This window comes from Cornus florida, unplaced genomic scaffold, assembly GCF_030987335.1.
Source record: "Cornus florida cultivar Cherokee Brave unplaced genomic scaffold, ASM3098733v1 CherokeeBrave_3.0.0_Hap2_Chr08, whole genome shotgun sequence".
Taxonomy (NCBI): Eukaryota; Viridiplantae; Streptophyta; class Magnoliopsida; order Cornales; family Cornaceae; genus Cornus; species Cornus florida.
Window position 1 is genome coordinate 59,976,695 of NW_026775578.1, and position 72,089 is coordinate 60,048,783.

The window sequence follows — 72,089 nt, forward strand, 5'->3', positions numbered from 1 at the left end:
CAGATCTATAGGATTAGCCCTGTGCACGAGACTCCCGCCATTGTGGGATCTGGGGAGGGTTAGATGTATGCAGCCTTACCTCCATTTGCAGAGAGGCTGTTTCCTTGTTTCGAATCCGTGACCTCCAGGTCACAATGGAACAACCTTACCATTGCGCCAAGGCCTGCCCTTATTCTAGAGCTATAGAGGTGTATAATTTAATGAAACAAGAACGAGAACCCCTTCGCCATAAAATTAATATTCATTTTCAAGGTCACCAAAGGATTTCTCCACATGATACAATAAAATAAATCACATTCACAATGGTCTGGTGCCTTTTGATAAATAACCATTAACAAACACTTGTAGTTTATGTACATCTAATACACATCCTACAATAAATTTGATTGATGCAATACAAAATATAAATTTATAGTCACACCTTAGGATTTAAGAAAGGGTGGGCCTTGGCGCAACGGTAAGGTTGTTCCACTATGACCTGGAGGTCACGGATTCAAAAAAGGAAAATAGCCTCTCTGCATGCAGAGGTAAGGCTGCATACATGGACTTGACCCTCCCTAGACCCCGTAATGGTGGGAGCCTCATGCACTAGGCTAACCCTTTTATCTTAGGATTCATGAGAAGCCAAAGGCAACACCAATTAAGTACAAGATAAGGGAAATTAGTGTTACAAGGTGTGGTCCTGAACAAATGAAGACCAATAGATGAACCCCGATAAGTGATTTTGATTGAAGTTGAATTGTTCAAGGAACAAGAGGAATGCCAAAAGCAATATCAGACTAGGCAGGGAATAAAGACATGATGATGGCCTCTGATCTAAAGAAGATATGACTTGAGAGGAAGCTAAATGGTGAAAGAAGGATAGGTGTGACTGCATTCTAATAGATCAGGGTTTGCAGAGTTCAATTGAGCTGATTAAGCCTTAGTAAATCCAACCTAATGGCAGTGTCACTAAATAATGTGTCCTAAATGCATCACCTAACAAAAATGATTAAATTGAGTCATGCAAGAGATGAGGCTTTTTGTTAGAATAATAGAACCCAATCATATTTTAAAGTTATCTTATGGAACAATGGCCAAACTTGTGTTAAGATCGTTGATTATGTTGCCAATTACATTACAGTAATACAGAAATCAATGGGACATTATATCATAGGACTTGTATAACCAAACAGAAAGCCTTCGGATTTCACTCACCCCATCCGCAACCCAACTCCAACTCCCACGTACCTTGCAGGATAGAACTCATATAAAGTTCACCAAAACGGAGGTAAAAAGTGTACAATTATAATGGGATTGAATCATTTCTCCCCATAAACAAATTAATACGTAAACAAAAAGCAAGTTAAAAGCTCAAAATTGAAGGTGGGCCTTAGTTACATTCCCACATAGAACATCAAAACAACAGGAAGGAGACACCTTGACCACTAAAAGCATATCTATACAATTATACAAGCAAAGGCCACTTTATTTTAAACAAGGCTGTACAAACAACTCAACCAACACAAAGGCCTGAAAAAAATAAAAAATTAAAATTAAAATTAACAATACAGTAAGAAGCATTTACAAAGGCTAAAATGGATGACAGCAGCCTCCAACGAAGCTGCATAACTCTATTTTCAGTGCATTCCTTGAGCTTCAAACCTTATTTATCCTTTTATTCATTGCTAGAGAGAGTACTCTCTGCAAGGCAATTCATTTACTCATATGAGCTACAAAAGGCTAAAAACTCAAAGCCCAAATAACCTATCGAAAACTATTAATATTTGAATCCTTTAATATATTCGCAGGCCACTAACACTCTTCAATCCAAACAAATTAGAGAACGATGATTAGCGATATAATTCCATGAACCTAAATGGTGCGACTGATTCGGCATATAGACCTTGATATTAGTCAGTTCATTACCATCAACCAATTTCTATACACCAAAAATACATCGCAGTGAAAAATGTTAACTACAAAATCATCTCTTAACACCTACATTGCAAATCACACATAGTAAGAAATGTACATATATATAAATTAAATTAAATAAAAGATAAAAAAACCTCTTTAATAAAACCTAAAACCCCGATCGTAGTTAAACAATAGATCATCACAATCTCAGAAAACCTATATCAAGAACACCAATTTCATATCTGGAAAATAAGAAAATCGAAGACCGTAAAGATTCAAATAGGACTAAGCTCAGATCTTGTTCTACACACACAAATGCATCTATACAATTATATATATAGAGAGAGAGAAGGGAGTGGGAAGGGTGAGTAACCTCGAGCTCAGCAGATTTTATGGCGATGGGGATGCAGACGAGGAAGATGCCGGCCAGGGCGAAGGCGGTGTTGCGCCTCCAGTGCTTGGGCCTGCAGTTAGGTCCGCCGGTCATGGTCCACACTTTGGTTCTGAAGTCTCCTCCGTGGGCCCCATCCGCGTGGTGTCCATGATCTCCGGCCATCTCTCTATGTTCTCTGTGTTCTTCTTGTTCAATTCGAGTACGAAGCAGAAGAGTACTGAGCTAGATGATGATTATGGATGATCTCGAATGGGGTTTTGTTGAAATGCCCCTGATTTGGCTGCTTCGTGAGTCACCCGGACCGTTGATTTTGGCCTACCACATCTGATTTGGGGCTTGGATAGTTGGATGGCCAAAGAACGACGTCGCTCAAGTGTAAGATTATTATTTTTATTATTTTTATATTTCCGCAAATTAAAACTAAGTTCACACACCCACCAAATAGTTGAGCAGATGACTCGAGCTTGAGCTCGATTTCTAAATTTGTTTATTTAAGAAATTGATTGATGTTTAATATTGATCAACTTCACTTATATATGTTCATAAACATATGCTCTCAGGACTCATACAAGCTTAAAACATAATAAAATATCATGAATATTGGCTTGCATGAACTTAAGTTTAGTAACATAAATTTGTATAAGCTCGTATAGATATGGAAAGAGCCAAAACAATCTTAAAAACTCAAATTAAATCCAAATAACTTTTTATTATTAATTGAGTCAAATTTGAGTCGAGCTCAATTTTCTCAATCACTAGTTGAGCTCGAACTCTTCTATCTTTTCAAGCTCATTATGAGTTCAAGCCAAGTCCGAATTGATTCCACAAATAAGTTGAGACGTCATGTCATGCAAACTAGTGGCTCACTCGTGCTGAATTAGCAAGATTCTATCCTTCTAAAATGGCAAATATCATTTTGATTTACTAATAGTATATATGGGATATGATTTTGGCAATTCAACTAAGTTGGTTTTTTTAATTAATGAAATAACAAAATTGCCCTTTTATAATTAGAGTGTATGAGTAGATACTTTTTCAACTAACAGTGGAGGGTAAGAGTGATTTTATAGTTCAGATTTAGTGAAGAAAGATTGAAGGGTGTGTGGGTGGGTGTGGGGTTGCGATCGAGTTCATTTAGATTAATAATTGCCCGTTTGGTGTTGTTGTGGTAATGAAAAGAAAAAATACTTCCATTGTTAAAGCAGTTATAAAAAGTACAGTATATGAAGTACATTTCAAAAGTAAAGTACTTGTTAATTTATTAATAACAATATTCTTTAAAGTATTTTTATTGTCAAAATTTATAATAATTTTATTTTGATAGATGGTTACTATATTTGATAGTAGCGTGACTCTATCAAAAAAAAAAAAAAAAAAAATACAAAACATTTATTTGCCATCCAACATCTTTCTTCTATCTATGGACTAATTAATTACTGTGAAATTTTCAAGCTTGTGTTCTTTGAACACATTATCTTCCTACCTACTACAATTTTTTCCACTTTTATTAATAAAAAAGAAAGCTTAGAATAAGACATACCATCTTCCTCTCTCAATCAAGAAGAAAACTCTGTTTTAAGAACAATATTTTTTCACAATTAATAAAGTTTATGTATAAGTCATAACATGCATGTTGGATTCATTTGCAATCCTAATAACAACGTGTGTGACTGCGCAAGTAGAATTTAGATTCAATTTTTTTTTTTATTTTATTTTAGTTATTATTATTATTATTATTATTGTGTTAATGACAGTCACAACGAGACACAAACATCATTTAATTGCGATTATTTTGTTCTTAATTTTGCATCACAATATTTTAGTAGTACTGAATCGAATTGAGGAGGGTTTTTTTATAACTCTTCAAGCTGAAAGGATTTTCCTTAAGAAATAAAAATAAAATATAAATTTGTAAAATATTTTATTTTCTTTATATTATAAATACACAAACACACTCCGTAAGAAAACAAATTAAATAAATATATAATCTCATGGTCTAATCATAAATTAGAGAAATTGTACCCGTCATCCTACGAAGCATAAATTTGGGAGAAGTCATACATGTCATATTTGAATATAGAAACTTTGTCTAAAATAACACTTCCTACCTTATTTGAAAAACTGGATTGTGGACTTTATATATATATATATATATTTTTAAATAAATAGTGAGGACCAGAAATATTTTCAATTTTAATGTTGGTAGATGTGTATATGTGGACTATTTATACCAATTTCAAACTTTTCACAATTAAAAATTTTAAAGTTAATATGGTATTATTATACAGGTTTTTCAAATAAATTATTTAGAGCATCTCTAGTCTGTTAAAATATCTTTTATATAAATATTTTAATCTCCACCAATCTCTTAACATATACTGACACATCACAAATGTGTAAAATTGTTGTGTATTTTACACAATATTTTTACATAGTTATATCAATATATTTCATTTCATTTTTTTTTTTCTGATTTTATTAAAAAATAAATTATATATTAAGTTAGTTTGTAAAAATTATGTACGTCTATACATCACACTGGTTAAATATTATTATTGGGTGATATTTTATACATAGGTGATGTGGAAGAAAATTTGTGTAATGAATTGGGCGTTTGTCCATCCTGACTCAATTTTTTTATGTGAGACAAAATCCACGACATTTTAGAACACAATTTAGTGGTGCTTAAGATTCCTTGGTGTGTTCCAGTACAATTTGTAATGAATAAGACGTTTGCTCAAAAGTTCAAAAGATTATGTTGTACGTCATACTCGGTCTCATGAGCCCAAGACTCTCCTCAATCCGCCAACCTGATCCTAGTAGAATAAGACCACAACAATAATTCACATGGTGCAGAGTTGTTACGGGTCAGGTACTTTGCAGTCTGATTTAAACACTTAAGTTTTTGCAGTCTGATTTAAACACTTAAGTTATTAAGTAGTGTTAATATCTAAGTCTCTATTTTGAATCTGATGTGGGATAAGACTCTTCTCTAATATTCTCCTCTACTTGAACTGGCAACACCCTCATTGCAGATGGGTCATCTAGTATATCCGAGCACCTCTTTGGCTCTTTGGTGGGGTGTATTGTATCCTGATGGGCGCTTGGCGTAACATCAAATTAAGGATTGTGTCTGATATTAATATGCATAAAGTACATATTACACCCCTCCCGTGCAAAAAACACCCCTAAACTATGACATTTGTGCAAATAAGTCCTATTTATAAAAATTGGACTAAGATACCCTTAGCAACACATTTTATAATGTATATAAAAATATATATTTTGTGAAATGACTAAAAAGGACTTGGCCCTTCTTCTTCTTCATCTTGGTGGTTGCCAGGGAAGCTAAAACTGGAGAAGATACATATATACACAGACATATATATACACATATACATAGGCATATATATATATATATATATATATATATATATTTGTTGTAAATTTACATATTACACATATATACACAGACATATATATGCATATACGAGTCGCCGGGGAGGGAGTGAGAGGTTGATGTCGACGTCGCCGGGAGGGGATAAAGACGGAGGCGTCTCCGGGGAGGGAGATAAAGACGGAGGCGTCACATGCTCACGGCCGAACTCAGTTGTCACCGGCGGCGAAGGATAAACCAGATTGTGACTGCGAGGGGGTCCGAGGAGTCCTCTGCTTCTGGGTTCATCGCCGGTGATCTTCAACCTAGCCACCTGTCCAGCCGCTGCGTTAATTAGACTCCAAGCGTCGTCGGCGGCGACGAGACCTGAGAAGGACCGTTTGGGCTTCCATTGCTAGACCAGCTTCCGATTCCACTGAGAGTCGATTGAGGTGATCCGGACAAGACCCATGTCTTCTGAGTTAACACAAACACCGAATCTGAACACATTCTCATGAAATTCATGACAAAAACAAGCAAAATCAAAGATTATAGCATCATACCTCGATATTTTGGGGACGAGGAGTGTATTTCTGAATTTCTTGTAGAGTGGCCCGGGTCAACTGGTGAGTCAGCGCGCGCGAGGAAGTCCTCGTTACTCTCAATCTCCGTCGAGCTAACCATAGACTAACCGACGGACAGCGACGACGAGTCAAGATTCCTGTATGGCGAACGGCGGCGGTAGACTATGGTGATATGGGGTTTACGAATGGGTCTTGCAGCTTTTGGTGGTTGGCTTTGTAGGCTAGATTTTGGTGTTTGAGGAATTTGGTTTGGTTGGCAATGGCTATGGTTGGCAGTGGCTATGTGTATATATATAATTTGTAAATTTATAATAGATACATATATCTATCTGTATATTTATGTCTATGTATATGTGTATATACTAAGGTGAAGAAGAAGAAGGGCAGAGCCCTTTTTAGTCATTTCACAATATATATATATATATATATTATAAAATGTGTTGCTAAGGTCATTTTAGTCCAATTTTTATAAATATGACCTATTTGCACAAATGTCATAGTTTAGGGGTGTTTTTTACACATATTTTTAAATAAAGGGTAAAAGTGCTATAAAAAGTATACTTTGGGATGTTTCTTGCACTTTCCCCGATATTAATATCAATTGTAACGAGTTTGATGCTTCGTAATCTGGTCCAAAAAATTAAGCTCACATCAACACCCAACTTATATATATCTAATCACTTTTTTTTTCCCATCCGTAAATTTTTTTAATTTTGGTATTATATACTACCATTTTTTCTTCAATATTTTGAGTAGAGAAATGCTCTAAGAGGTCCATCCCATCATAAGAGTTAGGAGATCTTCTACTTTAACCATTTAATACCGGGGGGAAATCTAAAAGAAAATTCCACCTTTACCCCCACTCAATGATTTGGATTTTTTTTTTTAAATGGCGCCCTCACATAATTTTCTTCTGAGTAAAAAGAATAATATATATATATATATATATATATATATATATATATGAAAAAATTGGTTAATTAAATAAATTGGTCAATTATTAGTACGAAGCAGGACCAACCCACTACTTGCCAAATACCTAATACACTGACCAAATTTATGCTCGCCCTTCTTTTTCTCAACTCTGCCCTTTGGCATACTCTCTCCCTCTCTCCTCTCTCTCACAAAAATCTTCTCTCCCCTCTCTCTCTCACAAAAATCAGTCATGGCCCTGCAACTTTGGGAGACCCTGAAGGAAGCAATCACAGTATATACCGGACTCTCTCCGTCGACTTTCTTTACTGTCGTCGCTTTGGGGCTTGCCATCTACTATGTCATCTCAGGGCTGTTTGGGTCGTCTGATCAGCACCATCAGAGACCTAGGGCTGTCGAAGAAGAGATGGAGCCTCTTCCTCCTCCAGTTCAGCTTGGAGAGATCACTGAAGAGGAGTTGAAAGCCTATGACGGCAAAGATCCCAAGAAGCCTCTGCTCATGGCAATCAAGAGTCAGATCTATGATGTATCACAGAGCAGGTATATACTGCATCTATCCATCCATCCATCTATCTATCTATATATCTTATTTTCTGGGTATGTGGATTTTTGGGTACTCTCTTGTTATTTAGCTCATGGTTTGAGAATTATATGTACTTTTAGCTTCTGGATTTTTTTTTATTTTTTATTTTTTATTTTTATTGGATTGATAGTATTCTCGCTATATCTAATTTTGGTGAACCTTCAAAGTCGGGCGTGTGAGGAGTACACTTGTGGGGTTCAGATTGTCTAATTTTTTGTACATTGATTTTTCCTTTTGTTTACTTTCCAGTTGACTCTTTTGAGATTGATTCGATACTTGTTGCTTTTCTTCTCCAGAAACATTGGCTTTTCTTGATTTCTAAGGATTCAGGCATGTTTTAATCATGCAATATTTGGGTAACTTCGATATTTTTTTTTTAGATTTGATGAATTTTGGCTCAACTTTCTGGGGGATTTTTTTTTTTTTTTTGACCTAACTTTCTGGGGCTTTTGATGGGGTTCTAATTGAGTATCTAGTTAATGCTTCTGCAGAATTGGACAGTTGGACTTTCTTATGGTGCTACCAAGACTGCATTCACTTATCAATATTACACGTATTCAGTTTGATGATCTTGGATTTTCTATTATTTCAATTATGGAACATGGCTCTCAAAACCTTTGAGTTCAGCTGTTTTTTATTCATACTCTGCAAATAAGATCATAAATCACCTGTAACATAGTGTTATAGTAATCTATATAGAAATGTCACCCCACTAATACCGGGTTGCACTTTGCTGACTATGGTACTTTTTTTTTTTTTTTTTTTTCCTTCATACAAAACGTTTGCTGTCTATTTTGTCTCACCTGTTATCTTGGAATCTGGTTAGTTTTGGTGGTGGCTATAGTAAATCTTCATTGTAGTGTCTTCCTTTCTTCCCTATAATAGGCTTTTGCTAGACTTGTGCTAATTTCAGTTGAGTTCAGTTTTCACAATAGCCTAGAATTTTATAAGCATGTTTCATTTGGTAGTTCAATCTTTTTTATTTATTTTTGAATTTTTATTTTTTTAAGGTGAACTTTCAAACTCTCTTTTTGTGCATGTGAGAAGTAATCCTTTGTGGGATTCATACGATTCTAAGTTTGACTTCTATTTTTTGCATACTGATTTTCCCTGTTGTCTACTTTCCAGTTGACTCTTTTGTGGTTGATTCGATACTTGCTGTTCTTTTTCTCCAGAAAAAGATGTGTTGTTCTTGAATTCTAGGGATTTAAGGATGTTTTGATTAAGCAATATTTGGGTAAATTTGATGGGTTTTTGGCTCAACTTTCTGGGAATTTTGATGGGGTTCGTAGTGAGTATCTAGTTGATGCTTCTGCAGAACTGGACTGCAGGCTTTCTTCTGAAACTTTCTGCTGTTTGCCGACCAATTGAATGGGGTGTAATATTGATAAGCGTATGGCTTAACTTTCTGGGGAATTTTGATGGGGTCCTTACTCCTTAGTGAGTATCTAGTTGATGCTTCTGCAGAATTGGACTGCAAGCTTTCTTCTGAAACTTTCTGCTGTTTGCTGACTAACTGAATGGGGTGTAATATTGATAAGTCTATGCAGTCTTGGTACACAAATTAGTTTGTCTCTCTTCTTAGACTAACTGTTTCAATGTATGGCTGTGGTTGTGATTTGAATGTGGTCTTGTTGTTGGGCTATTTAACCCACAGTGAAAAAAGATAAATAAATAATAATAAAAAGTCAATTGCTGGTGTGAGTAGTGGTATTAACCACTAGCGTAAACCTGGGATTGGTTTGGACGTGGCTTGCAAGTTGGTGTTTCTTTTGGTGATGTAATTTGGGTGAAGTTGATTGGTGTATTGTGTGGCAATGTGTACTGAGTGAGGAAGAAAACATGTGTTAGAAGTCTTGGGTGATTTAGAACTCTTGGTGAATCATATTTACTGGCTAAGGCGGTATTAGATTGACTATAAATATGGGTGTATTTTAGAAGATGGTGTGTGCTGTTGGCGTATCAAAGTGTTGGTTGAGCAGACTGTGTTTTGTTGGCGTATCAAAGTGTTGGTTGGGCAGAGTATCTGTGTGAGTGTTGTTTGGGTATCAAGAAGTGTGTTTCGAGTGACAAACAATGTGTACTTGAATTGGAATAGGGGAAGTGTCTATTGTGCAGCGACGCAAGAATAACTGTGTGTTTGTGTGTGGCACAAGGGAAAAGGAAGATACTTGCTGCGGTGAACAGTGCAACGGAGGAGAAGGATCAATTTCGTAGGTTTGATTCTCAGGTAGGATCAGGGTTTTTCAATGGGTGTTTGGAAGGGTTTATTTGTAGTAAAAGTTAATACTATTATTGTGTTGGGTTCTCTCCTGTTAATATAATTTCTCAAGTTTGGGATAGAAACTTGAGAGGAAGGTAGTACTGGTTGATTTCATTAGTGGAATTATTGTTGGTTTGTGCTGTAGTTTTTTCCCTCTACATTGGAGGGTTTTTCCACGGAAATTTTTGGTGACTTGTGTTTTTGTTGCATCGTGTATTTTATACTTTGGAGATTATTTTTCTCACCAAAAAAATTTGGAACGAACACCTGTATGGTTAAACAATTAGAGTTTCATGATTTTGGATTTGCTATTACTTCAAGTATTGAACTTGGCTATCACAGACAACCCTTTGAGTTCAACTGTTGTCATTCATAATCTGCAAATAAAATCATAAATCATCTGTAACATAGTAATGCATTTAGAAAATGCATTCACCAAGGGCTGCAGTCTAGTGGAATTTCCTCACTTTTCGAAGTAAAAGTTGAATAGGGGAAGAAAAAATTTGCATTCCACCCACACAGGGTTGCAATTTGTTGTCAATAGTTTTTAATTCAATCTCTCTTCTTTTAGTTTTTATGTAGATGGTGTGACAAAATGGAGACCTCATATAATATGCATATCATGTAAGATTATGAACAAGTGACTCCTTATTGGATCTAAGAGAGTATTCGTGAACCAGTAACATGCGGGTTGACTGAGGCTTTGGTCATAGATGGAGCAAAATCCAAAGAAAGAAAAAGGTTCATGTAACTGAACTCAAGTAGTTGGGAAAAGGCTTTCTTGAGTTGAGCTGATAATTCGAATAAACCATATTTCCATTCATGGTACTTGAAGCAAGCAATTTGCTAGTCGTCCTACTTATTTAAATGGGTCATCTCATGATTTTAATTTTGTATTTTTCATTTTCCCCTCAAAATATAATATTTGTGAGTACTGCATCATAAATGAAACTGTGCAATCAATACTGTAACTCTGAACTTAAATTATTTAATTTCTTTACGTTTTTGAGAACATCCATAAAGCATCTTTTATATTATATTGTATGCTTCTACCTTGTCAGCGTGAGTGTTCTAAAACAAATAATATATGGATAAGTGATTTTTTTTTCTTTGTCTTTTGGTTATATGGACAAGTGAATATATATATATATATATATATATATATATATATATATATATTCACTTGTCCATATAACCAAAAGACAAAGAAAAAAAAATCACTTATCCATATATTATTTGTTTTAGAGTGAATATATATATATATATATATATATATATATATATATATATATATATTGGGTATATGGATAAGTGAATCAAGTAAAATTTTCAATTTATATTGATATTCACTTGTCCATATAACCAAAAGACAAAGAAAAAAAAATCACTTATCCATATATTATTTGTTTTAGAGTGAATATATATATATATATATATATATATATATATATATATATATATTGGGTATATGGATAAGTGAATCAAGTAAAATTTTCAATTTATATTGATATGTGCTGCAACTTTTAATTGTAGTTATTGGAAACGGTCCTTTCTTGTTGGATGTTTGATCTAATTCATACTAAAGCTGTCTACTTATTGAAAATAAACGCATCTTTTTGCCAGGATGTTTTATGGACCCGGAGGGCCTTATGCTTTGTTTGCTGGGAAGGATGCTAGCAGAGCTCTTGCAAAGATGTCCTTTGAAGATAAAGATCTTACAGGGGATATCTCTGGTCTTGGTCCATTCGAATTGGATGCTTTGCAAGACTGGGAATACAAATTTATGAGCAAGTATGTCAAGGTTGGAACTATTAAAAAGACAGTAACAGTAGCCGATGGGTCATCCACCGACAAACCTGCTGAAGCTACTGACAGCGATGTTGCCAAGCCTGAAGAAGGTGGTCCGTCAGAGAATGCAGCAGCTGGAACTGCAGAAACTACATCTGATGGTGATGCCAACAAAGAGTATATTGGTAGCTAGTTTCCGACCAATGAGGCAGTTTGGAACTGTGGAATCATTTGTGATGGAGACGCTGAGGAAGAGTAATGTTGAATGCCTGCATTGTCTACTCTAGGATACTTAAGCCGTAAACGAACTCGCTTGGATGTTTTAGTTTGTTACATTAATAAATTAGTCGGGCTGTTAAACTTTTCGTCTTGATACCAAAGTTCCACTATATTTCTCTATATATTGTCAGTTTCGAAGCTAGCTGCTTCCTTTCATGTTGGGTTAAGGCCTTCATTTCATGGTAAAGGTACAAATCAGCTCCACCTAGGTTATATTTCTGAAGCTTTTGTGGTAAGACAGCCCCAATGCTAGTCATAGCCTAGATGTTATGCAATTTGTATATTGACTTAACTTTCACAAAAAATATTCCAGGGCTGGACCTTGATGATCTATAGACCCTTTCTTGTTTTTGTCCATTTTGTGATATGGATCAAATTTACATACATGTGAATATCATCTTACATGAAACAGACTGGGTTTGGCTTCCAAGTTTCAAGCAAATTAGTACTCCTATGATAGGCCTGTCTGGAAGGGGCCTGGTCTCTGCTAGGTTGGCAAGGGGGCCTAACTGCGTTGCGAGTTTGGACGAGTGTACTAAATTTTACGAGTAGGCAGGGTGATCCAATCACACCGAGGGTGAGTTCGGATGAAGGTGCTCTAAATTTTATTGTTTGATCCAAATGTGTGGTCGTTGCGAGTTTGGACGAGAGTGTACTAAATTTTACGAGTAGGCAAGGGTGGTCTGATCACACCGAGGGTGAGTTAGGAAGAAGATGTTCTAAATTTTATTATTTGATCCAAATGTGTGGTGGTTACCAACAGGCCTGTGGCCAAGCGGTACAAGGCTCCTACTTTCCAAAGGGAGGTCAGGAGTTCGAATATCAGTGGAGGCCTTTTTGCACAAAAGAGATTAGTAGCCCTCTTTGAAGTACATGTATGGTTGTGAATTAATTTCCAACTTTGGTGTTTCTAGAATCAATTTTAGGTCCAGTCACAGATCTCCGGAAGTAGACCTTGCCCGCAGGGCATCGTGGTTGACATTGTGCCACAAACCCAGTGGTAGGTTGTTGAGGATAAGCTGTGCATTAAGGCGTTTTCAGCTGGCACTTGGAAAGTTACACATTGAAACATCTAATCAATGGAGTATTCAGGCACTATTTCATGCTTAATTGCATTTCCAACTACACCCTCACAAATTTATAATCTTTTATGCTATGTTACTTAAATAATATCATACTGTTTTGTACCTGCCTCCTTTACTTGGAGACTAGGTTGACGGAATCCATTGATTTGTGTATTGATAAACGGAAAGGAATCACGGATATAATATATAACATCGCCAAATAACTTTGAGATTATCTTATAGATACTTCTCGTAAGACTAATATGGTGGTATTTGACATGTTGATACAATTATTTAGACACATGTCAAACACAAGTAAGGATTTGTTTGAATAAATATGAAAGAAAAGAAAAGAAAAGAAATGATTGTAATAATCTCTATTTATGTTAGATAAATTATAAAAGAAAATTAAAAATGATAGTATGCTTGTTATAGTATTTCTTGTTCCAATAACGTAAAGAAAAAAAAAAAATAAGAACAATTAAATTATTATCATACCCTTTTATATTTACTCCAAATAACTATTACATCTGTTCTTCATTTGTTCCCAACTTTTCATCACACGGAATATATGGAGATAGAATCAAAGTCGTTTACTTCTTTTACTTAATTTACATCCCATAATATTTGAACTTTTTTTCTCTGCTTACGATATATTGATACAATGGTCCACATAACATATTATAATTAATTTCTCCTTCCTAGCCAAGTAAAAACATATTATAATGAAGTCATATTATAACGAGTATTATAACATGAGTGGTATAATAATTTTATTGTTTTAATCATTAAGAGTGATTTTGGAATTATAAAAATATTACTTAGCACAGTATCATTTCTCTTCAAATCTTTTCATTCTTGAAAATAAACAAAACGTTCTAGAGATTTGAAGGGATAGCTATTTCTCCAAATCTTTTTTTTTTTTTCCACTAAAAGTTATCCAAACACATTTTTCACTATTTTTTTTTTTTTTTGTCTTTCCAAATCATTCAACCCAAACGGACCCTAAAGTAACCAAGAATTTGAATATTTTGCTTTCTAATTGGATACACACATTAACACATTTGGAACACTTTCGTGATATAATGAGTGATTTTGTAATTATTTTTCCTAAAAGAAAGGAAGTCCATGCAATATAAAATATGTCACGAGTTAATTAAAAAATAATATAAAAATTTTAAAAACAAAGACAATAAACATCTGATTTGATATATGATTATTTGAATAAAATAAAAAAAATAAATTATATTGTTATTTTTTGAATACCCATGTTTGGATTAGTTACTAGTTCAAATTTGATCTCTGTCCATTTTATTTATGTATGGAGATTTACATATTGCCATATATGGTGTCTTATCATTAGCCATACACGTGCTTCCTGGTCAATTACAAACGATTTTTGTTAATTGACATTTAACATGTGCCAGGGTCATTTCAGTAATCTGCAAATCTATGGATAGACAAACGTGTGTTACTTGTCAACACATATGGCCGATTCTCAAATTTGGCTCCATCTCACTCACAAAGGTTGTTTGGTCCCTATAAATAGCATAACAAGTTCCAACCACCCTACACAAACATACAAACAACCCAAACAAACCTCATTTCCTCCGCTCCAAAACTCCTCCTCCCAACTTCTTTCCCTCCCATTCAGATCATGAGAATTCATTTCCCTCCACAATCAATTCTCATCTTCATCATCATCCTATCAACATTTCATCTTGCCAACTGCAGGCACATCAACAGAGTTGCCACCGAAGAAACAACATACACCATAGCAGCCGGATTCCCTTCTCCATTTTCGCGCCACCACTCAAGAGCTGCAACTGCTCGGTTTGTGGCGTTGAGCAACTACAAGGCCGGTCCGATACGCAGTTTTTCGCATCAAGTTGTCCCGGGAGGTCCAAACCCCCTTCACAACTGATTGGATTTGTTGAATCTATTCTGTTTCCAGTACAATTTTTCGGGTTTTTTTTTGCTCGACATGTATACTACTATGTTCACAAGTTGTATATAAGATATGTTGTGCAATTCAAATGTTTTTTTTTTTTGGTGGTGTTTCATATGAGAAGAATGTAAGTATCAAAGCACTGCAATGGAACCAAAGAATGGTGTGTTTATGCCTAAAAAGTCCAACATACTTTAGACAAACCAAGATGGGCTTACTCAATATTGAAGATTAAAAATGATCATTAAAATAGTGAAGTAAATAGGGATTAGGGAATAAGTCAAAGGCTTAAGCACAAAACAAATTAAAAATTTAATTTGTTCTTATATTCATCTCTGCATCATTATCAAGTTTATATAATGAGCAGCCTGCAAGATGACATCAGAATTATTAAATAAACTCCTGAACTGGGGTGATGTATCTTAGACCCCTACCTGTATTATTCTCTAGCAGTTGTCACAATAATTTGGAACCATTGCACATTGCCATTTCAAAAGAAAACAATAGGATTGCTACTAGTAAATTTTACTTTGAAACAGGATTCTAGCAATTCTTTTATATTTTATTGTCTCGCTGACTCACGCCGTGTATATATTGTTCGCTTTGCATATTATTCTTTTCAGTGTTGACGATTTTGTTCAAAACACGTTTACACAATTGGGAGGCGTTCACAAATATAAGTCTTAACAACTTTTCCGACGATGCGGGATGTCACATTTATATTTGCTTAGGACCTATTTGGTAACGCGTTTTGTTTTTCGTGTTTTTGTTTTTGTCCGGTATTGTAGCAGTGAACAGTAGAAACTGTTTTGTTTTTCACAATACTAAAATGTTTGGTAAAGAGTGCCCAAAAATCGAAACATCAATTTGGCCTTTTTGTATGTTTCTGCATTGTAGCGTTTGGTACTATTGAGATGAATAGTTTTGTTTTTTTTTTTTTTTGAAAAACTTTTAAATAACATTTTTAAACTAACCATTATATTTTTCAAACTTGCAACACTTATACCAAATATGTTTTTATATTTTTGCTTCCAAAAATCTTGCAACAAATAGACGTTATGAAACATGCTTCCGATTATTATTCAAAATACTTATTTGGTTTTGATTTAAAACAAAACGTCAAAAACAAAAAGCGTACCAAATAGATCCTTAATATATGCATTTTTAAAGGTCTAGGTCGAGTCCATTGAGTGATGCGTGTAAAATAGTGGCAAATATTTTACGACAACCAAATACCATAAAACACATAAAAATATTTTTCAGAAAATATTTTACACTCAAACAAACGGAGCCTAGTGTTCACAATTTTACTCAAAATGCGTCTACACAGTTAAAAAGCGTCTACCTATATAAGTCTCAACAACTTCTCCGGTAACGATGTGGAATGTCACATTTAAATTGGCTTAATATATGTATTTCAAGAGAAGGATGAACATTGAACTCACTTATAAACAGATGGAACTAGTAAGGCAACTTAGAGAAGACTGTCTAGTATTGGAGATCAAAATAACATCACAGATGGGCTTCAAGTTTTTTGCTTTTCTTTCTTCATTTCCTGAGCAACCAAATAGGGTGATACCAAATTTCTTTGATATAGGTCAAACACAAACTATTTATGATAATTGCAAATGATGATTCCTGAGTCTTGGATGCTGATTCTTGAAATTATTGTTTGTATTATTTTGCCAAGTTTTTCTTACATCTAGTCATCATGGTTGACTAATTGCCAAATCTCTATTTCTTTGTTGACTTGGAGAAGAGTTTCTACTAAAGCCATTTGGTTGATGTGGAACATATGACCGTTAGTGTTTAGACCGTGAGTTGGAATTCAATTAAAATAATAAATATTATCAAATTAATGGGTACAAAATATGTACTCCTATCTGACATGATTGAAAAAAAAGAAAAACTCAAACTTAATAATAGAAATAAGTTTTCTATCCATAAATATAATTTTTTTTTTATTTTACTATATCCCATTTAATTTAAATAATAATTGAGTATATTCTTATAAAAAATATTATTAAACATCATATTATAATAAAATTATACTGTATTTACATTCGTAGTACATGTTAATGTTCAATTTTTTGACATGTATTCTCTTATCTTAAGACTAAGGCTTCCGAAGTGCAGGATTCAATAGTGAATATATATGAATTTTTTATTTTTATTTTTATTTTTATTTAGAAGCAACCATACAAACAAAACTACAAAACAAAAAAGGCATCTGCAAACAGAGCCTTTGAGACAGAAATGGGGATTGAATCCCAACACACCAACTTATCCCATGAGAATAGGGCCATTTTGCACGCTGCATGTGTTGACCCATTACTCGACCTTGGGGTCCATTTTAGAGAAATGTTGTTGCCTCTATCGAGCAAAAACTTACAATCGTCAAGAATCACATTTATAGCTTCCTCCGTCGGATTGAGCTCCATAATTGATTTACAGTCACCTTCCACAACTGTGTTTGACAAATTCCAATCCAAGCACGCTTGAAGGGCAACACGCAACACCAAACCTTCTGCAACTGTGGCTAATGGTGTATGGGAGAAAGAAATAGAGGCAATTCTCAACAAAATACCTTCATGATTACGGAGAACAAACGCCCCCTACATTCGAGTGATCTCCCATTAAAAGAAGCATCGACATTCAGCTTGCGAAACCCAATTGGAGGAGGGGACCATAAAGACGTATGGTTGAGATTGGGAGAAGGTTGTGATCGCATTAACTGATGTTGACGACGAATCTCTTGGCAGTTAAAAAAATCCCGAATCACACTGTGCGCTACAGCTTTAGGTTCCATCTTTTTCGGATTAAACTCCCTATTGTTTCGATTCTTCCATATATGCCAACAAATACAGAAAGCCAAACCCGCACAATAGGGAAAACAATTCATCTCCTTTTAATCATCAACGAGAGAAGCCCAACGTCTAGGCCAAAGCATTGGGAGTGAAACAACAAAATCTAGCCTTAAAGGGACACATCTTCCACACTGCTTGGGATTCAGGACACATACATAACATGTGGTCAACTGTCTTTTCGGCTAGACCACATCTTTTGCACACAGAGTGATCAATGATACGCTTCAACTTCAAATTAACATTAACAGGGATCTTTCATGCAAACTTTGCCACAAGAAGAACTGTACCTTTCTAAAAGAATGGACCATCCAAACATCTTTCCATCCATTTCTAAGTTGTTGAAGGTAACTGCATTGTGAGTCTTGTGGAGGGCTAAATGACTGGGAGTGAAAAAAACCTTTAAGATAAGAGAAGACTAAGAAGTAGGCACTCTTTACTGAGAACTTTCCATTCTTTGACCAACTCCAGACCTCCATGTCTTTCTCCTTCGTAATACTCACTGGTAGTTGCAAAATCTTCCATCTGTCTTTACTGTTAAAATTTGCATTAATAATATCCACCTTCCAACAATGATTATAGTCGTCAATAATCATTGATGAGACCCTGCAATTTGATTTTCCTAGAAGCCACGGGTCAGTCCAAATATATATGAATGTAAAAAGAAGAAAAAAGCAATTGGTTTGCATATGGAGTGGAGTGCCATGTTAGCGGACCCGAAATGTCATTCTTTAGCGTAATCTCTACCTAGTGGATAATGCTAAAAGTTGTTTTTTTATTTTAGTGAGTCCCTCAACCTTTTTCTCTTTCTTTCTTAAATAAATTAAAAATAATAATAAAATGGATAGCCAAATAGTAGGTTGCACGACACGGAAAATATTTGGTATAGGGTAAAGTACAACCACACCCCCTGAGGTTTGGTAAAAGGACACATAGATGAAACTTGTTTGTTTTTTGGACAAAGACAACCCTTCGACGAAACTCCAACCAAACAAGGCCTTAAATCCACTGAAAAGACGAAATTACCCCTCAATATTAAAATCAGATTTATTATAAAATATCAAATATAGTAAAAAAGATACAATTACCCTCCACTTATTTCAGCCACAATTTGGCCAGATTAGACCAAACCACCTTCTTCCCCCTTCTCTCGGCGTTCACTGCCCATCGCCGCTACCACCAACACCCTCTTCCCCTCTCTCTCTACACACACACACACACACACATCACTTCCTTATCTGCGCACGTCACCATCCGACACACACACACACACACACACATATCACTTCCTCACACACACACACACACACACACACACACATCACTTCTTTATCTGCGCACATCACCATCCGACACACACACACACATATCACTTCCTCATCTGCGCACATCACCATCCCGAGTTCTCATCTATCCACAGAAAGGGCTTTAATCGGACGGTAGAGGCGATGGCCACTTCAGCCTCCTCGGCCTTGCAGGTGACGTTTCTGCTTGTAGGTCTCTTGTTGCTCGGTTTCTAAACCTCGCCTCACTGTTCAGTCTGTGGCTGCATCCTCATCAGAGCTTGGTCCTCGCTGGCAATTTCAGTCTCATAGTCCGTGTTTACCATTCTATTTTGAGTACCCAATCAAAAGACTCAATTTCATATTGTTTGGATTTTAAGTTGTTGGGTTTTGCTACACAAAAAATTGCGGGTATATGTGTGTAATTTGAACCCTTTTGTGTTTGTATGTGTGTGTGTGTGTGTGTATATATATATATAAGTGTGGCTTTGTGTGTTGGCGGTGGAACGGTGGAGGGGAAGATAGGTGGTGGTGGTGGCGGTGGTAGAGGGCTTTGGTCTACCTACCCGGGGTGTTGCCGCATATATATATATATATATATATATAGAGAGAGAGATACAGGAAGAGGGCGATGGCGGTGGCTGTTAATGTATGTCCAGACCATCGTTGCCGCCATCTGGTCCATTGAGAGAGAAATAAGGTATTAGGTATTACCGCATTAGGTATTGTGATAGAAAAGAGATATATATATATATATATATATATATATATATATATTACTTTTTTTTTTTTTTTTTTTTTTGCATAAATTGTTCATGAGGGTAGATTGGTCCAATTTATTAAATTGTAGAGTTAAAAAGTCTCATAAACGGTCGAAGGGTAATTTGGTCAATTTCTCTCGTCAGGGGGCGTCTTTGTTCATTTTTGAACCTTCAAGGGGTATCTTTGTCCAAAAAATAGGTAAGTTTCACCTGTGTGTCCTTTTGGCAAACCTCAGGGGGTGTTATTGTACTTTATTCTTTGGTATAATTAAAAAGTGAATAGTTACGTTAGCACACAACTATCCACTTTTAGATAATATTATAAAGGGTTAAATGCAAAAAACCCCTTGAACTATTGGGGCTTTGTAAGAAACCCACTGAATTACAAAAAAACCCCATAAACTATTATTTTGTTGCAATTAGCCCCATTAGATCACCGAAAAAGGAAAAAGACAATTTCGCCTTTACTATTATACAACGCAGTTTCAAACTTAGGCCTTGATATATACTCCCTCCGTCCTATATTAGTAGTCCATTTTTCTCTTTTTACATATCCCAAATTAGTTGTCTTCTTTGAAAAGTCAAAGTAAATAAGTTATATATTTCCATCATTATCCTTTATCTTTTTAAAAAATTTTAAACTTTGTAACTATATATATTTAAATTAAAAGGGACAAGTTCGTAATTTTAAAAGGAGACAATGCATTAAATGCATGTCCCCTTAAAAACTCTAATTTCCATATATGGATCTCTAATGTGGGACGAAGGGAGTAATATATATATATATATAGCATATGTCTATGCAAACCCAAAAGGGGAAAGTACTGTAGCTACGGGGATGGCGATGAGGATCAACCGGCAACGGAGGAACGGCGGTGAGCTCGGCTAGTTCGGATAATGGTGGCCGTTATGGAGTGACGGCAGAGAAAAGAGTCCGGTGAGGAACGGTGGCTACGGTGGTGGAGAGATGGGCTGACTTGCGGCGGCTCAGACATACATATATATATATATATATATATGTTTGAAATCTATTGGGGGAAATTCGTGTATGAAGGTGATGGTGCTGTTGTGGCGGTGGCGACGGGGGTTGAAGTCGGAGGAGGAGATGGATCTAGTGGTGGTGGTATTGTGGCGGTAACAGCCGGATGGGGTCATGTGACCATGCTGTCGATTTGGGTTCACTAAAACAAGCAATTGGGTCTCAATTTGAACCATCAAGAGACAGGTGTAGTTTTTTGGGTTCAAAAAAGTTCCTCCTTATAAGAACTCAAATTCATCAGCCCTCTCTCTTCTCTCTCTCTATATCTCTATATATATAAATATGTATATCCAGATTTCTCCTTCTTTTAACTTTTTGTACATTGAATTTTGTCTTTAGATTGTTTGACATTAATCCAACAACAGAACCAGTTATATTGGAAGATAACATGTCTAATTTAACTTCTGCATCTGGTACTTAACCTTAATCAAATCAAACTCAACCAGTACTCAAAAAGAAGAGAAACCTTTCTGGCACTCTCAAATCCTTATCTAAATTCCAAATTTTAATTTAATTTGATGGTTTTCTTAATTATTTATCAAATTTCTGATTTGGGTTTTAGTTTTTTCTTGGTGAAGAAGAGAAACTTTCCTGGCACTCTCAAATCCTTATCTAAATTCCAATTTTTAATTTAGTTTGATGGGTTTCTTAATTATTATCAAATTTCTGATTTGGGTTTTAATTTTTTTCTAGGTTTTGACTTTGGAGTCAAATCTAGAGGCAAAAATGATAGCTTTATCACACAAGACTCTGATGGCAACCAACAGATTCATATGTGAGATCTGTAATAAAGGGTTTCAGAGAGATCAGAATTTACAGCTACACCGAAGAGGCCATACACACAAATAGAGGGAGGGGAGAGAGAATGGTTTAGGTTGCCAATTTTGTGTCTGTATACAAAGGGATAAGGGCGTGTTTGGGTGTAGCTGGAAGAAGAGGGTGTATTTGTGTTTAGGTGTCAAAATAAGGGCAATATAGTATTTTCATGTTTAAAGTGTATTATGGTCTTTAAATTAAATATTATGGGTAAACCGGCGAGTTTCAACAGGTGCCCTCGCCAGATGGGTCATTTGCAACAAAAATTATAATTCAAGGTTTTTTTTTTGTAATTTTTGTAGTTCAGGAAATTTGTTGCTAATTAGTTAATAGTTTAGAATTTTTTTTTGCATTTAACCTTATTATAAATGCGCAATGGATGTCCTTAGGGATTCAATACCTTTCAAAAACAACAAAAAAGAGTAGGGATTCGAGAACACCGACCCTTGACACATACCCGAATCCAACGCACCTACTTGAATCCGGGTAACAAAGATGTATACACATTGAGATGCAATCTTCGACTGTTAGGGTTGGTAACAATCAGATTGCATACAATGAAATGATAAAAAGTAGCCTACTCAAGTGAACAAGGAGAGAAGGTCATTTTCAATGTTGATGGTTCCTAGATCAATTTGAAGAAGAAGTAAACCTTCATTATTAATCACATATCTTAAGGCACTACTCCATTTGAATTTGTTTCAAGAACACAGAAGACACCCTATCTGATGACTTTTTCTCTTAAACATGGTAAAACACCTACTAAAAAAAAAATCAATTCAGCAAAACAAAACAACCCTATAAAAATGAGCCTTGCTTTTGTAAGATGCTCTTGACTGATTTCTGATGCTTTTCAATCAAAAGAGAACTGCAATACTCAAATACTGCTCCTTAGATCATTTTTTTCACATGCACATGTAGTGTCATTCAAGTAATGCTCTTTGACCATGTACATGCAGTATCATTTTGTCACATGTACATAGTGACAGACCCATAAAATTTTGTGAGGGAGGAGATTTTTAATTTGTGGGGATAAATTTATACAGTGGGTCATCTTCATAAATTCTTAATAAATTGAAGTATAAAATCCAAAAATAAAAAAAATAAAAATAAAAATAAAAAAATTCAATGGGGTGAATTGTAATTTTAGTAGGGACATTTTCATAAATTCTCACAAAATTTGAGGATAAAATGCAAAAAAAGAATTCTAGTGGGGCGAATTGTAATTTTAATAGGGGGCATATTCATAAATTCTAAAAACTTTCAAATATAATATGTAAAAATAAAAAATCCAGTGCGCCCCACTGGTCCTATTGTAGGTCTGTGCCTGCATGTACATGCAGTGTCATTTTTTTCACAGATACCACTTTTTTATGATGGTTTTTAGTTAATAAACAAAGCCGACAACAACAACAACAACAACTATTATCCTTCCATAAGCATACATGAAATAATTTGAATCATATATTAAACATGTTGGAAAAGAAAGATAATCAAATAAACACTATCGATCCATTTTGTTCTACGCGTATGGCTTCTTAGTTCTTACTATCTGCACCAAAGAGTTGCTGTGTAAGAAAAGCACATTACACGAGTCTTTAAGATCATTCCTCAAGCTATCAAAGACTTAAAACAGTTTTGGTGGTATTGGCATCCACATTACCTGTTTTATAAATATGGTACATTGTAAGAGTTTACCTACTTTGTTAGAAAGATAGTAGGAGATCAGATCCTTGGAGATCAATCAATCTTAGAAATGGTCTTGGATCCAAAACAATATATGCAAGCAATGATAACCACTAGCAATCAGTTAATATTTAGTCCATGAATTCTCTTTACTTTTTCATATAAGATATGTTACGAACTGATGCACTAATTTAGAAATTTTTAGAAGAGGGAAAACTTGTTTAGTAAAATTTAAATTGATTTTTTTTAAAAAATAACAAGTAGAGAATGTATATTTTAGAAGGAAGAAATTCTTAGATAAGTGTAACTCTATGAATATTTTAGAGAAAATGAGGCGGTGGAAGTGAGCTATTGGTCGCCCATTGAAGCCAAGCTAGCAAGTTAAGCCTATTAATATCCAAAAACCTTCTATTAGGAGAGGGAGTGACCATAATAATAAAAGAAATTTTCTTCCTTCTACACCTTGAAAATCTTTAGAAAGTGCTTTAGGTATAATAAAAAGAAGTACGAGAAGCTTTGTTAAGCGTGTAAATGAGACTTTTGTACGAGATTATGGATATAAAATGGGATTATGCTAGTGTCTTGAAGAATTTGGCGTGAGCGAGGTCGATGGAGTTTCAAAGACATAGATAGGTTAATAATATATCATTGTCAATTACCTTTATGATGAAAATACTGGGGATTTTTTAGCTAGATATAAAAGTAATGGAATCTTTTGCCCAGTGAAAAAATAAAAATAAAAACTTTATTTTCATTTAACTGGATAGTAAAAAAAGAATGAAATTTAAATTCTGCGAGTGTAATGTAGGCTATAAATGAAATCGTTTAAGAACGTGCAAACAAACTTTCTAAAGGAAGGAGTGATTCAAAAATAAAAACTTTTAAAGAAAAAAAAAAATACAGTGATAAAAGATAATAATAATAATAAATAGGGTAAAATACAGCAACACTTGATATTTGCTAAAAGAACACCCAGATAAAACTTAGCTTATTTTGGGACAAAGACACCCCTCAAGTTTGATATAGTTACCAAATGACAATGAATTGATATTTTTGCCCTTTAACTTTTATATTGACCCATGTGAATATTGAAATTGCCTTTCTAACCTCTCTCTCTATATATATTTATTTATCTCTCAATAATCTGTATATACACATATATAATCAACGGAGAAGACGGCGCGTCCTTTACCTCGGTGTCTTCTTGACCTCACAACGGAGGAGGAGGGCGGTTGTAATACACACGCCAAAGCTGCACGTCGATAAGAACTTGTCGACGGTTGTGGCCTGCTCCTCATCGGCTCATGATTCTTGTACAAAGTTTCGACGAGTCCATGGCAGAGAGCTCCGCCGACGGCCGCGGCCCACTCCTCGCTGACGCATGATCTTTTACAGAGCTTTAGCTATTCCATTGCAGAGAGCTCTGCAGACTCTAGATCCTTCGAATCCGACAAGGCCGACTTTAGATCCACGGCTCGTCTTCGATTCCATCGACCCATAGAGCCCTATTGTCGTCGATAAGATAAGTGCGGCGATGGAGAATGGATATTGTCACTGTCGTCGCTGCATATTGCCGGCCACAATAATGTCGCTGGTGCAAATCGCCGCCAAGTGGTGCTCTCTCTCTCTCTCTCTCTCGCGAAGGTGACTGCAATAGCTAACTGGCGATTTCAAACTCTGGCAAGTCACAACAGAATCCGGATCTCTGTCCCAAAATCGAAGCTCTTATCTTCAACAGTGTGCCCTCTGTTTTATTTATTATTTATTATTAATTAATTAATTAATTATTTTTATTTTTTATTTTTGTAATTTGTGTGGTGATCTTAGACTATTCTTAATTTGTATTTTGTTCAATTATTTATTTTGTTACGTATTAATTTTCAATGATATTGAACTGTGCGGATCGATTCACCGGTGAGGATAATCTGTAGATCGCTGCCGGAATCGATGGGGTCGACGAAATCCATGGAGCCCATAGTTGCCGACGAGGTGAGTGCGACGATTGTTGATTTTATTGTGGGTAATGAGTTAATGGTGGTGGTTGTGAGGGTGGAGATGGGATGGTGGTGGTTTCGGTGCTATATTATACCGAAATACACAGGGGTGGTTGTTGGGGTAGAGATGGTGGTGGTGGTTTGGGGGTGGGGCTAGTGGTGGTTGTGGGGGCTAGTAGGTGGTTGTGGATTTTGGGGTGGTGGCAGCACGGTGCAAGGTTGTAGGATTGATTGGGTGCTGAGGGTAATTTGGTTATTTAAGTATTTTGATATTTTATAATTAAAATTAATAAAATAGTAAAGGGTAAAATTGACTTTTCACATATTTTAAGGCTTTGTTTGGATGACAAATTTTACAAGCGGGTGTGATTGTCCAAAAATAGTCAAATTTTCTTGCCCCAAATCTCAGGAGTGTCTCTTTAAGCTATCCTAATAAATAAGAGAAGTGATAAGTCTTCCGACCTCATTTGCCGACTCATTTTCCGAATGAGATATTTACAGGATTTTATTTTAAGAATTTCAATGTGAGCCAACCACGTTATATTCGGAGGATGAATTAGTAATTGAAGTCGAAATATCTATTATTTCTTAATAAATAAATAATACATGAGTGGATTGAAGGATAACAAGATTAAAGCCCGTCACATAGGCATAGGAAGGCATAGGTGAGCCCCATTTATTTTAGTATTCTCTTTGCTCTTTATTCTGTGTTATCGTTTGGTGAATTACAATCCAATGGTGCGAAATATATATATTGGAATTACATACATACATATATATATATATATATATATATATATCATATATCCACTAACTTTAATTACTTAGTCCTTACCTAACATATTACTCTCTTATCCATTTGATGGAATTATAAGGACTTTGATCAAAATAAAAGGACCAAAACATAATGGAAAAGGAAAAAGAAAGGAATTATAAGAATACCAAAACATTCCTAAAATCTGTATCAAAATTTAGCTAGACTTTGTAGATACTCTCCTGTGCATCAGACCATCCGTGCACAACAGAGGAAAAGAAAGAGAAGCATCTTTCCAAAAGAGAAAAAGGCTCGCGACACAATTTTGTTCTTGCCAAATTGAGGATCCAATAAATGATCTAGGTAGTGAAAGTAGTAACATTATGAAAAAGCATTGCCATTTTCATAGCCAAAATCAACATATAAATAAGCGTCCAAACCACAATTTACTCTACGTCGACAACGATTTTATTGTGTCTGTTGTAAGGTGCAACAGGCGCATTCAATTATTCATTATCAACGTGTGTAAAACATACGTGAACATGTATATTACATGAACTGTCAGGATGCGCGGTGCAACTGGCACAAATTTTTTTTTTTTCTCCTCTATGTCTTTATATATTTGCTCCACTTGCAAGCTTGGTGATACCAAAATGTTCCGTTGAGAACTTTTGTCAAACTTAAAAATAAAAATAAATAAATTAAATATTTTTACGACCGTCTTCAATAAAAAAATAAATAAATGAAAAGGGAAACGATCATTTAATAAATTAATACCCCTGTAGAATGCATACAAGCTATACAACTCATATAATCCCTATAGATTCTGAAAACTTTATTTTAAAGGCGAACAATAAACTCACCTCATTCGGCCATTAATGGAGTGATAAAAATACTAAAATACCCTTCCTACAGTTAAAATAAAAAATAGTAAATTTTTTTAGTTAATGTAAAATTTTTACATTAAATTCAGTTAAAGAAGGATATTTTTGGTATTTAAATAGTAAAAAATAGTAAACAAAATTCCATTTAATGTAAAAAATCAGTTAAAAAATAGTAAAAAAAATAAGTCAAAAAGGGCATTTTCAGTATTTAATATAATTAATTAGTCATGTGTGAGACACATGATTTGTTAATGGTACTTTTCTAACAGTTGACTGTTGAAAAAGTCCTCATACGTAACATTTTTAAAATTTTAAAGAAATTTCATACCCAAAGTAAAAGAAAAATTTTATACCTAAAGTAAAAGAAAAGGGTATTATTTGCTCATAAAGAAACTTAAAATTGTTTTATATATATACTTAACCCTAAATGTAGATGCCTCGATAATCCAATAAGTTAGTGTCTTCAGTGAATTTTAGAGTGTCAGACTTCGACTCTTTGCAACTACTGATTCAGGGGTGGAGCCTTTTGTAGGCTAACATGGGCAGTAGCCCAGGTAAAAAAAAAAAAAAAAAAAAAAAAAAAAAAAAAATTACTACTATTATGTCCTATTAGCTATAGTTCAGCCCAAGTTCTCAATTCATGATAAATGGCCTAGCCCACTAGCCCAGCAAACCAAAGCTGATCCATGAAGAAGACCATACTATTCAACGTAATTTCAAGCATATTTACCAAAAAAAAAAAAAAAAAAAATTCATTTTCAGTTTTTAATCATTTTCTTTTTTCTTCAACAATGTTTTTTTTCACTTTTTTAATCTTAGTGGAGATTTAAAAAAAAAATTAAAATAAAAATAATTTCAGCATTCTGTTTATAATGATATTTGGTAATTGGGTTTTTTTTTTTTTTTTGGGTTATTGTCTAAAAATTTTGGATATCATTTTCTTTACTTTAGGTTAAATTTTAATTATTTTGTGTTGAATCATGTTGTTGGATCTGTGTTTCTTCATATTTGGATTTCTTAAAAGAATTAATAAATTTTTTCCCCAGTAAATCCTCTGCTTGAATTTTTTCTTTAACCCTCTCTATTTTCAAATCCTGGCTCCGCTAATTTAACTTTTAACTCTTCTTGTCTTGTTTTATATATATATATATATATATATATATATTTATTTAGATAGTATATACTTAACCCTAAATAAAATACTTGAAACAGCCATTAAGTAAAAAAGTCATATGAAGTGACTAAAAGTTGACTTAGACTGGTGGAGTGTGATTACAAAGTACAGTAATTTTTTATTCTTTTTGTTCTTAATTCCGACCGTAAAACTCACCTGGTTTGACAAGTAAATTAAGATAATTTATACAAAATGCTCTACCAACCTATCAAAATTTGGTAACATGTACCTAATTGTTTGCAATTTCACCTTTTATTTAGGTTGGTCACTAATTTTTATTTGGTCAAGAGACATACAGCATGAAATTCAACAAAAGGTCAATTCAGGAACTTAGGATAAGGAAATTCATCATGTACTCATTTCGGTTTTTCTCGAAATTGCAATAGGGAAAGTTTCGAAACACGTGGTTTGAGAATCAAGCGTATAAGTATAATATAATATATATAAAGACTATATATGTAGAGAGAGAGAGAGAATGCTCCGATTTAGGGATTTCAGAGAGAGAGAGGGGGGGAGGGGGGGAGCAGTAATAGATGTCTCGAGTTAGGGATTAGAAAGTAATAAGAGAGAGGAGAGAGAAGCAATTTGGAGGCCGATCCACGGAGAAATTGCTAATTTTTCCGGTGAAGGTAACCAATAAGACCTCAGATTCCGGCGAAATGACGGACGAGGAGTTGTCGGCGGACTGGCTTCCGGCGGGTTGGACCGTGGAGCTCAAAGTTCGCAAGTACGGAAGAAAAGACAAGGTAAATTAGTTGGACCTGTTAAAAATACTCATATTTCTTGCTCTTTAACTTCATTTATTCAGGCTTCGTAAAATTTTGGATCTTTGCCATAATAACCCTACTGTTCTTGTTTCTTACAGCTAGAATTAATGCTTTAGCTTCAACATTTTGGTCCATACTCGTACCATAGTCTTAACTGAACTCCATGATCGAATATTTCAATAGTTTTAGAATTTTTTTTTTTTTGTCTTCTTTTTTTAAATATTATCTTGTCTCATGGTGTTCTACAAGTGAAGCAGAGATCTGAAATTAATTGTTACAGTTTACAATAACTCTGTTGAGATTGAGAATGAGAATTATAGCACAGTAATCTTACTCAGAAATATGTGTTAGTGGCGCCTTTTTTATGAATTAAAATTAAAATGCACATCAATAGGCATTTAGCTGAAACAGCAGTAACCAGTTGAACCACATCATTTAAGTATAATGGGTTCTGTAAAATTTTCTTGTATGGCATTTCTCTCCTGAAATCTGCGAGCTACCAAAATTTGAGATTTTATATTGTCGCAGACTTCGAGAAAATGTCTGTTATTTTTCCTTCAAAACAAATATATATTGGGGAATGAAAATGTGCTCGTATTCAATGTCTATCTCAGCCTCTCCTCTCCTATGAAAAAATATCTTTAGGATTCATCTAAACTCGATTCAACAATCTCTATATCCATAGAGTAACAGCCTCTCTTAACCTTTGTATTCGTCTTTGTTCAATTTTTGTCCATAACACAATTTAATTTTGAGAAATTAAATTTTAGATTTCAAAGATACTTCCCAGCTTTTAAATTTTCAAAGAAAACCTTCTCTGTTTGGAATATCACTGCACTTGGTCAACTCACTATATTTGATCTACTTTTACTGTCTGAATGGAGTGCGACAGAACTGTTACATACTCCCTCCGTTCCACAAAAAATGTCCACCTTTCCATTTTTAGCTGTCCCAAAATAAATGTCCTAATTGAAAAATCAATGCATTTTTTTTTTTCTAACATTACCAATTTAACCTTCTTGCATTGAATTTATAAAAAGTAAAACTCACATCATTGTGGATCCACTATGGTTAAATTGGTAATTCATTCACTACCAATACAATAAAAAAGGTCTAAAAGTTAGATTCCCAAAATGGGACATTTTTTGTGGGACGGTGGGAGAGAGTCAACGGATCACCATGTTTGTTACATGTCAATTTAGATGGCTATCAGACACATTAAATGCAACAGTTAAGATCACTGCATTGTGTAAATCATCAAGGGAGACGATCGATGAGTCATGATCTGAAGTGAAAATATCAGCTTCCCATACGCGTGACTTGAACTTGTGTCCTTTGAGAATGCAACACCAAGTTTCCTTCAATGAATTAGTCAACTTGTTATTTGTGTTATAAAATAGGGAAGTAATAAATTTAAAGACATGTTATGAGATTTATAAAAGGAAACACAATTTTATTTTGAAACACGTTCTAACAGTTTGACTGCATGAATAGAGCTGAATTTGGTTCTTATCTTAAATTTTATTGTGTTCAAGAAGGTGAGTACCCTAATTGCTCCTGATAATATGTGAATAAAGAAAGTGCTTTTCTCATGGCATAATACCACGGCTTGTCTCATAAACTTATTTAATTGGCATCACCAAATGCCACTTTTTCATTCATGAGAATATGATTCAAATTGGAAAAGATAATGTGTGTTTTAAATACCTAACTGCAGCTGAGGAGCTTATTCTCAAAGTCTATTTCAAGTTCTAAAATAAAAAAGTTGTTGATATTGTAAAAAAAAAAAAAAAAAATTAAAAAAAAATGGAGTATGTGACATATGTCAACCAACAGCTGCATAAAAATTTCACGTGTATATAAAATTATGATATATATCTCACCAAATTGATAATTCTGATATTTAATAGATTTTGATTTTGATTATGACTATTTAGAGGATCATTGAGGTTGGCTTGCATTAAGGCTTGTGAGTTTTATGCGTGTGTGCCAACATACTTTCATATGTAGAGCATAGAAAGTCATGAGGTCATGAATCATGATCATATAACCAATCAAGGGAGATGATCAATCATTATCTAAAGTGAAGAAATCAGCTTCTCAGTACGCGTGTGTAACTTGAACTCGTGACCTTTGAGACAAAATGAAACACCGAGTTTCCTTCAACCAACTAGTCAACCGTTATTTGTGTTATAAAATAGGGGAGTAATAAATTTAAAGAGTTTTATGAGATTTATAAACGGAAACAATTTTTCTTTTGAAACACATACCAACAGTTTGATTTGATCACAATGAATAGAGCTGAATTGGTTCTTATCTTAAATTTTATTGTGTTCTAGAAGAAGGCGAGTTCCCGACCTGCTCCTGATAATATGTGAACGCATTGTCTGAAAATTTGAGTTCTTAAGAAAGCATCATTAGTATCGATGGGTTACACTGATATGAGTGTTGTTATGGGGTCTCCAGATGCATGTTTCAAGTGTTTTTTGTTGGATATGGGACCTTTCTAAAGGTTCTGGGACATAAAGAGGATGCTTATGGTAGCATTTCTTTATCTAGTATCAGATGACCTTGCAAAATCAACTTTCCACTATTGGGAAATTTTCCCTTGTTAATTATATTGTGTTTGTTTAAAAATATTGGTCAGATTTGGAAGTGTTTTGGTCCTTTGGGAAATCTCTATAAGATGAAAATAATTTTACATTCTTCTGTTCTCTTAGCAATCAAGTGGAATGTTAGCATTGCTATGTATAACCAGTTTTGTTTATTGTAGTGCTATGTTGATCCCTCAAAAGGACTTAAATTCTATTCCAAGCCAGAGGTGTTCCGCTATCTCAACAAAATAGAGATCAACCCTTCTAAATCCAAAGAGAAGAAAAAGAGCATCAGCAAGCGCTCTGCAGAAAAAGTTTGTTACCATGATCACTCTTTAATTTTTTAATTGTTTAAGAATTTTATTAGTATTCGATTATGTTGAGATGAAATGTTAATTATTTAACCAATCTAGTTTGTAGTTGAAAAGGTTGCAGCAGAAGGTTTACCTCCAGGATGGATCAAGGAAATGAAAATAAGAAAACACGGTCGTAAGATCAGAAGAGACCTGGTATTGAATCTCTAATTTTTTATATAGTCTTTTTTTTTTTTTTTTTTTTTTTTTTTTTTTCCTGTTTTATCTTGACAAGGAGTTCAAATTTCTCTTGCTGTCATGAACCACACAGGTCATCTAAAATTTTTCTTGTTTCATGTCCTGTTATTTTTTTTTAAATTTTTTATTTTTTTAGGTCTTCCTTTGATCAGCATTATCTTCTATTTCCAAATTGGTACTCTAAATTTTTATAATTGTGCTACCATAGAGAATCAACAGAGAAATTTAATTAATATATAATTTTGCAGCACTATATTGATCCTGTTAGTGGATATGTATTCAACTCGATGAAGGACGTTCTTCGCTATCTTAAAACTGGAGAACTGGGAAGGCTTGCATTCAAGCCAAAGGACAAAGGCGGCAGTAGTATGGAGTTAGAAGATGATAAAGGATCTGTTAGTTTGCTCATCATTGAACTCTCAATATTATTCTTTTTTACTTGTTAAGTTTTTCTTATTTGTTGCAATTATTTCCTTTGGTCGGTTTCCTTATAAACCCCATATTATAATATGATTGGTCAGTCTGCCTTAAAGAGGCTAGAAATTGAGATTAGTATTCATTCTTGTGGTGAAATAGCTTATTAATTCAATAGTTTTTCCAAAGGCCTGTGTAAAAATAAAAAAGGAACCTTGTTTCCAAACTTTTAATGGTACTTAATCAATGTATATAGATTATTCTTGCTGCATTGCACCAATTTCATACAAGTAATAAAATCCTACCTCCTTTGTATTGGTTTGTGATGGCCTTCGCCATCAGGGGTGCATCACTTATTTGTAGTGTTTGATATCATTTTTTGTGAACAAAATTGGTCAGAAATTTGGAGGACTATGTTAGCGTGTCTGGTGAAATTACTTGGCTCAACTTAAAAAAAATAAAAGTATTTACGTATTTACAATGCGCATGAGCTCAGACACTTGAGACACTGTATTTATTTTGAAATCACCCAAGATGACAACCTTGATTTCCTTTCATGTATTTTCCCCTCGTAAAAGTTTTGTTTTGTTTTTTTTATTTATTTATTATTTTTATTGCATTTGCTTTCATATTAATTTGGTGTTCTGTGATGACACTAGTAGTTGATTTTCCTTGCCTGATAGCATTTGCCATTGTTCTGTGCACTGCTTGTTGAAACCTACATTAAGGTCAAACCATTAAACATACTGATTCATGAGGAGTCTTTTTTCTGTTTTTTTTTTTTGCCCCCTTAGTTGCCATCTGTAGCTGGAGGACAGAAATTAGCAGAAAGCGGAATAAATGGGCAAGTTCTCAGGAATCAAAGCTTTGATGGAGTAGTAAAAGAAGAACAGAATCTTGAATCAACCTCGACTGGAGATTGCATACCCCAGTCGGAACATACTTCTGATCAGGGTAAAGTTCAATACTTGAGCTTGACGCGAAACTTTAGCTAAATACTATTAATGGTTTTGAAATTCATTTTGTTGTCATTTTCTTTCTGTTTTTCTTCTGAGGTTCTACTTGTATTTTGAAATTGAGAGATGTGAGAACTCCACATGTTTCTATGGAAGAAAACTTGGTTACATTAAAATGATCTTTCTCCAGTGATAAACAAACCATTCCTATTGGTCAAAAAAAAAAAAGCACAGAGGTACTTTCTTTGCAGTCATTTTTCATGTTATGAACTAGTAAAAAAAATGTCTTTTTATCCTTGACTGTGTGTTTCTTTTTTTTAAAAAAACTGAATATCAATTAATTCCTTATATGTTAAGGCACATCTGATATGTATTACTGCATGCTGCAGGCAGGGAAGGGGCTGCAGGGAGTAGTGTTAATCTGCCAAAAACCAACGATTTGGAGCAGAGAGGAGGAAAGAATGATTTTACTATTGGAATGCCTGATTCAGCCCATGTAGTTGGGCCCCTTCAAGAAAAGCTACCAAATGGAAATGAGGTGGGAAGACAGAGAAATGGAAACATCCAACATGGTTCAAACAAAAGGAAAAACAAGAGAGAGCCTAACTTGCCTCGTCGGGCTTCGAAACGAATTGCTGGAGTTGAACTCGATCCAACACCAGAACTAAAAACTAATAATCGAGCTCGTCGAATTGCAACTAAAGAGTCAGGTGAGGCAGAAGCAAAAACTGATGAGAACTTGGGGAACATGACTACTCCAGAAGAGCATTCTGGAAAGGTAGAAGCAGAGAACAAGGCTGATGTGAAGCAAGAATGCCCCCTTGTTTTGCCTCCCAGTAACCTAGATATTCAAGAAGAGAATGTTGGACGGGTTGAAACTGTTTGCAAGGCTGAGGAGAAACCAGAATTGCCTCCTAGGAACCTAGATATTCAAGAAGAGAATGTTGGACAGGTTGAAACTGGTTGCAAGGCTGATGAGAAGCCAGAATTGCCTCCTAGGAACCTAGATATTCAAGAAGAGAATGTTGGACAGGTTGAAACTGTTTGCAAGGCTGAGGAGAAGCCAGAATTGCCTCTCGGCTCATCTACGAAGGATTCATGGAGATGCATTGACTTTGCAATCAAAACTCTAACAGGCGCCATTCCAATAGAGGGTGAGAATACAGCTGATAAGAATCTTGGGTCCATGGAGGATCTATGGTCGGACCCATGCATTGAATTTGCTATAAAAACTCTCACGGGTACAATTCCAATGGAGGACATGAATAAGGCTCAAGAGAATCCAGGGTCCTCGTTTGACTTGCCCATAGGAGGAGAACTCTGGACGGACCCATGCATTGAATTTGCTATAAAAACTCTCATGGGTACGAAACCAATGGAGGACGAGAATAAGGTTCAAGAGAATCCGGGGTACTCGTTCGGCTTGCCCATAGGAGGAAAACTCTGGACAGACCCATGCATCGAATTTGCGGTGAAAACTCTAACAGGTGCAATTCCAGTAGGAAACGACGATCTCTGCGTTCGGGATTACATGCAGCAGCGACCCTGCTCATCAGAAACCCGAAGGAGCCAGAATGGTAATTTAGATTTCAGCAACACTGATCTTTGGTGCCAACAATCTACCACGGAGGAGAAACCTCTACTTAAGCAACAGGAACAGGTAAAGCATCCGTTCCCTCACACAGGAAATATTAGCTTACAGAATTCAGATAATGATGCTCGTCGCCATGTTGAAGTGAAAAGTGAGAAATGCCCAAGACAGACAATGCTCTAATGGAATTCGTGTCCTGCACAGTTAAAAAGGTAAAAACTATGTCTGAAGCTAGACAATGCTCTAATGGAATTCGTGTCCTGTACAATTAAAAAGGTAAAAACTATGTCTGAAGCTAGGTGCCATCAGTTATTTTGACCTTACAATTAAAAGGGTAAAAACTATGTATGAAGGTATCATTAGTCCTTGTGACCTTTGTCATGGTCTCAAATTTGGATGTAACTAGCGCGCGCGCGCACACACACTATCTCATATCTACTTTGGGAGGTAGATGAAATACCACAGTGCCTCCGTGTGTTTGGGAGTATTATTATTATTTTTTTTGGTCATTGACAAGAAAACTCACACATACCACACTCACACACTCACTTTTGTTTCTTTGGAGATTTGAACTTTCACCATTCACTTCGGGAGGTAGAGGAGGTATTATTGGGGCCACAAGGCCCTTGATGTGTTTAGGAGTATTAAATCGACCTTAAACTAAGTTTTCTTTTGCGTTTGGTGTGCAGGAATTGAATAGAATGCAAGTGAGATTGGAATGGGAATGGAATAGTATGACCATACTCATTCTATTGTTTGGTTGTAAATATGAAATATGTAGGAATAGAATGATAATAGTCATTTCAGTGTTTGGTTAGACTAATTTTAAATTTAGAATAGAATAAATTTTAAATTGAGTTCTCCAAAGTATCCTGTTAGTAAAAATTAAATTAAATTAACAAAATGACATTCCTCTATATTTTTTAAAAAATAAATAAATGGTGGTAGTGGCGGTGGTGGATAGTGGTGGAGATGGAAAGCGGTAGTGGAATAGGTGGTGGTGTTGGAAGGCGGCGGTGGTGATACTGGTAGAAGGCGGTGGTGTTAGTGAAAGGCAGCAGTGGTGGAAGGCGGTGGCAAGAGTGTTGGTGGTGGTGAAATGAGATAGTGGTGTAGGTGACTGGTGGAAGCCAATTGAGGTGATCGTGGTGGTGGTGGAAGGCAGTGGAGGTGATTGTGGTGGTGGTGGAAGGCGGTAGCGGTGGTGGTGATGGAAGGTGGTGGAAGGCGGTGGCAGTGGTGGTGTTGGAAGGCGGTGGCGGTAAAAGGCGGTAAAAGGCGGTGGCGGTGATGGTGACAGTGGCGGTGATGGTGGTGTTGGTGAAAGGTGGTGGCAGAAGGTGGTGGTGGTGGTGGTGGAATGCGGCAGCGGTGGTGGTGGTGGTGGTCGCGGTGGTGAAAGGCGATGATGGCGGTGATGGTTGGGGCAAAGGAAGACGGTGTCGGTGGTGAAAGGCGGTGGCAGTAATGGAAAGCGGTGGGTGGTGATAAAAGTCGGTGGCAATGGTGGTGAAAGGTGGAGGTGGTTGCGGTGAAAAATGGTAGTGATTTTTGAACTTGGAACACGAGAGTTTTTTGGAAAGTTGATTTTAAAAAAAAAAAATTACTTGGGAATGGAATGGCTATTCTATAACTTTAGTTGTGGAATGGATTTTCATTCAAATAGAATGGTTTAAATTACATGCCAAACAAAGAAATAGTTGGAATGATGTTTCATTTCATTTTAGCGCACTAAATGCTGCATAATTTTAACTCTTCAATAATTTCTTTAGTTTTGGAATTTAATTATTTTCAGAAGTGAAATTAAAATATGATCACTCGGTCACAATGACATTGTAGCTTTAAAAAATAAACCTCCTCTATCCATTAACATTTAAAAGAATACTTTTTTTATTTTTTATTATTATTAATTTTCGGAAGTTCATTTAAAATAATATTTGTTTAGCAAAGAGATGTTACCCATACGAGCTTCTTTGAATTTCCGAAATGCAGTCATTTTGTATGGACTCAATTTCATTTTAAAGAACAACCCAAAAAATAATAAATTGATTACTTTTTAGAAAGAAAAAAAATATACTGTAGTTTTTTTTTTTTTGTTAATCTGTTGTGTGTGAATTCAGGGAAAAAATAATATGTTGTGTGAGTATTTACTTAATTGAATAATTAAAAAATAAATAAAAAAGAAAAAAGAAAACAAATGGCATGTTTTATTTTGAAACACAGTAAGAATTGATTAAGGGTTCATTATCAATATGATTTATCTCAGATTAAATGGTCTAAATTAATACAGCAGAAATGGTGAAAAAGAGTCAATCAGCCTGGTATGGCTCAGACTTAGGATTTAAACATGGCATTCATATGAAAAAGGCCAATTAATTCATTACAAAAAAACAAAAAATTATGAAGTATATTCATTGTCGAATCAAATACTTCCTTTGATTAGAGGGATGAAAAGTTGGACGTAAAGGAGAGGAGGAGATGAATGAGAACATTTCTTCCTCACTTTTTGTTTGATAGGATGTAATGGATAGTAAAAAAAGAAAAAAAAAAAAAAGAAAAAGAAAAAGAAAAAGATTTTATATTGTTTTTATCAATATAATTGTGATGTTTTCAATTTTCGCTATTTTTTTATTTTTTTCGAAATTTTTGTTGTTGTAAGGGCATTTTCGTCTTTTGCCGTTTTATGTGCCGGACACTGTGGAGTGTGCCGGTTGTGTTTGTGAGCTGGGACATTTCATTGAGTCCAGGACTCTTTGAAATGTAAGAGTGATCATTCTTGCATTTTTTTGTTTTTCGGGCCGGACGGTCCCGTGTGGGACCCACTACAAGAATTGTTGCACATGGGTATTTTAGTTGGGTTCATTTACATCATATTTATTTTATTAGTTCTGTTTTAAGTGATTGTAAATTAATATATGTAATTATGGTGTGTATATATTTGTGCGTGTGGTGAGAATTAAAAACAAAAGAAAAAGAGAAAAGAAATTCAAAAATAGTGGGACCCACATGTTATTACAAAACTTATAACGGCATAAAGCCATTATCTCTCACAGCTGCTCTCTCTCGCACGCTATGCTTTCTCTCCCTCGTTGATATATATATATTTTTCTTTTTCTTTTGCAATTTTAAATCTTGATTCCTCCTTCGTTACTTAGTAATTTTAAGAGTCGTTTGTGGCTATTCGAAGCCCACGACGAGACCTACAAGTTGATAGGACCAATTCCTTGGTTGGTGCACTATAGGAAATTCGAAAATCTTAGGATTTGAGGTGAAAATTAGGAGTTTTGCATAAAATTGGGGTAGGAGTGTCTAATTCCCATTTTCTCGCACTTTTGTGAATTTTCTACTATAAATTCATGTCAAGCATGTTTAAATTGAGTTAATTGTTTTTAAATTGATTTACTTGGGTATGTAAATCATGTTATTAGGTGTATTATTTAGTTTGTATAGAATGCAAGCCTAAGTGTAAATTTGACATGTTAATTATGTTGTTGAATTGGCTAGAAATGATATATGATAGCATGTGGAATTCTCTTGAAAACTCTTGTAAAGCTTATTTGAAAAATAATGAAAAAGGGATTTTGGGAAAAAGTTTTGAATAATGTGATTTTATGAAATAAAAATAATTGGCATGATTAATTTAAATTGATTTTTTTTTTTTTAAATGCCTTAATTGTGTTTATGAAGCATGCAATTATGTGTATTTGTTGAATTGCATGGCAAGCATGCCCAATTGTTGATTTTCCGTGCCTATTGTGTTATTAATTGCTAGAAATGATGTGTGTATGCATGTACAATTTTCTTGGAATTTATTATAAAGCATGCTTATTTGTACTAGATGAAAATCCCTTATTGTCATAATATTAAAAGTATGAGACACACATGCATGTCATTGGGCATGAATGAAAGAAAATGATTTGAATTAAAAGAAAAGGGGATTTTCGGGAAGAATTTTGGTAAAATGAGTTTTGAGAAAACCCGGTCGCCGCGGAGTCACCAAAGGGTTGGTGTGTTAATATAGCCTAGAGGGAATTAGGGAGATTGCCCTAGCGTGGTTGAGCTATCTGGGCCCCAAATGACGCTGCGGGGGTACCAAGGGTCAGGGACAGAAGCTAACCCTTCTCTCGTATCGCTGCAGAGTCACCAAATGATGGGTTATATTAATAGTTTGGAAAGTGATGAATGTTTTATGAAAATGGGGAGTAACATACATAACATTACATATCATGGCACGGCATTGTTTATGTTGAATTTGAAATTGATGTTGTATTTTTCCTCGGCTTAACATGATTCCGTTTCCTATTGTCCTATTCATTATTTGGATTCACAGGTCACAAGAGGTGTGTCTTAGGCACCACCTATTGAGCAATTTGCTTTCCCCATTACATTTAATATTTTTTTCAGGACTAGGGAAGGAAATAGGGGACGCCGACCTTCGCTAGCATGAGGAAGATTAACAGTTTATTTTTTGCCGCCTTTTGTATATTTATCACACTTTTGTAAATGTCCCCAAATCATAATGAAGTGTATTCATTTTGCAAGCCATGGCCATATATTGTGAACTATTACTCTTGTTGGTACTTTGAAGGGAAGCGAGACTATGTAAATATTTTGTACTGAATTTGATGATGATGATGGGTCATCTTGAGGAGGTTGTTGATGTCGTTGTTTTGAGAATGTATTATATCTTTTTTTGTATTGTGTGTTCGGACAGGTGGGATAAGTCTTTAAGGGCCAAGAAAGACCATAGCATATTATTATTATTATTATTTGAGCAGGTTGTTGTATGCCCCTTTTTAGCAGAGGTCATGCCAAAATTTATTTTTATTTTTTTATTTTTTATAATTGGTATCAGTTCAGGGTCGTTACAAACTTGGTATTAGAGCAATGGTTCAAATACCATTAGGACGACGAGTAGAGGCCTACCTAGGATTGCATGAGAAGTTGAATTGCATGTTTATATGCTTATGTGCTAAGTGTTTAATTTTTTTTGAAAAGCATGCCTAATTGCTTACTTGCTTACCTGCTTAGGTGTTAATTACTTGTTGAGTTAAAGCATGCTTAAGTATTTAATGATAAGTGACAATATTTATGAGATTAATTCCATGGTTAAATTTTTAAAGCATACTAAAATGATAAGGTTCCATTAGGAGTCATTTCCCTAGAGACTGGTAACGGTGATAGGGTTTGATCTTAGGTGTCTTTTGGGACGGAAGTTCTCATTTTCTTGCGTGGGCGAAAGTTTGTCTCTTAGATTGCTGTTTTGGGAGTAAGAGTTGAGGTTGACTTTGAGTTGGTGACGAGATAAGTAGGTTGCACCTTTTGTTTTGATTTCCAGTGAGGAAGGCAGAAGCTTAATATGATGTTATTTGGTGACTATAGAGTGTTGGTTACAGATTGTGTTGAGCCAGGATGAGGAGTGACCTCTTGGGCTTGGTGGCCTATTCTATTTGATTTCTTTGTTTTGTGGCCCTGTAGGCTGGTATACGTGAGCGTGTGCAGGTGGAACAGAAGGCTACCACACTGGGTTAGCTACGGGCACACAACTCAGATGAAATCGATGTGGACATTCCTTTGAGTTGTATGGTAGTCGTAGCGATTGGTTGGAAAATGATAGTGTTAGGGGCGTAGGAGTTGTATACCTTTTGTTTGGTCGGATAGGTCAGTTGTTGGTATGACTTAAGTGTCCAGTTAGATACCAATGAGAGACCACTATTTTGTAGTTGTCATAGAATGTAGTTTGTGTGGTTGACCATTTGGCGTGGTGTCTGTTATCCCTCTTAGGGATTGTTCCTGTAGCGTTGCTGCGTAGGACTCTTATTTTCTTGTAACGGGTTGTTGACTATGGTGTCGGGTATCATGAGTAATGTGTGTGTTTCGTGTCGGGTTGGTGTCACTTTTGAATGAGTAGTTGATTAATGGAGGCTCGTTGTTTCCAGGGGATTGGAGTTGTGTAGTTGTTTTGGGAAGGATGATTATGGGGTATTAGTACTTGAGGTTCCTGTATTGGAGTGTAAATTAATTTTGGGGGTGACCTCAGTATTCGGGAAGAAAGTAGTGATTGATTGCATCGTTCATGGTTTTAAGGAGACAGTTGGGTGTGGATCATTCTGGATTTTTATGCTCATTTTGTTTGAGGATTTCTTGGGATGACATTGCCATATAGATGTTCTTTTCTGGTGGTAAATAGTGGTTGTTATGGGGAGTGGCGAGAGTTATGCTTGTTCTTTTGTTAGGATGGTAATGTCTCAAGGATGTTTGAGGAAGAATCGCTTAGCAATGGCTTGATAGTCCGGTGGGACGATAGGTTTGAATTGTTGTTTGGAAAGAATGGTGGTTAAGGTGTTATGACGTGATGTTTGGCATCGATGAACATAATGGTTTGATGTATGATCCGAATATGGTTTAGGAATTATGAGTGTTGTTGTGTGCTGACAGGTATGTGATGAGATTGTGCTCCAGTTGAGGTTATTGCGAACAGTTTAGTCCTTAGAGCCAGTGAGAGCGGTGTTGCCACATAGGCATCTTTTTCTTTTAATGAGTCAGTGGGTTGTTGTGACTGAGGTCACGGGTCTTGTGCGCACGGGGATCGAGGCAGTGTCGCTTGGGTAGGTAGAGGTGAAGTGGATGGTAAAGAGTTGTTTTATGATGTAGAGGTGGTTGGTTGGGAGTGACTGATTCTAGGTAGGATGGGACGCTGCGTCCAAAGGGCTGTGATTGTTTATAGTGTTGTATCTTAGTACTCGACGAATGGGTGGTGTGGATCTAATTGGTTTGGGTTCACATAGGTGTTACAGAGGATTGTATGCGAAGTTTTTGTGTCGATAGGGTTAGACGGTTCATTAGTGGCGAGGTCGCCTAGAATTGAGGCCGTAGTTCCGTATGTGTTTCCAGTTGGTTCTCCTTTTTGTGTGTAAGGAGTTCAATTTTTCTTAAGTGAAATCAAGTGTCCATGGCTGGACAATTGGTGAGTAGTGTGTGACAGGGTGTCGGTGCACTCGGGTGCAAGTTGTCAGTCTCTTGTGAGTGTGGGGTTTGTTACCCTTTCTGTTTGTTCTAGTCCTGGCAAGGACGTCATTTGTCGTATGTCTTGTCCTCTATCTAGGTGTTGTGTGCGTCCGCGGATGGACGAACCTAGGTGTGGTTTGTTGCGCTGTTAGAGTTCACCGGTAAGGTTTGGCTGAATAGGTCGACTCACCTCTACGGAGGGAGGTGGAGTCTTTGGTTTTGGTGGTGCTTATTCTGAGAGTGTTTTTGACAGATGGTGCATGAGACGTGGGTTGCCGAATAGGGATTGTATGTTTTCGGTGTCTGGTACTAGCGGTGATGGCTAGGGAATGTGTCGTGAATCGCAGTTTAAGGATGATTAAGTGATAGGATGTGAGTCATATACTCGGATGTTTTTATAGGCGTTTAATTCGAGCAGTATCTTGAGAATAAGTGTCGATGTTGCTTTAGAATTTTGTGATTAGAGAAAGTGAATGTGATTCTATTGAGGAATAATAAGAATGATGGACTTGGTTTTGAGGTTCTAGGCATGAGATGGTTGTAGTGTGTGTTTTGATGAGGTAAGACCTGGATTAAGTAATATTATGAGTTGTTTACCTGATATGGGTGTTATGAGGAAATTAGAGATCTCTCGTGCTGGTTGAGGATTGTGACGTTTGGTTCTTAGTTTGTTATGGGTTGTGTGATTGAGGAATGATTGAGATTCCTAGTGCTGGTATGTGATTGTATAGTCGTTAAGGTTATGTATAGCGATGGATGGATAGTGAGCGGATTTCATGATTATTTTATGCATTCTGTGAGACTGTGTTTGAGGTTTGGATCTGAAGATAGGAACGACGTCTGTGCTGAGATCGGATCGAAGATGAGAATGGCCTGGCCAACCATTCTCCTGAATCAGTCCCTCTTTAGCACGATGTTGGGTCGAAGGTAAATGATTGTCTCGAGTTGTCATAAATAGTGAGAGTATGGTATTATGTGTTGTGTCAGTGTGATGGTGTGGATTTTGGAGGTTGTCTCGGGTGACGGGGTGTGTTAGGTGGGACCAAATGTCAAATCCGCTTGATGTTTAAAGATCTTATTTTGAGGATTTGAGTCCTGGGTACAGGATAGTACGCTTTAGTGGTTTGGTGACTCATGATTGTATAATTGTTGGGAGATTCATTATTTAGTTATCTTGAGGTTGATAAGTGTAATAATTGCTTGTTGGTGCGATCGGTGGTCCTTGTATGATTGTGTGATGGTGTAACTGTGAGTTAGATGATGAGTATTGGTTGGACAGAGATGTGTAGATCTGAGTTTGAGCTCGATTGTGTGATGGCCAAGGTTCTTTGTTTGGGTCAGTGTGTCTTTTGAAGGATGAGTTGTGATAGCATGTTGTCATGTTCAGGGGTCTTGTGACCATTCTTCTTTCGAGCCTTGTGTAGCGGTGTAGAGGGGACCAGTGTTAGTTTTAAGTCAAGTGTAGAATTCAGTGGGTTTGTGTATGAGGTTATGAGTAATGAGTACCCTTATAGGGTGGTGATAATTGGGTTTTTTGGCGGCAGAGTGTGATTGCCTGTTGGCGCCGGTGTCAAAGGCAACATGGTTGTTGAGTTCTTCTCTCAGGGTTTTGTGAGGTGTTCTCGGAAAGTGTGTGGCTGTGGGTCTCCTTCTTCTAAGGAGGGTGGATTTCGAGGACGGAATCTCTTTAAGGAGGGTAGATTGTGATGTTTTCAATTTTCGCTATTTTTTCATTTTTTCGGAATTTTTGTCATTGCAAGGGCATTTTTGTCTTTTGCCGTTTTATGTGCCGGACACTGTGGAGTGTGTCGGTTGTGTTCGTGAGCAGGGACATTTCATTGAGTCCAGGACTCTTTGAAATGTAAGAGTGATCATTTTTGTATTTTTTCATTTTTCGGGCCGGATGGTCCCGTGTGGGACCCGCTACAGGAATTGTTGCACACGGGTATTTTAGTTGGGTTCATTTGCACCATATTTATTTTATTAGTTCTGTTTTAAGTGATTGTAAATTAATATATGTAATTATGGTGTGTATATATTTGTGTGTGTGGTGAGAATTAAAAACAAAAGAAAAAGAGAAAAGAAATTCAAAAATGGTGGGATCCACATGTTATTACAAAACTTATAATGGCATAAAGCCATTGTCTCTCATGGCTGCTCTCTCTCTCACGATCTGCTTTCTCTCCCTCGCTGATATATATATTTTTTTCTTTTTCTTTTGCAACTTTAAATTTTGATTCCTCCTTCATTACTTAGTAATTTTAAGAGCCGTTTGTGGCTATTCGAAGCTCACGACGAGACCTACAAGTTGATAGGACCAATTCCTTGGTTGGTGCACTATAGGAAATTCAAAAATCCTAGGGTTTGAGGTGAAAATTAGGGGTTTTGCATAAAATTGAGGTAGGGGTATCTAATTCCCATTTTCTTGCACTTTTGTGAATTTTCTACTATAAATTCATGTCAAGCATGTTTAAATTGAGTTAATTGTTTCTAAATTGATTTACTTGGGTATGTGAACCATGTTATTAGGTGTATTATTTAGTTTGTATAGAATGCATGCCTAAGTGTAAATTTTACATGTTAATTATGTTGTTGAATTGGCTAGAAATGATATATGATAGCATGTGGAATTCTTTTGAAAACTCTTGTAAAGCTTACTTGAAAAATAATGAAAAAGGGATTTTGGGAAAAAGTTTTGAATAATGTGATTTTATGAAATAAAAATAATTGGCATGATTAATTTAAATTGATATATATATATATTTTAAATGCCTTAATTGTGTTTATGATGCATGTAATTATGTGTATTTGTTGAATTGCATGGAAAGCATGCCCAATTGTTGATTTTCTATGCATATCGTGTTATTAATTGCTAGAAATGATGTGTGTAATCATGTACAATTTTCTTGGAATTTATTGTAAAGCATGCTTATTTGTACTAGATGAAAATCCCTTATTGTAATAATATTAAAAGTATAAGACACACATGCATGTCATTGGGCATGAATGAAAGGGAATGATTTGAAATAAAAGAAAAGGGGATTTTTGGGAAGAATTTTGGTAAAAGGAGTTTTGAGAAAACCCAGTTATCGTGGAGTCACCAAAGGGCCGGTGTGTTAATATAGCCTAGAGGGAACTAGGGAGATTGCCCTAGCGTGGTTAAGCTATCTGGGCCCAAATGACGCCGCGGAGGTACTAAGGGTCAGGGACAGAAGCCAACCCTTCTCTCGTGTCGTTGCGGAGTCACGAAAGGACGGGTTATATTAACAGTTTGGAAAGTGATGGATGTTTTCTGAAAATTGGGAGTGATATACATGGCATTGTATATCATGGCATGACATTGTTTATTTTGAATTTGAAATTGATGTTATATTTTCCCCCGGCTTAATATGATCCCGTTTCCTATTGTCCTATTCATTGTTTGGATTTATGGGGTCATAAGATGTGTGTTTTAGGCACAACCTATTGAGCAATTTGCTCATTCCATTACATTTAACATTTTTTTCAGGACTCGGGAAGGAAATAGGGGACGTCGACCCTTCACTAGCATAAGGAAAACTAAGAGTTTATTTTTTGCCGCCTTTTGTATATTTATCACACTTTTGTAAAGGTCCCAAAACCATAATGAAGTGTATTCATTTTGCAAGCCATGACCATATATTGTGAACTATTACTCTTGTTGGTACTTTGAAGGGAAGCGAGACTATGTAAATATTTTATCTTTTTTTGTATTGTGTGTTGTGACAGATGGGATAAGTTTTGAAGGCCAAGAAAGGTCATAACATTTATTATTATTATTATTATTTGAGCAGGTTGTTGTAGGCCCCTTTTTAGCAAAGATCATGCCAAAATGTTTTGTTTTTATAATTGGTATCAGTTCAGGGTCGTTACAATAATCTCATTTTATAAAATTAAAAATGTTAGATAGTTATTTCAAATTTTTGAGAAGGTTAAAAATAAAATTTCATATTTGTGTAATTATCATTTCTCTCTCTCTCTCTCCTTTTCGTCCATCTTTTCCCTTCCCTTCCCTTCCCTCTTATCCATCCGTGGCAATGCTTCCTCCAAGCAAACATAAACATAGTGTAAACTACAAAGTTTACCACGTGTCAAGGAGCTCAAGTGAATCTAGTATTGGAAATTTGGAATGTCTTGCAGAGGCGGAAGCATCATCTGCTTTCCCCCCAAAATTCAATACCCAAATTGGTTTTTCTGGTTGAGGTTTGTATATCTCTCGAATTTCTTCCGCCCAATTTATCTTGCTCACTTCAATTAGATAATGCCCTAATTTTATAAAAACCCTCATCGACGGGCCTTGAATCTCGATCGACGGGCCTTGAACCTCGATCCGACCCCATCACAATTGGTCGATCGATGGGCCTTGAATCTCGATCCGACCCCATCACAATTTGTCAATCGACAGGCCTTGAACCTCAATCCGGCTACATTACAATTTGTTAATCGACGGGTTTTGAACCTCGATCTAACCCCATCACAATTAGTCGATCATCGGGCCTTAAACCTCGATCCGACACCATCACAATTTGTCAATCGACGGGCCTTGAACCTTGATCTGACCCCATCACAATTGGTTGATCGACGAGCCTCAAACCTCGATCCGACCCTATCACAATTTGTCGATCGATGGGCCTTAAACCTCGATCCGACCTCGTCACAGTTCGTTGAGCGACGGGCCTTGGGCTTCTGATTTTATCACAGTTTGACGACCGATATATCCTGAACCTCGAATTAATGTAGCCAAAAACCATCAATTGATGGGCTTTGAGCCTTTATTCAAGCAACGAAGAGCTATGGTAGGGCTCTTCGAGTAACACTGGGATGTAGAAGGGATTTTGGAATGGAGGATGGAAAATTAGTAATGTTTTGCCCACTGAGGCAAGACCCAGTTTGAGGATAAGAGTAAAGGACAGCTCGAATAGTACAATCACCTTTACAGCCTGCCATTCTTGGATTATTCAACAGAAAAGGTACACTTGGCAGTTGATCCAAAAATATAGGGATTAGGGCAACATGACCCAAAGAGGCATGATTCTGACCCGCTCTAGAGATGGAGGCCCAACAATGTACCACCTGGATGACCTAGGGCTATAAAAAGGAGGCAGTGACAAAAAGAAACGGGTAAAAACTGACGGCAGCTCCTTCTCTACCATTGCTCAAGATTATCTTTTTGGACTGGCTTTCTCTCCCTTCTTCCTACCCTTCTGCATTCTTCATATTGCTGAGTGGTATATTCCCAGACCTTCTTGACTCTTCCGGGACCTACGCAGAAACAAGTATCTACATTTGGCGACTTCACTGGGGATTATTCTAGCAAGACGATGAATCCAGATGAGGTTCCTCCTCCGGCACCGACAGAGGTGTTTGCTGGTGGAGCCACCAGCATTAAGGCCGTCAGTGCCAAAGCCACCAGCGCGAGAGACACTAGCACTAGAGCCACCAACACCAGGTCTCATTCCTTAAGATCCAGACACAGGTCGAGTACTGATACTGTTTTGGAGGCTATGCAGGCAATGAACCACCAGCTGATGACCCGGATGGAATAGTTTGAAGAGGCCCTTCACGTTCTTGATAGGAGGGTTTCGATGACACTAAGCACGGTTCAAACGGAGGTCCCTTCAGCGACTTAGGTAGCATTCACTACTACCGTTCCAGCTAACATGACTTTACCTCCACAGAGTGAGCAAGATTATGAGGACACCAAGGGGCCAAGATCGTAGTGCTGACCTACTATCACAGCCCACTCTAGAGTCCTACAACCCTACATTATAGGTAACCCCTGAGGCCCTTCGTGCTTTCCTATCTCGAGGAAAAGAACCCATGTTTTGTTCCCCGCCTACCTATGCTTAGGCAAACCCTAAAGCACATCGTCCTCTGCCCTCCTACTCCTACTCTGCCCCAAAAGAAATGTTCACGCGCTCTGAAGTACGTGACCTCTTCAAGAAGGGCACACCAACCTCTCGCACCTTGGACTTTGGTAGCGAGCCTCCTTACCCTTTTACTATTGCACAGACCCCATACTCGCAAGGATATTTGGTCCCCAAATTCCCATAATTCAATGGCAAAACTGGCGATCCCAGAGAGCATGTTATGCGCTTTGTTGAGGCTTTGGGTCATTTTGGTGATAATCATGTGGTTCGTCTATACGAATTCTCCAAGTCCCTAACTGATCGGGCATACCGTTGGTATTTCAACCTCGAGCCAGACTCCATCAGTACCTAGGAGCAGCTTAAAAATTGTTTCCTTACCAAGTTTTTCTAGGCTAAAGAGCGTGTCACCACCTTGTCTCTCACAAAAGAGGCCCAAGAAGACAATGAGGATGTCCTTGCCTTTATCAACTGATTCAGTGATTGTGCAGGCGAGTGCTTCGAAAGTAGCAATGAAATGGACTTAGTTGATATTTGTATCCAGGGCATGCTGCAGATTTATAAGCTCCATCTTGTTAACCTAAGAATTGCTAGCTTTGGCGAGCTCAAGATCGCTGCCCAGAATCTCAAAGATCTCAAGCCAGTTGCTGCTAAGTATGAGCCTCCGAAGTATGATGCTCCCAAGTTTGAAGTTCCAAAGCCTTCCAATCGCAGACCTACACCTGTAGCAACTGTCGAAGAGTGCCCACGGAAACGGTTTGATAAGTTCCAATCTAAGCCACAAGGCGATGAGCCACCACCTTTCCCCATTCGTATTGAGGAAGTCAAGAATACACTCGCCCAATGGGTCAAGGATGACGTCGTTGTTTTACCCACTCTGCGTCATGAGCCCACCCTAGTAGATAGAGCTAATACTGATTTTTGTGTTTTGCCCAACGTTCATTGGTCTCCCACTATCTCAATGTTTTGCCCAACGTTCGCCCTGTTAAGCAAGGCTTGCGAACTTTCCGGCCAGAGCTTGAGTTGAAAATAAAAAATTAGGTCCAAAAGTTATTAGCAGCCGGTTTCATCAAGCTTATCATTCACCCCACGTGGTTGGCCAACATTGTTCCTGTGCAGAAAAAGAATGGCCAAATCAGGGTGTGTGTCGATTTCAGGGACCTTAACAAGGCCTGCCCAAAGGATGACTTCCCCTTGTCCATTATTGATACTCAGGTCGATGGCACTGTAGGCTATGAAATGTTCTCTTTCATGGATGGCTTTAGTGGTTATAATCAGATCCGGATGGCTGAGGGTGATACAGAAAAGATAGCCTTTCGAACTCCTCTTGGTAATTTCCACTATACTGTCATGCCTTTCGGTTTGAAAAATGCAGGTGCCACATACCAACGAGCCATGATTGCTATCTTCTATGATTTACTTCATCACAATCTTGAAGATTATATGGAAGATTTGGTCGTTAAGTCCAAACAAAGAGCCAATCATCTCCATGACTTACGCCAAGTGTTTAAGCGTTGCCGCCAGTATAATCTCAAAATGAATCCCCTCAAATGTGCTTTCGGTGTTAACCATGGCAAATTCTTGGGTTTTATGGTCACTCGCCAGGGTATTGAAGTTGATCCAGCTAAGTCCAAAGCGATTCTTGACATGCCATCTCCAACAACTTCCAAGCAGCTGAAAAGCTTCTTAGGCAAAGTTTCTTATCTTCGTCGATTCCTGCCAGCCCTCATTGAGGCAACACATGCCTTTAGTACCCTTGTTAAAGGGAAAACGAAGTTCTCTTGGACAGACATTCATCAGGTGGCCTTCGAGCGGATCAAGCACGTGTTATTGTCCCCACAGATCATGCATGCTTCGCAAAAAGACTAGCCCCTCTTCCTATATGTTACTTCCACACCTCGATCCATTGGGGCACTGCTTGCACAAGAGGTCAATAATCAAAAATGCCCGGTCTATTACATTAGTCGCCTGATCCGTGATGCTAAAGAACGGTATTCCCTTATTGAAAAGCATTGTCTCGCCTTGGTCTTTGCCGAGCATCAGTTCCGGCAATACTTCCTCGTCCATCGCATCATTCTCCTCACTAAATGCGATCCCTACAGGCACCTCCTCTCCAAACCTATGCTTATAGGTAAGGCCACACGATGGCTCCTCTCCCTAGCAAAATTTGATATTACCTGCCAGCAGCCTAAGGCCATCAAAAGTCAAGCCCTCGCAGATTTGCTCGCTCAATTCCCCAATGAAACTCACGAGCCGGTGGATGAACAGCTACCCCTCAACGACCTATAGGTCGCCTCCCTTGAGCAAGCTCAGGAATGACACTTGTCTTTCGATGGTTCTTCCACAGCGAGGGGCGGAGGCGCGGGCATCGTGTTCTCCTGCCCGACCCTCACCTCCACCGCTGCTGTCAAACTTGACTTCAAATGCACCAACAGCGAAGCTGAATATAAAGCACTCATCTTGGGGCTATTAACAGCACTCGACAAGCAAATCTCCCGGTTATGCATAGATGGCGATTCAAAGTTGACTGTCAAACAGACTTTAGGTGAGTTCGCAATTCGCGAGCCCTCTTTAGCCTCGTATCGTACAATCATTCAAAAGCTTCTCTTTCGGTTCACCACCGTTCGCTTGACTCATATCTTTCGATCTTTCAATCGATACCCCGATGCTCTTGCCACGCTCGTATCTAAACTTGACATCTCTGGCCCTGCCCAACAGATCATTGTTCATAAACAAACGTAGCCTGCCATCGCTAGCTTGCTCCCTCCTGAAGAGTTTACCGATTGGCGCCGTCCAATTATTGATCAAATGCAAACCTTAACAGGTTCCTTACCTCTTGCTCAGCTCAAACGCTTTCATCTGATCCAGGGAGTCCTTTATCATCGATCCCCCTCTGGCATCCTCAGTCGCTGTCTAGGGGATGCAGAGGCCAGTGAAGTTCTTCACCGTGTTCACCAGCAGCACTATGCCACTATTAATATCGCTCTTTATCGACGGCTCCAGCGCCAAGGCTATTACTGGCCTCAAATGTCCAGTCAGGCCGCTGCGTTGCAGCGCGCATGTGTCGCTTGCTAGAAATGCCCTGATAAAGCTGAAGTCCTCTAGCTCGAGCTGGCTGATTGGCAAACCTCATTTATTCGATACCTTCAACATGGTCAGCGCCCGGATGACCCAACCTTGGCCGCCAAGCTCAAGCACCAAGCACCACGCTTCCAAGTTTGCGATGGTCGGTTCTTCCGCCTCTCTCGCGAAGGGAACCTCTTGCGATGCCTTGCTGGTGCTGAGATCCGCGAAGCACTTCATCAAGCCCACTCCCCCGAGCATCAGGGTGCATATAAATTGTTTCAACACTTGATCCACAAAGGGCTCTATTGGCCAACTATGGAGCGCGATGCTAAGGTGCTCGTTCAACAGTGCCAACCATGTCAATACCATCACCATCGGATCCATACCCCCCCAACAGTACTTCATCCACTTGCTGCCCCTTGGCCCTTCCACACTTGGGGCCTGGATCTCATTGGCCCAATCAACGCTACAGTTCGTCAAATACATTGGATCCTCATGGCTACAGATTTCTTTTCCAAATGGGTTGAAGCTATCCCTTTGCGCTATGCCACAGGTATCACTGTTACAGCCTTTATTCGTGAACACATCATTTGCCGGTTCAGCATCTTAGCGATCATTCTGTCAGACAATGACACCTCTTTTGTCAATTATCTGGTTGCTCAGCTTCTTCAGCAATATAATATCACACAGCGCCGATCTTCTACTTACTATCCCAAAGGCAACGGCCAAACCGAAGCAACCAACAAATCTCTCCTTAAAATCTTCAATCGCACGGTCGCCGAGCACAATCTAATTGGGTCGATCAGCTGCCGTTAGCTCTTTGGGTCCATCGCACCTCCAAGAAACGCGCCACAGGCCAAACTCCTTTTTCTCTCTTATATGGCACAAAAGCTATTCTCCCAGTCGAGATTGCCATTCCTGCCGCTACTTTGGCCACTCGAAGCGAGGTTGAACACTTCACTCATCTCGAGGCCTTAGATGAACGACGGGAGTTGGCACGACAACATCTGAAGGTTTATCAACACACCCTAGCTAAGGCTTATAACAAGCATGTACGACCTCGTACCTTCCAGGTAGGCGACCTTGTTCTCAAAGCTGCTAGACACATTATGCACAACACCTCTGCCCCAAAGTTCACCCCCAAATGGGAAGGGCCCTATGTTGTCATCGAGGTCCAACCTAGTGGCTACTGCAGACTGCAAGGCGATGGGCGCAAGGCCAAACCTATCAATTCTAGTTGGTTAAAGCTTTACCATAGTTAGTTTTTTCTATTGTATTTGGCATTAGTTCCATATCACAAGTAATATATGCATGTTCGCTATCTCACTTGTTATTTCTATTACCATAACTGCTCGACTTTTATTCATTTTATGACAAAAAATAATACATTATGGACCTGATGGCCATTCATTTACAATCATTTGCCTACTCATAAGATAGCAGAATCGTTACATCACCACCAAGTTCGTTGTATGTCTCTTCGACTAGGGCCCACTGTTGCTCTGCCATCGCTAGGCGAGCCTGGATCTCCTTAATCATCCGCCTATCTCTCGCAATTCGAGCATCTAACTCCGTTATCTCTTTGGCTAAGAAAGCTTGCCCCACAACTCGCTCGCAGGCGTCCAGTCTTCTGTCTAGCCATTCTATCTCCACTCGGTCCTTGAGCAGCCCAATTAGCTCGCGGGCCTCCTGTACTAGCTCTTCCGACCCATCTTCTCGTGCCACCATCGTGAATATCTTGAGTACTTGCCCTAAGGCTTCGTACCCAAAGCGATGGAACATTGGATGTCTCCTTTCGATCGCCTCTACCGTCATCGGCTACGCTCGGTTTGCTGCTTCCAACAATAGGATAAAGTGTGCCCCAATCATCACTTCTCACCAGGAAGCCTCTGTCTTCTCTGTCGCCACCACTGCTTGAGCCGTTTATACCATTTGCTGCCTCCTCTCGACTGGAAACACCTCACATATCGCACTATTCTTTCCACTTTCGGCTTCCTCGTCTGATAATCACCTGTTTAATGTACTGTTAGAACCTTCCAAGGAAAATTGTGCTTGCAGCACTTCTACCCTATGCTGGCCAGCCTGTGCCTTGGCCTCCATGTCTTCTAGCCTCACGGTGTCTTCAGAGGCCTGCTCTTCCACAACCTCCTCCTCATTCGCAATGGACGCCTCGTCCGTCGGGTACTCTAATAGCAGCATTGGCATCAACGATCTTGGCACTGAGGGTTCTTCCACTCGCGGCATACGCAAAACTGTTATTGGTACTTTCCTTACAATCCCTGGCCGATGTCCTGTAACCAACACACCCAAGGCATAAATTTTAATTCAATACATAGAAAATCGAACCATCATTATTCTACTACTTACCTATTGCCATTCAAATGGGAGGCAGAGGGCTCTCGGCTGTCATTAGCCTTCTCACGATATCTCTCTTCGAGCCACAGGCAGCTAACGCCGCCTCAACGTCCCCGGTAAACTTCTCACTAGTGTTCGATACCTCCGCCGTTTCCACCACATTTTCTACACTCGGCGAGACATCATCACTCAGCTCCACCACATCCTCCGTCTCTCTCGTCAACTCATCCTCCGATAGGTTGATTACCGAGGCTTTCCATTTTTGTCGCCTCAAATTAGCAATTGGCTCATCCTCATCATTGCCTGACACTTCAGCTTTCTCCTTGGGCTTGGGCGGAGCCACCCTTGCAGCCCTCCTGCCACTCCTTGGCTCGACTGATGTGCTAGGTATAATAGCCTCTAGTACAACGTCATATGCCACCTCACCTATCTCCGAGGCTAACGGAGCCATTATCGACTTGTGTCCTAGTACTCCTGGTCGAGGCATGCGCAGAGAGACATCATCTTTGTATACGGCTACCGAGGTATATGGATGAGGGAGTTGCAAGCAAAACATCCTGAACGAGCCCAAACAGTCCATCGAGTACTGTCGATAGCTTTCTGTAATATCACCCTGGCGACTTCGTGAAGGAATCACGATGCTGCCAGCATTCTCTTCTACCATATTATACAGCACACTGAATCGAAAGAGGGCCTATTCCAGTTCTTCATATTTCTCCACCAAGTCACACTCTCTCGGCACCCCTTGGTCATACCCAAATTGTCTTGGTACACACCTTGGGTTGTACATTTTCAGGACATCGCCAAGCTCAAATCGTCCGGGCAAATAGCCTGGCAACACCACTAAGGCAAATGTCTGTTCATCTGAGTCTCCAGACTCTATTCTTGGTGTATACACCCTGGCCTCCTCCTAGTATATCCCCAAGTCCGCCACTCCAGCTATATCCTCCCTGTAAGGTCTGAAAACAAACTCTCGCTCAGAGTCGATCACCTCTCCGAGTGGTACTCTACAACATCGCCTATTCCAGCGCCTCCCTCGCGCTCCTTGATTGCTTAACTCCAGCGGGATAGGCCCGTAAGCAGGGAAGCGCTCGTACAGATACATCTGCAAAAACCCAGTCGCCACATAGGATACCATGGGGTATCGACCAACTGAGCGTGCACTATTCTCTGCGATCATGTCCAATCGATGGTATAATATCCCCAAGAATAATGGCCCCAAGGGGATCACCACTCCACTTGCGATCTTCACCGCAATTAGGCACCATCGACTTAAGGGTACATCATCTGGAGTGCCTGGGAATACATACTTAGATAACCAGCACAGTACATAGGCTGCGAGCTCTGCCAGGTGCCCAATCTTGTCCCCATCGACAAAGGGACGCTCTGACTTCTTCCCCTTGAACAATGGCTGCAAATCCTTAAACCAATAACGTATCCATGCCCCTGTTGTGCTCTTCCTGGCTCCCTCTGCCCTTTCATCGTGTCTCGCTCCCTTTGTGTTGAAAAAAGACCCATAGTTTTTGGTCCTCTCCAACCCCTCTTCCAGCGCAGCCATTATTCCCTTCTCGGCTGCATCCATCGTTGGGGGCACTGTAAACCCCCTACCGATGACATGTAGCCTAAGTAATTGGGCCACATCCTCCAGCGTGGGTGTAAACTCCCCCCACTTTGCCACAAAGGTGTGTGTTGAACTACACCACCTTGATACCAATAGTTCCAACCCTGGACCATCTCGGGGCACTTTCAACTTCAGGGACAAACGCATGGCTCGTGCAACTCGCGCTTGCCGCAGCCACTGTACATACATGGTGTGGCTGAAAATTGCTTAGACCACTCCTCTCAATCTGCACATGGACCCACTGGTGTCTTGAACTCAATAAAACAATAAGGATACATCCCTTATTCAATGGCAAGCCGGTGTACACAGTCCGCCGGCGGTCGAGCACCTGTTTCCACGACGGCTTCTTCTTCCATCAGTTGGGTTACCTCGCTGTCAATGTTGTCTCTGGCCATGTCCCCCGTCGCCGTCCAGAACCTAACCACTGGTCTAAAGAACGGAGCACGCTTCCATTCCCCTTCCGGTGGTACTTCTGGCACTGGTTCACCGGTTTTACTCAACTGTTTTCTCTTCGTCATTTTCTCAAACACCCGTACTGCTCCTGCACTCAATAGCTTTGTCACTCTCACACAGCTCAAATGCCACAGCGCCACGTAACTTCCTTGTTTGCCCTATATCTTTCTTACTCTGTTTGCAACGTTCTTGTTGTCTCCGTACCAGGCCTTTATATAGACAATTAGGGTTTCTTTTTGGGGAAGACGACGAAACTCAACAGCCGTGTCCTATCATTTTCCCATTAAATGCATAAACCGCCAAACTACCAAACCGTACCAGTTTCCAACACCATTAATCCCCACGCCTTTATGCACGCGCCGTTTTTTTATTTTCAAAATTCAAAATGCCACTTGTAGGGGGACTAAATGTGGATGTGGTTCAGCCACGTCACCAAAGGTCAAGTCAAACAGTCAACACCTTGACAAGATCTACCTCAGCAAGGTGAGCAGTAGTCGACCGTTGGGTCTCAAACTTTGGACCAAACATTCGGTCGATGGATTCTGGGCCTTGAACCACGAGCCAATCTCCGTAGTCAGTCGATGGGCTTGCACCTCGATCTAGCCTTCACAGCTTGTCGATCGACGGGCCTTGAACCTCGATCCGACCCCATCACAGTTCGTCGATCGATGGGCCTTGAACCTCGATCCATCCACATCACAATTTGTCGATCGACCGGCCTTGAACCTCGATCTGACCCCATTACAATTCGTCGATCGACGAGCCTTGAACCTTGATCCAACCCCATCACAATTGGTCGATCGACGGGCCTTGAATCTCAATCCGACCCCATCACAATTGGTCAATTGACGGGCCTTGAACCTCGATCCAACCCCATCACAATTTGTCAATCGACGGGCCTTGAACCTCGATCCAACCCCATCACAATTTGTCAATCGACGGGCCTTGAACCTCTATCCGACCTCGTCACAGCTTGTCGAGCGACGGGCCTTGGGCCTCTAATCTTATCACAGTTTGACAACCGACATATCTTGAACCTCGAATCAATGTAGCAACAAACCATCAATTGATGGGCTTTGAGCCTTTATTCAAGCAACGAAGAGCTATGGTAGGGCTCTTCGAGTAACACTAGGATGTAGAAGGGATTTTGGAATGGAGGATGGAAAATTAGTAATGTCTTGCCCACTAAGGCAAGACCCAGTTTGAGGATAAGAGCAAAGGACAGCTGCAATAGTACAATCGCCTTTACAGCTTGTCATTCTTGGATTATTCAACAGAAAAGGTACACTTGGCAGTTGATCTAAAAATATAGGGATTAGGGCAGCATGACCCAAAGATGCATGATTCTGACCCGCTCTAGAGATGGAGGCCCAACAATGTACCACCTGGATGACCTAGGGCTATAAAAAGGAGGCAGTGACAAAAAGAAACGGGTAAGAACTGACGGCAGCTCCTTCCCTACCATTGCTCAAGATTCTCTTTCTGGACTGGTTTTCTCTCCCTTCTTCCTACCCTTCTGCATTCTTCATATTGCTGAGTGGTATATTCCCAGACCTTCTTGACTCTTCCGGGACCCACGCAGATATAGGTATCTACAGCTTGTAAACAGGATTGTCACTAAATCACAATCGTTAGATGCATTTACATTGATTACTCGTAACTGCATTCTATAATATTGTTCAATACATTGTGTTTTGGTTTGGAAGGCCTTACTTGTAAAAATTGGACTTTTGTCTTTAATCATAATGAAAAATCGAGGGGTATAAGGTAATTTAGATTTAGCTGCAATTTTCAAGTGAAGCTAGAGGTGTTTCATTAAGTGGTTTATATAAACATTAAAATGGATTTTTTTTGTTTACTGCTTTTTAAGATCTTTAATAAATTTTCTGAGTCTTTCTTTTTTCTTGTTTTCTTCTCCAGGAGATTTACACTTTTACTGTTGGATATCACGAATTGACAGGGGCAAAAGTGCCCTTGAAGAAGCCATTGTTGGTGTTGAAGAAAATGAAATTCTCGGATGCTGAGGGGAACAGTGAACTTGAATCATCGAGGGTAGAATTGGAAGGTATTGGAATCATTCGGCACCGCATTTTGTTCAAAACCAGACCAAAGGCGTTAATATCCAGTAAGCAAACATGCTAGGCTTCAAGATATTCCATCAATAATGGCAACCATCTTCAGCATGTTATGACTACATGTAATGATAGTTTACATGAAGTATTTATAGTAGAAATTGCTAATTTTTTTAGTAAAAAGTTGAGAAATGAGAAGAGGGGGTCAAAAGAGATGAACTTGCTGTGTTTTTTTTTTTTTCTACACTCACCTTACTAAAAGCTTCAGACTGTCAAAACATTTGATGTCTTTCGTTATTGAAGACGCCTACTTACTTGGCCGGTAAAGTTCGGTTTAGGTTGTTCTGCAAACCTAAGTGCAATCCCATGGTTTAATCACCTCTGTTAAATTCTTGACTTAAAATAGATATAAGTAAGGTGGCCTATGATGTTCGATGATCTTGTTGACTTGTATGGAAGGTAGATTCATTGTAACCTTCTTTCAGAGAGTTTATTCATTCCACAAATAAAAAGTGAAGGCAGAAGATCTAATGCTTCAAACATTTTAGTTTACTGGAGGGAGTTCTAACTGTTCTATAGGTAGGACTTGCAAACGAATCGAATAGCTTGCAAACCAATTCACTCCTCTCCTCAGCAGCTCTATTGAACCCAATTACTGGCCTAGATGAGCTCGAGCATGATTGCGAGCTAAAGTTAAGTGATAAACTAGTTCTTACTATTTCATTGTATGAATCAACAGAGCTCCAAAGACATTCTCATAAGGTGCATTTGATTCTTCTAAAATTTGGATTTGATATATGGTTTCTGAAAGCTCTCGTGTTTCTCATGTCGGTGTGCAAAATGATATTCGGCCCCTAACGGAGATAACTGGACTTGCTTCTTCCTGGATTTACTTCGTTTTAGCCAATGCAATTTGAATGTTTAAAAATGACGTTTGAGCTTTAATTGTGGCATTAGATTTATTATAAGTATTATTTCTCATTCAAATGGACTCCTCTAACTCTGTTCATGTCCTTTCTGGTCATCTACAAATCTATTGTTTCTATACCACTAAAATTTCACTATTGTTAGTCTAAGAGATCCTATTCATCCTTCTCTGCCTATACCTTTCCATATGGAACTAAACCCGTAAACGCGTATATTTTCTTCTTCTTTGCAGAACCACAACCAGTAGTGAAGGAAAGAAGCAGCATGCCAGGTTCCGTTGTGCCAAACCAATTATGATGAAATTCATCTGTGGTGCTTTTGGAGATTTGATGGAGTTTGTGTAGCCAACTAGTCAATTTTGATTCAATTGTTGGTGTTCTTGTAACCTCTGCGATTCTGTGATTTTGGTACGAACAGAAACCACTACTCTGTTATCTTCTGAATGAAGTACTTGGAGCTTGAACTTTCGGGTTTTCTACATTTCATAAGAGATTATTGCATATTATATGGCAGTTGGGAAACTTTGCATGGTGTAGGGCTTATTTCATGTTTCCCGCACATTTTGTTTCTTTTATTAATTCTATTATTGTGCTCTTTTTTGATTTTGAACACACCATATGCATCTTTTTCTCTATTTATGGGATAGCCTGGTTCACTTTGCCTGAAAACTGAAATTTTTCAGAAAGGATTACTTTTAGTGGGCAAGTAATCTTAGCAAAAGCTTGTGCCATGCCCAAATAGACTAGGGGATTCCTCTCTACTCTTACATTTTTAACCTAAACTATAGAAGGAATGTCAAGGAAACCATCTAAAGTGGCTATTTGAATTGAGATCATATTTGGGCGTCTTGTTTAGACAAGATCTTTGTCATCACTGTTTTTTCCTGCCTCATTAAGTCTGCAGTCTGCAAAAATACATATAATGTCTGGACGAATTTTGTGAACATGGTATCTTTCCTTCCAATTTCACTGCCTGAAATTCATGACTTTTCAGTCTCGGCTGCATAAAAACTTGGAGAGGGTTCAAGCGCAGCCCTTGCTAAACCTGTTTTGCAATATGGTTCGCATGTATTCCACTGGTGGACTGGCCTCCATAGGAAAGTGCTGATAATAAGAGCCGAACGGTTTGACAGTTTTTTCATATTATGCTGATGCAAATTACTGTTAATACATCCACAATTGCTCTGTTATAGGGCAGCCAGGATATTGATTTTCATAGTAAAATTTTGGTAGACTCATTCATCCAGCTTAACTTCAACTCTCTTAAATCTCGCAGACTCACTTGTCTGGTGCCCCCTAAATTCTCCTGTCAAGCTTGCTGCAGGTTTGCTGCAATCTGCATACGAAACCACGCCGTTTCTCTAATAGCCTGCCTGACAAATGACCAAGCTAAGGTAAACTACCTTCTATATCTTTTCTTTTTTAAAGTTTGACATAAGTTGATTTACATTCAATTATTAAAGGACTATAGCATAAATTTAAAATGAGTAATCAGTCTTGTTTGGAGGAGTCCACGCCAAGTACACCCCACAAAACAACAGTTATCTCTAAACATGTATTACTGATCAGATTGATGGTAGTATTTCACAGGGACAAACCAGATCAACTGGGGAAAAAAATTGAATATATATATATATATATAGCAAACAAAGAATTCCGGAGTTTGTATTGCACAGAAAGACAACATGCAGGAGGTTTATACTTTGACACTAGAGATTTACCTGTGATGTAAGGCAACCCTTCCTCAGAATCACGAGACGTCAAGCCCAACGCATTTGAAAAGTGGAAAGAAAAGAGAGCGAGTTTCTTCATTCTCCCATTCCAAGTCATCCCACCACTGTCTCTGACAGACGTCAATTGATCGTAGAGTATCTTTACAGCTGTTGGAGTCAAACGGGAGTTTTTTGAGCTTCGGACAGTTGGACACAACAATTTGGGTCAAAGAGGGGAAGGGCAATGGATGACTGTAAATGCTCTTTAAGTTTGGTAGTTCAAGAAGATACAACCTTTGTAGACTAGAGAATACACTCAAACTTCCTTCCCTGCTGCTAATTGCAGTATCACTACTACTGCAACACACATCTTCTATTATTTCTTCCATTGCATCACAGTTAGAAATTCTTAACACTTGAAGGTTTGGCGCGCTAATTAGCCATGTTAGATCCTTCAAAACTGTGCAGTTCACTATCAAGACTTCCTTCAGGTTACGAAAGCTTCTGTTTCCATCTATTATACTGTTAATATCCCACAGATTGTATTTGTGAGGTACTTGAGCTCTCCCTCTTTCCTCCGAGCTCATCCAATCCATTGACAAATCCTCTAAATCATCACAATTTCTAATATCAAGCCCTTCTAATCTCTTTAAGTTCTTCTGTAAAGAAGACAGTTGCAGTGAACTCGAGCCTCTGCATTGTTCGATGCCTAGATAAAATGTGCAACATCTCAACTTGTGTGAACTTAACAATTTTTGGAGTGCAGCCTCACTTTTCACTGTCAAAGTTAAAAATTGCAAGTGATTCAAGCATTCTAACTCATCCAATAACAATTCATTCCCACCAATGAGAATGCTACCTTCATCAATTCCTTCTAAAACACCGGTGTCGTGCATCTTCAACATTTGCAGCATGAAAAGACTTGATATGACTCGTGGCGGGATAATATCAAGTTTTCTCATAAAATTCAGATGCAAATACTTTAACTTTGCCAACGACTTAAACTCGATTGGCAATTCTCTTATGCCCGTTGATGAGAGATCAAGATACTGCAAAGAAAGCAACCCGAAAAAGCTTGCTGGTAGGTTTGTTAAATCTCTGTTATCTGACAAGTCTAAAACTTTGAGAGTAGGCATAAATTGGAAGAAGCTATCGGAAATGGTTCTCAAAGCATTGATGCGAAGATTTAAAGACAAGAGATTGGGGCATCTCGGAGTTCCACTTAATTCTTCAATAGAATTTTGCATCACCGATATTCTTTCAGCCTCCTCCCATTTAGAAAGAGCAGGTGCTACGAGTAGCTGAAGACCTACTTGCACCAAATACTTCTTCCCACTCTCCGAAAGTATCCACAATGCCATGTCCCGAATTACGTCATGCATTTTGGAATAATCTCGACCATATTGAGAGCTTTCCAACAAACATGCAAGCTTCAACCTGCCAATAATATCGTGGCCCAGGGGGAAAACCTCGTCGATATGATCACATTCATCAAAAAATCCCTCGCCCATCCACATAGTTATGATATGGTGTATTGGAATATCCATATCTTCGGGATGCAAAGAACAATACAGGAAGCAATTCCTAGTTTTTTCATCAGATAAGCTATCGTAACTGAACTTCAAAAGAGGAAACACATTGTTTCCCATACCTGAAAATTCAGAAGTTGACTTCTTCAACAAGCCTATTGCATAATTCCATTCTTGGAGAGTTTTCTTGCTAGACATGGCTCGTCCAATTGTAATCAGCGCCAGTGGCAAACCAGCGCATTCTTTGCAAACAACTTGCGCTAGCTTCCGTATTTCAGAATCAGAATTGAGCGTCTCTTCTCCCACCTTGCTTTGAAACAAATCCCAAGCTTTTTGCCACTTCAGGCATTCAACTTTAATCTTCGTTTGCACTTCCATAAGCCCACACACTTGCTCAGATCGGGCCGTGAACACTACCTTAGTCTTATTCTGATTACCCGGAGGCGGAACCCCCACTTCAAGAAGATCAAGTCGCTCCCATATGTCATCCAACAGTAGCACAAATTTCTTCCTTTTCAAAACCCTAAATATGTCTGCGGCTTTCTCCTCTCGACTTTTATCCATCCATATGTAATCTGTGAATCCAAGCTTCTTCCCAATTTTATCTTGAACCCTTTCAACAGTTAGATCTTTGGACACCACAACCCATATCACCTCATCGAACTCACCACTCAACCGAGTCGCAAGCTCATTGTTGAGTTTCTTCAAGAGGGTTGTCTTTCCAACACCCCCCATTCCGTATATGCCGACAATTCCCACGCCATCATCTCTAAGGAAGCTCAAGACCTTGTTGACATTCGAATCCAATCCCACAGTCATCTCAAGAGGCATTTCTTCAGCACGAGCCCGGGGCAATGGTACAACCACATTGCTGAAATTTCCTTCGTTCATCAGATCAGCCACAGCTTGTAGCTTTTTAGATACTTTCTTCCCGAGTTTATGCGTAGACCAGCAGTTTCTGGGACAAAGTTTGAGACACTTCTTCTGGATCTCTTCATCACCCTGTTGTAAAACAATGTCCACTTCCCTCTCCAATTCTTCTACTCTTCGAAGCCAGCCATTGACTTGTTGGGTTGGTTGCGTTTGTTGGCTCTCGGTGGTTTCAACTCTCGTCTTCACATCGTTTTTTTGCTCCGTCAGTTTTTCCATTTCGGTTCTCAGAGAGTTGAGATTGTCTTGGAGATGACGAATGGAGTTTGTATTGTTTCCGATGCAATCGCATAATCGACATGTGAGATCCAAGATCGGGCTCACAAAGTCCACCATTGCTGTGGAGAGGCTAAGCACTATTACAGCACTTCAAGAAAAGGGGGAGAGTGTTTCGAAGAAGAGAAGAGAAAAGAAAGAGGAGCAAAGTTTTTTTTGCATATGGTCAGGTGCGTGAACGCAAGTTACCAAGTTTGCAGCTGTTTGTTGCAAGTGGAGGAGTAAAGTTGAAAATTTTGTAATGGGGGGGTCCATTTTCCACATGAATGGCGTACAAAACCCACAAAAATTCCATGAAGAGTGTTTGGAAGAAAAGAAAAGAGAGATGGGAAGGTAATAATTTGCATATGGTCATCAGTCAGGTGCATGAACGCAAGTTACCAAGTTTCCAGCTGTCTGTTGCAAGTGGAGGAGTAAAGTTGACAATTTTGTAATTGGGGTCCATTTTCCACTTGAATGGCATACACAACCCACAAAAACTCCATTATTTTTTTTCATTTGTCTGTTTCCGGCACGTGAATGACGGAAACCACCAAACTAATGAAATTATATCCATATTTATTAAAAGAAGCAAGTCAAGTCAGCAAAGAGGCAAGGCAGGCGATAAGACCAGGGGAGGGTTGCAACTCCGGGGGGTTGAGCTTGTTGAGGTACAATTTGAACCCAATCTTATATATGAAATGTTTAATCAATATATTTTTAACCTTAACTACTTAATTCAAGTGTAACTCATTCTTATACTTTTAAACTTGAGTTTATAATTTGGACTTAAATTTCAGCTTAAAAAATTGAGTTAATTCCGATTACTTATATGCCCAATTGCCATGCTGAAAATTTAATGTAACCTTGAATTAGTTTTATATTATATTACTCTAAACAAAAAATGAAACATATTTCAAATTTTTAATAAATTACAAAAAAAAAAAAAAAATTCTTAAAAATTAATTACCCTAAATGTTGACATACAATAAATTAAAATTTAAAAAAAGAAGCTGAAATTTTTTTTTTTGATCATAATACGAGTATTATATATAATATATTTAATATCAAAAATATATATAAATATTATTAGAATTCAGGTTCGGTTTGGGTTCGAGTTGCTAGCATCTCAATTCAAGCCCAATTCTAATTAAAATTGGGTTGAGATATTTTAACACAAATCCAACCCTACTTGTACAAATGATTGTCAAAGCCCGTAAAAAATTAGATTGGGCTCGGGTTGCCTAACCCAAGTTGCACCCCTAATTAAGAATAGGGATGGCAATGGGGCGGAGTTGGGATGGAGTTGGCTAAACCCTACTCCGCCCCATTAAAAAATTCGTTATACCAACTCCGCTCCAACTCCGAGACGGGTTTACAATTGGTATACCATCCCCGCCCCTACTCTGGTAGACAAAATACCAACTCCACCCCGCATACTCCGTTTAATTGCGGTAAAGTTGAAACTGTTGAATTAATTTCTGGACTTGGGATAGAATACTAAGATCTTGAATCTTTGAAGATTGAATCACGTGCACAATTGTAGAATTTTAGTAAGTAGTAATTCTAGCGAATATTTAGTCAAAATATATTAATGGACACTTAAAATTAAATATATACTTTATATATATATATATATATATATATAATTGGGGTCGGGGCGGGGGCGGGGGCGGGGGCGGGGGCGGGGGTGGGGTGGGGGCATCACTAAATCCGCCCCCGCCCCAAACCAGCTTCGGGTTTTCAATTCTTTTACCATATCCGTCCCAAACCCATTTATGGAGCTACCAAATCTGCCCCATTAGGAGCGGAGCGGGGTGGAAACCCAGCGGGTTGGAGGATATTGCCATCCCTAATTAAGAAGGACGGAAGTATTGTGTTTATATCTCTGACGTAGTATGAAGAGACTTCAACCATTTATCTTTTACTATAGTTCTTGGTGATATATATAGCTTTCACGATAGCTCTTGGTGATATATATAGCTTTAATATAACTTTCTTTCTAACTTCAATTGATTGTAACTGATAGGGAAAAATAAACCTAACCAACCTTAACCTAACGATAGAGGCAACTAAGTATTGACCAGTCGCCAGACCTCTTCGACTTTCGAACGATGATATTTCCATTGGATAAGAATGATAATATTTCATTATCAAGGATAATGAAAGATGACGTAGTTCAACAGGGTAAGGATAACCTTGACGTAATTTGAGGAAGTCAAAGGGGTAAATCATATCCCCGACAAATCTGGCAACAAACGGATCACCTCTGATCTCGCACAAGCAGATTTCCTCTGATCCAGCAAATGAAATGAGGGAGAGCGACTATAAGAATGATATCCTACCAGTCAATAATGGTATGACAAAAAACTATTATTAAATCCTTACCTTTCTTTTGGACCTCCGGTGACTGACTTGATCGTCGGAGAGCTCTTGGCAGGTACCACACCGTTGCCGTCAAGATTCATCGATCTTTTACTATCTTCTTTGCAGGAAAACGGTGTCGTATCGGACCGCGTGGATTTCTCCCCCAACAGTTGGCGCTGTCTGTGGGAAACGATGATTCCCTTAAATCCATAAATTATTCAATTGGGTATATGCACTTGAGGTCCGGTATGGTAACTGGAAAAGAAACATCATTGCAAGGATCCAGTCAAAGAAAAGGGTCGGGTGAACACCCAAACGTCCCGAATGACCAGGAATGGCTTACAACGTTAGAACTTCAGGTCCAAACTCTAAATCAGGGTATGGACCAGTTGATTCAGCAAAATGCAAAGATCCTGCAACATCTTATCCTAGCGGGACCACCACCTCAACAGGAATTGTCCAACCCATATCCTCCTAATCTGAATGATGGGGGAGAACACGAGGAGGACCGAGAAAACAATCCTCTTCACAAGTTTGAGGCAGAACAAAGCCAAGTCGGAAACCGACACAGAGAACCTCCTTCCCCGCCTCCACGGAATCCCCAACCTCAAACAAGCACAACCTTTTGTGTTAAGGAAAAGACAGAGAAAGTTACCTATTTCAACCTATAGATCAAGGATCTCAAGGCGAAAATGGAAGATGTAATGCAGGTTATAAAAAGGAAAGGTCCTGCCGCCATAGATGACCCGGTGCAGAGGACCAACTTGCCGTTCAGCCCCGCCGTTATGAAATGCCCCCTGCCTAGCAAGTTTAGGATGCCCTCGTTCGAAAGCTTCGATGGGACCAAAGATCCCCTCGATCACCTGGAGACCTTTCAAGCTCTTATGCATTTACACGTTGTGCCAGATGAAATCATGTGCCGAGCTTTTTCCATTACACTTAAGGGATCGGCAAGAGTTTGGTTCAACAAGCTGAAGCCAAGAACCATCAACACCTTCGAAGAACTGAGTAAGCAATTTGTAAGTCACTTCATTGCAGGTCAGAGGCATAGGAGGCCGGCCACCTACCTGCTTACCGTGAAGCAATAAAAGGGAGAGTCGATCCTGGAATACATCACCCGATTCAACACAGAGATGTTGTAGGTAGAAGAGGTGGCGACATGGTGGCTTTGACCGCTTTCATGGAAGGACTCCAAACCTCCAGATTCTTGTTCTCCTTATCAAAAGAACCTCCCACCAGCATGGCAGAGTTGTTGATCAGAGCGCAGAAACACATGAACGTTGAAGACGCCATGAATGCACAAAAGGGAAAGGAAGGAAAGGACAAAAAGAGGTCAGCTCCTCTCGCCAGGGATGAAAATGATACCAACTATAAGAGATCATTCTTCAGCCAAAGCGATAGGACATATCGTGAGAAGGACTTAAATAAGTATACCGACTAACAATTTTTGGAGAGTAGCTCCTTCACATGTAATTTTGTTTTCCAATAAAGTCACCATCACCAATGAGATGGATGACCCTTAGTTTTTAAGCAATAAATATTACGTTTTCAGTTACCTACCTATGTGGTAATACTTCCCTTATTAAAAGGACAAAAGGCCGACTACACCTTATTAAAGGTTTTCTCATTAAAGGGATCAAGGGCCAACAACACATTCTTCCCTCATTAAAGGGACAAGAATCCGACTACTCCCTTTACACAGAAGGGTGAGATAATTGAAGCTTCTTTCATTTACTAGAGAGACGAGACGACTACCTCTCGTATTAAAAGGGTCACCCTCCTTCAGACTACACCTCTTTCTCCCATAAAAGAACGAAGGGTCAACTTCATCTTCTTCCCTCGGTAAAGAGACGAGGGGTTAACTACTCCCTTATTAAAGGGCGAGCTCACAACGCTCGAGCAAATCTACTTCCTTTATTAAAATGGGCAAGAAAGTAATCATCATGCATGCTTAGCTAATAGGACTCGGCATTCCCGATAATCTAATTCCCTTACTAAATGGACGAGCTGAGTAAAACTCGTAAAACCTAATTTTCTTACTAAAGGGATCAGTTGAGTGAAACTCATAAAATTTAATTCTCTTACTAAAGCGACGAGCTGAGTGAAGCTCATTCCCTTATTAAACGAGTGACGAGCTGAGTGAAGCTCGTAAAATTTATTTTCTTGCCAAAGGGATGGGCTGACTGAAACCCACAAAGTTTATAACTAGTACATTGAATTTTTAAAAGAAAAATCCAGTTTTACATCACTAAAGAGTTATTGACCATGGGTTTGAATTCATGCCCTTCTAAAACAGAACCTTGATTTGATATCTGTATTAATTCCACATTGGGAATAGTATCCAAGGGAAGATTATCCAATGGAAGAGTGCCCAAGGGTATCAAAAAAAAAAAAAACCTTACCCAAGGGAAGAGTACCCCAGAGAAGATTATCCAAGGGAATGCAAAAAAAAAATAATAATAAATAATAATAAATAAAAAAAATTACGGTTCAAGTGAACAGTACCCGCGGCACTATTCCCGAGAGAACAGTGCTAAGGGCAAAAAAAAAAAAAAAAAATAAAAATAAAAATTTCACATTCCCAAAGCTAGATGAGCAAGCTTGGGAATGGGGCAACTGATAGGGAAAAATAAACCTAACCTACCTTGATCTAACGATAGAGGCAACTAAGTGTTGACTAATCGTCAGACTTTTTCGACTTTTGAACGATAATATTTCCATTGGATAAGAATGATAATATTTCATTATTAAGGATAATGAAAGATGACATGATTCAATAGGATAAGGATAACTTTGGCACAATTTGAGGAAGTCAAAGAGGTAAATCATATTCCCGACAAATCTGGCAACAAACGGATCTCCTCTGATCTCACACAAGCAGATCTCTTCTGATCCCGCAAATGAATTGAGGGAGAGCGACTATAAGAATGAGATCCTACCAATCAATAAAGGTATGACAAACCTCCGATGACTGACTTGATCGTCAGAAAGCTCTTGACAGGCACCACACCGGTGCCGTCAAGATTCATCGATCTTCTATTCTCTTCTTTGCAGGAAAACGGTGTCGTATCGGACCGCGTGAATTTCTCCTCCAACAGTAACATTTCTGAGTTTTTTATTGTATGTGCAATAAACCTTATGAAGGAAGTGTTAGTTTACATTTTGCTTCCCTCCGGCAAACAAAAATATATATATATATATATATATATATATATATATATAGACACACACACACATCAGAATATGTCAAAGAAAGTTGCTATTTTGAAACAGTTATGGAGGAGATGCATGAGAAATTATTATATGGTCCTTGTTAATTACAACATGACACGTAAGTAAAAATCTGAAAAAACTTGACACGTATAGTTGTGTACTGAGTTGTGATTAGTCTGGACCACTGGAGACTGCACTTGTTAGTTCTAATCTTCTTCTGTAAAAGGCATATAGTAAAGTAAATGATGAACTTCATTCAACTGTTTCGGAGTTAAGAACTGGAATACCATTCTATGCTCCCAATCTTGCCCTGGACTGTGGAACAGCATTATTAAAAAACCTTTTCAAAAAATATACCACAGGAGGGGAAAAGTATGAACGATAATTCATTCGGATGAGCATTTAAATTCAGCCACCATTAACGGAACAGAGATACATTCAATCTCAACATTCGATCTCACAACAGTACAATTCATTACAGGAGACAGACTTTTTAAGTGATTAAAAGTAATTATTGTTCAAATAAGTTCATTATTCAAATAAATTTTACAGAAGTTTAACTATACGAAAGCACTACTTGGTTATAGATGTTAATTTAATTTGACCAAGTTACAATCACGTAGGATCGAAGTTGAACCCTGATTACTAACAAAAGTTTTAAAAAATGGGGCAAAACAAAAAGTAAATCGATATAATCTTTTCTAAGCAGAACCAGGGTTCATTACACCAGCACGAATTCTCATCATTTCGGATCTTTTGCTTCGATTAATCCAGTCTTCAATCGAGAGAATCTGAAGTTCCCTTGAAGGATCGGCTTTTCAATCGATGCTCAATGTTTTATGAAAATCTCCAATTTTGAAAATCATTGAGAAAAGTTGGAATTATTCAAAACATAAGTCTGAGCCATTTGATGATCAAATCTAAGTCAAGTATTACCTTTAACCTGGATATTTTATCGAGTCTTGCAAGATTTGCGGCGCATTGTTTGTTGATCTTCATCTCCATCATTTTTTGAGGAAGAAGTCGAAAACACACTAAATAAGGAAAATATCCAAAAAGTTGCTATTACAAGAACACTCTTAAATATAAGAATGAGAGAGACATATTGTATATTGTATTGATGTAAATAATATAAAAATAAATAGGAATTTATATAGGTATAAGAATATATAGGGGTTTATATAGGATTTATATAGGAGACAACATATATGGACAGCAAGTAAACTAAAACCATATATGGTAAACCTAAATCTATATGGTTGACTATTGATTTTGGCTCAAATTTAGAGATGTGTCAATTCATATTTAAATATTTTATTTTATTTATTTATTTTTTGTATTTCAAAATCCAGAAGTAATTTATTCTTGTCAAATAAAATAAAATAAATATGATCTATATTATGTTTCTAACAAATTAATGTTTGACACTGTAGATGGAACCTTAAGAAAATGGTAAGAAAGTACATATGACACCAAAAGAAGTACGTCCAAAAAAAGACTACTACTTTGGGACAATCCTACAACATGTAGCTCTACTTCACTACCATCTTATTTGTGGGAAAGGATATTGTCCGAGTTAAATTATAAAATTGATATTGGTTTCAAAATATTTTACAAGAAATACAAAGGTTGACTGAGTTACTAGAGACAATCCACATAAGTTAGTGAAGAGAAGGATCCATCAAAGGAAGATTCTCCATGGTCTTAAACAAAGTAGAATCATCAAGACTTTATTTATTTATTTTTTATGTAACCTATATTATGTTTTATTATATGTAATGTAAAATAAATGTTCTTGATTAATTGTGTTTGGTAGAGAATTTGCAAATTCATTATATATATATATATAATATAAAGTTATCTTAACATAATATTTTTTGAAGAGTTATCTCAAAAGAGTTGTCACGATTGTTGTGAAAAGTTGTCATTATTATTAACGTATATTTTTTATATTATATTTTCCTATATACAAATAGTTTTATCCAAATTGAAATACATGTTCGGTGAGAATTCATTTTTGTTTTCTTTCACGATAAACTATTTTCTTAACATAATAAAATGTGTATATGAATCCATCCCTATCACCCATCATCTCTTACCATCTCTGTGAAATAAAATTTTCTCTTTCGAAAGACTTGTATGCAAATTGAAATAAATGGTTAGAACTATTCTTTTAATTTTTTTAGGACTTTGTGATTTCATAGAGTTTATTCTCTTGGATCATTTTTTAAGATTTTTTTGCAATATATTAATAAATATAACATGATTTTTTGTTTTTAAAAGAAAATTTTCTATGTATTTTTTTATTTCTCATGTATCAATAATCATATACCGACTCTCTTTATCACTTCAAAGTTTTATTTTTTATGTTGTTTATTATTTATTGTTTACGTAACTTATAAAAGAAGAACTAAACTACTTAATGAGTTACAATCTTAACGACAAACACACCTTTTAAAAGTCAGATAGAAAGATAATTAAGACCCTCATATAAATCATATTAATAGTTATGTGACTTTTTTTTATTCTTTGTATTAATAGTTAACACTCAAAAGATAAATTTGTATTAACATCTATTCCGTTAATCTAAATTAATTCTAATTAAATTATTTTCTATTTGTATACAATTTTATTAATTTAATATTAACTTAAATAAGTTAAAATAAAAACAATTAAAGAGATTTTTAAATTACATTATTGTTATTAATAAGTTTATTCCGAAATAACACATCAATTATTGAAGGATATGAACTTAAATAAGTTAAAATAAAAACAATTAAAGAGGATTTTAAATTACATTATTGTTATTAATAAGTTTATTCCGAATTAACACATCAATTATTGAAGGACACAAACGTTCATATAAATGACACAACCTTTCACAAAAGACACACATGTCGGATAAAATAATAAAATATCAGTTGTCCAACATATTCAATACAATAATTGAAACTAAATTATTAGTAAGTAAATAACAAGATTAACATAAATATAAACAGAGTAATTATAAAAAGTCGCATCACCATTCGGTAAAATTCAACTGAAGATATCAATAGCCTAATGGCCAGCGATACCAGGCTTCTACTTCCTAAAGGGAGGTCAGGGGTTCGAGCCTCGGTGGAGGCATGTGTATGTAAGTATCAATTAAAAAAAAAAAAAATCAACAGAAAAAATTAAATACTAATTAAAAATGATTTTTGTTCTAAAAGGAATCACTCTGATTAAAAAATATTATTAGTTAGTCAATCTTTTTATTCTTTCATTTTTTGTTTTGGAAGATTCAAAATTAAAGTCAATTTTATTTATTTTGAGATAAAAGAATATATAAAATACCAATTATTTATTCAATGTAGATTTTTATTTACGTGATCATTTTTTAGTAATACATATATATATATATATATATATATATATATATATATATATATATATATATATATATATATCTAAAATACATT

General features: G+C 37.6%; 6 protein-coding genes across 8 annotated transcripts in view; 3 read left to right on the forward strand and 3 right to left on the reverse strand.

The window, feature by feature from the left end:
- LOC132271817 (uncharacterized) overlaps positions 1-2,603 on the reverse strand; it is a 4,747-nt gene extending 2,144 nt beyond the window's left edge. The window contains exon 1 of the mRNA XM_059773309.1: positions 2,273-2,603. Within this exon, the coding sequence (XP_059629292.1) occupies positions 2,273-2,455 (183 nt within the window). The 5' untranslated portion in view covers positions 2,456-2,603. The remainder of the gene's footprint in view (positions 1-2,272) is intronic.
- A 4,683-nt stretch (positions 2,604-7,286) lies between these two features.
- Positions 7,287-12,456, forward strand: LOC132271818 (membrane steroid-binding protein 2-like). Its single transcript, XM_059773310.1, has 2 exons — positions 7,287-7,726; positions 11,656-12,456. Exons 1-2 carry the CDS (start codon positions 7,419-7,421, stop codon positions 12,011-12,013), a joined length of 666 nt encoding a protein of 221 aa, XP_059629293.1. The 5' UTR covers positions 7,287-7,418; the 3' UTR covers positions 12,014-12,456.
- A 16,198-nt stretch (positions 12,457-28,654) lies between these two features.
- LOC132271819 (methyl-CpG-binding domain-containing protein 13-like) lies at positions 28,655-36,054 on the forward strand. 3 transcript variants are annotated; one of them, XM_059773312.1, is made up of 7 exons: positions 28,655-29,112; positions 31,907-32,041; positions 32,141-32,236; positions 32,527-32,673; positions 33,487-33,646; positions 34,038-35,451; positions 35,929-36,054. In XM_059773312.1, the coding sequence occupies exons 1-6, from the start codon at positions 29,026-29,028 to the stop codon at positions 35,420-35,422; spliced, it is 2,010 nt and encodes a 669-aa protein (XP_059629295.1). In that variant the 5' UTR covers positions 28,655-29,025; the 3' UTR covers positions 35,423-35,451; positions 35,929-36,054. The 3 variants fall into 3 exon arrangements, with proteins under 3 accessions (XP_059629295.1, XP_059629294.1, XP_059629296.1); XM_059773311.1 differs by lacking the exon at positions 35,929-36,054 and having other exon boundaries at positions 34,038-35,735; XM_059773313.1 differs by lacking the exons at positions 28,655-29,112; positions 35,929-36,054 and having other exon boundaries at positions 31,905-32,041; positions 32,148-32,236; positions 34,038-35,735.
- An 18,409-nt stretch (positions 36,055-54,463) lies between these two features.
- LOC132270357 (uncharacterized) lies at positions 54,464-55,363 on the reverse strand. The gene has a single exon (XM_059771536.1). It carries the CDS (start codon positions 55,361-55,363, stop codon positions 54,464-54,466), a length of 900 nt encoding a protein of 299 aa, XP_059627519.1.
- A 4,869-nt stretch (positions 55,364-60,232) lies between these two features.
- On the reverse strand, positions 60,233-63,363 carry LOC132271821 (probable disease resistance protein At5g63020). Its single transcript, XM_059773314.1, has one exon. It carries the CDS (start codon positions 63,130-63,132, stop codon positions 60,376-60,378), a length of 2,757 nt encoding a protein of 918 aa, XP_059629297.1. The 5' UTR covers positions 63,133-63,363; the 3' UTR covers positions 60,233-60,375.
- Positions 63,364-66,658: 3,295 nt separating this feature from the next.
- Positions 66,659-72,089, forward strand: part of LOC132270358 (receptor-like protein EIX2) — a 9,969-nt gene continuing 4,538 nt past the window's right edge. The window contains exon 1 of the mRNA XM_059771537.1: positions 66,659-66,750. Within this exon, the coding sequence (XP_059627520.1) occupies positions 66,659-66,750 (92 nt within the window). The remainder of the gene's footprint in view (positions 66,751-72,089) is intronic.

Bases quoted from the DNA above. Each gene is read 5' to 3' on its own strand.
- LOC132271818 (XM_059773310.1), top strand. From the start codon at position 7,419: ATGGCCCTGCAACTTTGGGAGACCCTGAAGGAAGCAATCACAGTATAT. The intron at 7,727-11,655 runs GTATATACTGCA...TCTTTTTGCCAG, and splicing joins TATGATGTATCACAGAGCAG to GATGTTTTATGGACCCGGAG.
- LOC132271819 (XM_059773312.1), top strand. From the start codon at position 29,026: ATGACGGACGAGGAGTTGTCGGCGGACTGGCTTCCGGCGGGTTGGACC. The intron at 32,237-32,526 runs GTATTGAATCTC...ATAATTTTGCAG, and splicing joins GTAAGATCAGAAGAGACCTG to CACTATATTGATCCTGTTAG. The intron at 33,647-34,037 runs GTAAAGTTCAAT...TGCATGCTGCAG, and splicing joins GGAACATACTTCTGATCAGG to GCAGGGAAGGGGCTGCAGGG.
- LOC132270357 (XM_059771536.1), bottom strand. From the start codon at position 55,363: ATGTATGTACAGTGGCTGCGGCAAGCGCGAGTTGCACGAGCCATGCGT.
- LOC132271821 (XM_059773314.1), bottom strand. From the start codon at position 63,132: ATGGTGGACTTTGTGAGCCCGATCTTGGATCTCACATGTCGATTATGC.